The sequence below is a fragment of the Rissa tridactyla genome, chromosome 3, assembly GCF_028500815.1.
Source record: "Rissa tridactyla isolate bRisTri1 chromosome 3, bRisTri1.patW.cur.20221130, whole genome shotgun sequence".
Taxonomy (NCBI): Eukaryota; Metazoa; Chordata; class Aves; order Charadriiformes; family Laridae; genus Rissa; species Rissa tridactyla.
In genome coordinates this window covers 35495410-35549307 of record NC_071468.1, presented here as the reverse complement: position 1 = coordinate 35549307, position 53898 = coordinate 35495410, and the positions used below count along the sequence as shown (strand labels likewise).

General features: G+C 49.5%; 2 protein-coding genes across 14 annotated transcripts; one reads left to right on the top strand and one right to left on the bottom strand.

Annotated features, from left to right (window-relative positions):
* Positions 1–2789: 2789 nt before the first annotated feature.
* Positions 2790–45617, top strand: TJAP1 (tight junction associated protein 1). 12 transcript variants are annotated; one of them, XM_054195036.1, is made up of 13 exons: positions 2790–2935; positions 3995–4069; positions 4202–4305; positions 27530–27624; positions 29187–29240; positions 31139–31297; positions 34380–34408; positions 35530–35691; positions 36318–36384; positions 36852–36881; positions 38079–38186; positions 39823–39906; positions 41530–45617. In XM_054195036.1, the coding sequence occupies exons 6-13, from the start codon at positions 31172–31174 to the stop codon at positions 42844–42846; spliced, it is 1923 nt and encodes a 640-aa protein (XP_054051011.1). In that variant the 5' UTR covers positions 2790–2935; positions 3995–4069; positions 4202–4305; positions 27530–27624; positions 29187–29240; positions 31139–31171; the 3' UTR covers positions 42847–45617. The 12 variants fall into 12 exon arrangements, with proteins under 12 accessions (XP_054051011.1, XP_054051012.1, XP_054051009.1 ...); XM_054195037.1 differs by having other exon boundaries at positions 27530–27651; XM_054195034.1 differs by lacking the exon at positions 4202–4305.
* A 1555-nt stretch (positions 45618–47172) lies between these two features.
* On the bottom strand, positions 47173–53548 carry LRRC73 (leucine rich repeat containing 73). Of its 2 annotated transcripts, XM_054195047.1 has the most exons (6): positions 53256–53547; positions 52606–52766; positions 51450–51572; positions 50123–50223; positions 49260–49443; positions 47173–47639 (listed from the first exon to the last, which is right to left on the bottom strand). In XM_054195047.1, the coding sequence occupies exons 1-6, from the start codon at positions 53525–53527 to the stop codon at positions 47569–47571; spliced, it is 912 nt and encodes a 303-aa protein (XP_054051022.1). In that variant the 5' UTR covers positions 53528–53547; the 3' UTR covers positions 47173–47568. The 2 variants fall into 2 exon arrangements, with proteins under 2 accessions (XP_054051022.1, XP_054051023.1); XM_054195048.1 differs by lacking the exon at positions 51450–51572 and having other exon boundaries at positions 53256–53548.
* Between the last annotated feature and the right edge of the window lie 350 nt (positions 53549–53898).

Genomic DNA, 53898 nt, shown 5'->3' with positions numbered 1-53898 from the left:
AGCTATGAAAATTTCATCAGCTGGCGCTGTGGAAGCAAGAATCTGGAAGTGCAGAGCAGATGGGCAGCCTGGATTCTTGGAGCTATTGTCCTTCTGCTTGTTATCTGACTCCTGCATAGGGAGGATTTGGAGAATTTATGGGGGCACAAGTACTGAAGGCTTTCTTGAAATATCCCTGGTTGACGCGTGGCATGGTACAGACGGCACTTGCTGGGTGCGCAGCAGATGTTTTTGCACAATATTCCCAAGGTCATAGAGGCGGGGTCCTGCTGAGCACATGTCTTTTATTGTGTAAGAGAATGGACTATTTGGGCAGAGTTTGCAGCACTGTGAGCCTGGTACTACCTGAATGCAAATCCCAAGGCTTCATAAATGTAGTACATTGGGGAACATCTTCCATATATTATCTTTTATCAACCATGCATATTTCCTCTATTATTTACCATGTGAATATCAACTCAGGAGATGTTTGTAAAAGAAACAAAAATAGGGAAGGGGGGCTGGAGGGTGAGTAAGGCTATGCACCAGGCATGAGAGGCAATGGACAAAATACCCATGTGAGCTCAGAGCGGAATAAACGGAGTGATTTGGTTCAAAATTAAAATGTATTGACTTATTGAATTCCCAAGGCTAGAACAATAGAGTGGATGGTTTTATAATTAAAGACCAACGTGCATTACCTAAGTTGTGTTCAGGTTTCACTGGTTCATCTTTGACTGGTAAACACTGCCCTCAGCTCCCTCCTTTAAGAGGCAAGCAGTTGTACTTGGAGGGTTTAGGTGGATTTTTCCATTCACTGCTCTCCCCCTCTCCCTCCTTCTCCACGTGGTCTCAAAGATGGGATAATTACAGGCTGTAATATGCCTCAAAATGTCAGGGTGTTTCTCAGGGACTGAGGAACATAACAAGGGGAAGGAGCTGATCCTGGACACTGCCTCCCGGTGAACTGTCCTGGCTGGCAAAGACCTGAAGAGGGCAGATCACCTGCAGTTACTGTGAGCCCACTGTGGGGTCCTGAGTGCACCCACAGGCTCTAATTGCTGTTAACCCCCCAATACTATTGTTTTTCTGTCATCATCACCAGCTCAAAGGTTGAACTGCCTCTTTTCAGGGTCTGCTCTGATATGGGACAACTGCGTAACCTCAGAAGTCGCCTGCAAGGTGGCCAAGGGCTGCAGCCCTGCTGCTCTGTTGGAGCCTCCAAAAGCAAGTGCAAGGGCAGGAGCAGGGGCAGGTTCTGCACCCTTCCCCAGCCAGGCGAGTGGCCTCTGCCAGAGCCATGCAGCAAAAGGCAGCTAACAGCCTGCCAGCCCATCCCGTGTCCCTAAACACATATCACAGAATCATAGAATAGTTTGGGTTGTGCCCTGGTTTCGGCTAGGATGAAGTTGGCTTTCTTACTAGCAGCTGGTATAGTGCTATGTTTTGGATTTGGGATGAAAATAGTATTGGTAAAACACTGATATTTTGGGTTGTTGCTAAGCAATCAAGGCCTTTTCTGCTCCTCTTATCGCCCTGCCAGCGAGCAGGCTGGGGGGTGGACGACAAGAACTTGGGAGGAGACACAGCCAGGACAGCTGACCCCAACTGGCCAAAGGGATATTCCATACCATGTGACATCATGCTCAGTACATACAGCTGGGGGAAGAAGAAGGAATGGGGGGACATTCAGAGTTATGGCGTTTGTCCTTTCAAGTAATTGCTACGTGGGATGGAGCCCTGCTTTCCTGGGGATGGCAGAACACCTGCCTGCCAGTGGAAAGTAGTGAATGAATGCCTTGTTCTGCTCTGCTTGAGTGCATGGTGTTTGCTCGACCTATAAACTGTCTTTTATCTCAACCCACGAGTTTTTTCTCACTTTTACTCTTCTGATTCTCCCCCCAGTCCCAACAGTGGGGGAGTGCGCGAGCAGCTGCGTGGTTCTAGCTGCCGGCTGGGGTTAAACCATGACGGGATGGAAGGGACCTTTAAAGATCACCAAGTCCAACCCCCTGCAATGAGCAGGGACATCTTCAACTAGATCGGGATGCTCAAAGCCCCATCCAGCCTGGCCTTGAATGTTTCCAGGGATGGGGCATCTACAGCTTCTCTGGGCAAACTGTGCCACTGTCTCACCACTCTCACAGTACAGAATTTCTTCCTAATATCCAATCTAAATCTACCCTCCTTCAGTTTGAAACCGTTACCCCTCGTCCTATCATTACACGGCCTGATAGAGTCCCTCCCCATCTTTGCTGTAGGCCCCCTTTAGGTACTGGAAGGCCACTATAAGGTCTCCCCGGAGCCTTCTCTTCTCCAGGCTGAACAACCCCAACTCTCTCAGCCTGTCCTCACAGGAGAGGTGCCCCCGCCCTCTCATCACCTTCGTGGCCTCCTCTGGACCCGCTCCAACAGCTCCATGCCCTTCCTACGTGGAGGCCCCAGAGCTGGAGGCATTACTCCAGGGGGGGTCTCACCACAGCGGGGTGGAGGCGCAGAATCACCTCCATCGGCCTCTTTTGGTGCAGAGGAGGCAGAGGGGCCCGCCTCGCCCCTCCTCAGGAGAGGGCACCGTTCCCGTCACCCCCTCTTCGCTGGCACTTCGGTCCGCTCGTCCTACCAAGCCCCCCCCGCCTCGCCCCCTTAGTTTCGTCCCACGGCCCCTCTCCCCCGCCCCGCCCCTCGCGTTGCCGCGGTGACGGGGGGGACGCACCGCCTGCGCGCCGCCGCGCCTGGCCCCGCCCCCTCCCGTGCTGCCCGATGACGCAGCTGCGCTGCGGCGTGGGGATTCCGCCGGATTACCCGGCGTGCCCCGCGGCAAAATGGCGGCCTGAAGGGAGAGCGTGGGGCCGGGCCGAGCGGGGGCAAAGTTTGGGGCAGGCCCGAGGTGGGGCCGAACCGGGGCAGAACCGGCCGCAAAGTCACTGGGACCCTGGGCGGAGCCGAGCCCGACCGGGTCAGAGCCGGGCTGGGGTCCCGGGGGCGGGGAGCGGGGAACGCGACCGGCCGGGGACCGAGCCCGGGCCCGGGCGGGGCCCCCCGCGCCCCCGGGCCTCGCCGGCCTTCCCAGGCGGGCTTCGGGCTGGCGCCCTGCGAGCGCGGGGGTTCCCCTGTTCCCGTATGTGGCCCCGGGGGGAGGTGTCGGAGCCCCCGAAGACAGTGGGTCCTGGCGGGTCGCACTGTGGGCAGCGGGAGTCAGCCGGGCGGGGCGGGCGTCAGGTGGGGGCCGGGTGCGGGAGGGTGGTAGGGCCGCAGCCTCGGCCCTGGGGAAGGGGCCGTTCCCGTGGGGGAGGGTGGTAGCGCCACCGCCTCGACCGTCAGGGCATTAGAGAGCTCTCCCTCCCGGGGGGAGACCTGTGGTGGGGGCAGAGCAGGCACGGAAGCGGCAGGCCAAACTGGGTCCATGCAGGGTGATGCAGCTTTGTCTGGGTGATGGAGAGGAAGATGGCATGGGGGATGAGAAAGCAGTATCTGTGTAGGGAGTGTTGCTGGAGTAGGAGCTGCAAAGTGGAACAAGTCTGGGCCAGCACATGTGTTAAAGAACAAGAGTATGACTGACAGAGGCAGAATTGGAAGGGAGGGAGCAGCACTCCCCTGGTGCCAAACCTGGCAGTGGGGAATGGGAATGTCTCTACCAGCCCGGACACTCTCTAGTATAAGGGATGCTTCCTACTATGGAATTAGTGAGCAGCCCCTGGGAACATGGGAAGATTTTAAAAAAAAAAAAAAAAAAAGGTGAACAATAAATACTGAACTGCATCTAGCTCTGGGCTTGGGCAGACAACGTGGAGCAGAATAAAAAATTGAGTGCTAATAAATGTATTTTTAGATGGGCAGGAGATTGCGTTGGTAGGCATCAGGGTGTACGAATGATATGGAAGTCTGGCAAGGCTGAGAATGACCTAGATCTGAGAGATGCCAGGTGGAGGTTGTCTGCTGAAAAGAATCATCCATCAAATGTAGGTAGTTCTGTGCCAGAGAAAGCTTTTCAGAGGTTTGCATCTCTGTTTTACAGATTCAGAGAAGGAACTGGGATAAAGGACCTACGTAAGAGGAAGCAATGAATCGTTGTTGAAGCATCAGACAGCAGGTAAGAAAGCCAGGAATGAGCTGATGCTGAGTCAGACCGTATTCTTTTGGTCCCATTACTTGAATTTTTTGAGAATATGTGAACAACATGCCTGAAAAACTGTCCCCCTCTGTGGTGTTTTCTGCATCGTAGTAGGCCTACGTTGCCTGAATTGAGAGGCCAAGGGTGTCGATGAAACGGGAGTGACCCTGAAGAATTCAGTAAGAGCCCCTGGGAAGAAAAGCTCAATTAAAGATGTAAGCCAGCGCGCTTTACACGCCATCCAGGGAAGCAGTCTAAAGTCTGTTCTGTCAGTGCTGAAGTAGCTGTATTCCCTGTAATCACAGGAGGTCTACCCAGTCATTATCCCAGCAGACCCTGATGGTCTGCTCCCACAATAAATGATGCAAAAATTAGGTAGTTCTAGTGATCCTCTTTTCTGTTAGGTTATTTCTTCCACCACGTTGTTTTTTTCACCTTTTAACTGATCCCCTTATGGGTGGTGCAGGTGGACTGCTGGCCTTTCTGTCCACTCCTGATCTCACTGTTGAGATCCAGTTTAGAGGGCCAGCTATTTGGTACCCAGCAACTGGGTCCTTTGAGTTGTTCGTGCCTTTCAGTTACTTCTCAAATCACTTTTAATACAACTCCTCTCTTTTCTTCAGTTCTTAGTGAATCATTGCAGAAAGCATAAGTATCCCAACAGTGTATTGTATACAGTATATTTCAGCTTGTGGACGTTAAATCAGCATTTAAACTAGCAGGTCTTAGCTCTGGTGTAAGAAGCTTTTGGCTTTTCATTCCTTCCCAGGCACCCAGTGCTCTTGAAATCATGGGAACACATTTCAGCAGGGCCTGCAGAGTTCCAAAGTACAGCCCATGGCTATCTTCATCTTTAATATTAACAAGGCATTGGGTCAGGAGGGATGAGTTTCACGCCAAGACCTGTTGCCTCCTTAAACCATCTCTCTGAACCAAAGATGACCTTGTGTTCTTTTCCAGTCTAGTTCAAGTAGTTTGTTAGCTGCTGCTAAGTCACTTGCTTTGCAGCTTCCAAACCCTGAATTCTTATCTCTGCTATCCACTCTAAGTACAAGCATGTGGCACAGTATGTAGGGGAAATAGACTATAGCTTTGAAAGAGGTATAGTCCTTTGCAGGTCTGCCCCCTTTTTGTCCTAAAGCAGGATAAATAAAGGCAGATGGGACAAGGAAGGATTTTTGGTCAATGTGCTGGTGTGAACAGTACCAGAGCTGGCTTGGAGAAAAGATTTGTGGCAGCTGATGTGGCATATAAAGTGCTTTTGAAAATGCGAAGAAAGCCAAGCTGTTTGAGCAATAGCAAAATAAACAAGTTTCAGTAAAATGTGCTTGTATTTGTCAGTAGTTGTTTGAAGTAGACTTGATGCTTGTGGGTCCTGGAGGCTGATGATTTTTCTGAAGGTGAGCTCTCTAGCCTATTAAAATGTCTGCTGTGTTTTGTGGAGGATCCGCTGAAAACTGGTCTCTGTGAGATTTCCATGTGTCACCTCATCTGCAGTGTAGTCCTGAGAAATAATTCTGGAGATTAGATCATAACAAATTAACTATGTTGTGTCCTTGTTAGCAAGGGCCTAGCTTTTATAGCACAATGTGACAAGAATAATGTAGTAATGGCTAATAACCCTCTGCCTTTAATGTCGCTGGGAGAAATATAACATGTAGGGGTCTCAAATGAGTCTGCGTGTGATAGAGCTTGAGGGCAGGATTCCTCCACTAAGAAATGAGGATCTGGCTTGACACCTTTTTGACTCATTTCTGCTCTTTTGACTGGGGTTTTCAAGAACTGGAATTGTCATAATAGGGCAGATTTTCTTGACTGTTCAACTTGGTTGATGTTTTGCGAATAAATTTAAGGTTCTGAAGCTGGGTATGTTCATCTCCTTGCTTGAAGGCTTTTGTTGGGAAGATAGCCCCTTTTTGTATGACACCTTGAGCTATGGAGAGAGTGAGCACTTGGGGCATATGTGCTAGCTGCGTGTATTTCAAGTCACTAGTAACTGGGTAAATATGATCCTCTCTGAAACTCATTTTACACAGGACTGCAAAGGAACTGCGTGTGTAATCTGTGCAAAAAGGGCTAATGCCTTAGGGCATGAAATTATCCATCCTGTTTCCTTGCCAGTTCCGTACCTGAGGGCTTTTCCTTAGATCTAGATTGGCTGGGTCTGTAACTGTAGTAGGAAGAATATTGCTTTTTAAAATTGAAGTGCTTTTACAGCTGATTGGAGGGGAAGGATGACCCTGTGGTCAGAATTCTGAACTGCAATGTAGGATACCTACTTTCTGACACAGATTTATTATGTGAATGTGTTCAGATCATTACTGTTTCTTGCACTTCATTCTTTGGTTACGACATACGATCAACATGCATCTTACTGGGGATTTGAGGAAGAGTCCGTAAGTGTCCATGAGATGAATGGATACTGTGGTGTTGAATGCTTTAGTAAAGCTTGGTGGAGGAGACATGAAAAGGATATTTCAAGCCATGACTTCAAAATGAAGTAGACCCCTGTGTGATCCACTGTCCTGCATATTCCGTAGCATGGTGAAATTGCTATAGAGTGCAAGTCAGGCCATGCCTTGCTTAAGGTGAGTGGGTACTCTGAAACCCCCTTTTCTTCCATTCCCAGGAGGTGTTTGCTTGTTTCCATGGCTCGTAACACTTTATGTGGCTGAATCTTTTTGACTTAAATTAATCTTTTCTTTTTTTTGACCCCTTGTTTGTTCCAGACTCAGAAATTGTTCTCTTCATTGTCGGGATGTTCACGTATGGTCTTATTGCTAGTATGCTCGGACAGAGAGGGCCAAGAGCATCAGCTTTCAGGCTGTCTCATATTTGGAATGATGTGAGCCATCCTCTCCAGAGTGTCCTTCTGGGAGCTGTGCTTAGGAAGGAAATGGCGTGGAAGGCCGTGTAGGAGTGTGAGAATAGCATTGCAATGGTTGGAATGCAGGATAAGCATCACTTGGGTGGGCTCAGTTTTCCTCTGCTTTTCAACAATGCTGGATGCCAAGTCTGAGGAAGACTGCTGTGCAGAGGTGAAGGAGTGGAATGTATTCTTCAGTTGAGGTGAACGCAATTCAGTGAAACTGATAGGCATCAAACTGAATAATGATTTTAAAGTATTTTCACATGATGTCTAATCTGTGGAAATTCACTACCACATAATAGCGCTGAGGCTAAGAGCTGAGCGGGATTCAGAAAAGATCAAGCACTTATGAGTGGAAGTGTTCAGACTTGCTTTAGCTAAAGAACTTGTTTTAGAAGGTGTATTTTTCAGACATAACCCAATCTCTAACAGGTAAAGGTTTGAAGAAAGGGTTGTTTGTTCCATAATTGTCCAGTGGGGCTTCTTGCTCCATCTTCTAAACCACCTTGTGTTGGCCTGTGTTAGAGGCAAGGTATTGAATCACATTTATTTGCGATGTTAGGTTGCCCACTAGCCTTTTTTTTGGGGGGTGATAACTACATTAGGAAAAAAAACAGCAACAACCGAAAAACAAGCCCACTAAGCACTCCAGTTGCTTTGATTATGCCTGGTAGTTGAGGATTTTAAGCTGATGGAGAGCTGGGTCCTCGGAAAGATAGTGCAGCCCATAGATGAGGACTGTCTCACTCATGTATGTGAAGACATGTTAAGTATTATCTCTTCACGCTGAGTGGTCAGGCAAAGCACTTTGGGCTTCTTGCCTTTGCTTTTGAGAGGGAAAAGAACGTGTGGAGTTTGGCCTCTCCACATTGCAGTCTTGTAGTGGACTTTGGTCCAGAAGCTGGCTGAAAGGAAGGGCTTTAAAGCTGTTCAAGTGAGATCCATTAAGTTGTAGCATGAGCCTCAACGTACTAGTGTCCAGGAAGACACAGTCTGTGTCCTGTGCTCATGTCCTACCTGTGTTGAGGATCAAGAGAATCATCATTGCTGCTTGGTCAAGTAGGCATAAATTTGGTTTGATGGATAGGCCAGTAAAGGTAAGTGGCAGTGGTATGGAGATATGTGTAAAAAGGTGTTTGTAATGTCTGCCTAAATGCAAGGGGAACTCCTGCAGGAAAGGGTGTGTGGAGGGATTTTCAGAGCTAGCAGCAGGTCATGCAAACCTTGATATCCCTGTATGGATACCCTCCCTATGAGCTGTTCTGTGAACAACACGTGTTTTTATTCTAGGGCATAATGTAACCCTTTTGTGACAGGTGTAAAGACTGCAAGGAAAGGGTTATTGACCTTCACAGAAGTTTTGTGATGCTGAGAAAGTGAAACAAGTCAAGACTGGAAAGTAAGGTTTCCTGCAAGGGTTAGGCTGGTTTTTAGGCACAGAGGATCTGACCTGCTGCTAGTGGCGAGAGAGAATGGGTTTAAATTTCTGATTTCTAGGGGTCATCAAATTCAGAACTTAGAGTCCCACAGTGACTACTGTGTCTTTGATTGAGTTCTATATTTGTATTTTGGCTCTGTGATAAAGCTAGCTTTGGCAATGTTGTAGGAGTCATAACTGGATTTTCTTATCTTGTGTTTAAAATCTCAGTTGTCCAGCTGCATTAATGTAACAGTCATGCATGAATGGTTCTGAAATCAAAAGGGACAGATGGGATAATTTCCCAATAGTTAGAAAAACTATGCTTAGGCTCATAAAAAGCCTTAGGCAAGTTTTACTTTATACCATTTGTTTCAAGAGAATATAAGTAAAATAACTAGATAATTAGATAATCACTGTGGCAGTAAGGTTTTTGACCATTATTTTAGCATATGCCACTCAGGGTAACTGCGTTTAGACCTGGGAATGTCTTGCTGCACAAGCTCTGTACAAGTCCCAAAGATGCCTTGCTTCACTGTCTCCTAAATCAGATGTTATCCTGCAGCTTTGCTGTTCATTAGTGAGGACTCTGCTGCTGCCCAATGGGAAGGTTAAAAATATTCTAGAGAGATGACTTGAAATCTGGTCTATCTCACACAATCAAAAAGTGATTGCAGTTAATTCTACTGTTCTGTTTTCTGTTTTTATTTATAATTTTTCCTTATTGAGAACTCTTCCCCCTTCCCTTTTACCTGTGGGAGATCTGTACCCAGTGTATTGTGTGCACAGCCCTTTCAAGTCGGGGTAAAAGAAAATAATGGAAAATGACAGGATATTTGTTTTAAATTGGAGTTAAGTAAACTTTCTTGAGAATGGACTTCAAGTTCACATCCTACCTTTAAGAGGTTTCATTTTTCTGACCAGAAAGCATCTTGTGCACTAATGTATGTGAAATATATTTCTTGAATTTATAGAATTGAATTTCTAAGCGTTGCTTGCACTATGTTTATGTAAATACTAGGAAATGAAAACTTTGCTTAGAAGAATTTTCTCAGGTAACCGCATTTTGCTAGCGATGCACTCTGTTAGTAGATGTCTGTGTAGGCGCTGAATCCAATTTCTTCTAGGGCTAGTATGGAGTGTCATTTTTGGGAAGCTTCTCGTACCAGCTTGGATTGATTCCTGAAAGCAAATCACCCTTGCTGGGCTGCAGATTTTCTGTAGAGTCTACTTATAAGTGTATCCATTTTTCCTTGATTAGATGATGCCTTTGTAAATAGGTCCCCAGGTGTATCTGAAATGGCTATAACAGGATTCAGTGTCATCAAGGCTCTGGCTGGGTGGGGAGAGCTGTATTACTATGCAGCTCCAGAGATGATTTACTACCCGACTGACAACTTGCAATATAAACATTAGTCCAAGCATGATCTTGTCCCAAAACCCCGCCTACGCAGGGAGCCAGGAGTCTTCCTGCCACGCGCCATAAATCGTTTATGGTTTGCTCATGCCCGTACATTTGAAAAACAGCTGCGTATTGGGGATTAGCAGTTTGCAGAAGGCCCGTGCGGGGCTAAATTAGGGTCTCTTGCCTTGGTGGTGAATACTGGTATCAGAATAGCAGGAATGCTTCTCTGAGGTGGAAGGCAATTTACTCTGGGAAAGGGTGCAGGGTAGCTGTGAGGGTACAGTGGCCAGGGGAGAGCATTGGATTGCAGTGCTTCAATTTGAGCTCGGATGCCTGACTGATAGTTGCCCAGCATGGTGGGGGATTGAAAAATTCATTGTTAGTTGTGTGGGTTTTTTAAAAAATTTCATATATTTATTATTTCTATATATTTCACATATATATATACACACACACAAAATGTAAGCAGACTACTTCTGTCTCCTAGGAGCTGAAAGATGATTGAATTTTTGGGTCTTTTTTTTTTTTTTTTTTACAGTGTGAAGAGTGGTTTCTCTTTTGCTAACCCATGGTAGCAGAATCAAATTATATACAAGGCCGTCTGGGGCTTCACAACTAATTTTCAGCTTTTATAAAAAGTTTAGTGTGTTGCTTGGATTTATTACAGCTTTACAACTTCAACTCCCAAAGTAAAACTATTTTCGTGCTGACTGCAATAATTTAAATTACCTCCAGGAGCTTCTAATGACTAACTTGTGTTTATGGTGAAACCTCCCATTTGTCCAAACCCTGTAAACATGATCTGTTTGATAACTGTAAATGTATTGCTGCTTTTATATCAATGCTGAGTACACCAGAGCCTAAAGTCAGTTGGTCCCTTCAGGTCTTTCTGTAATAAAGAGAATATGCAGGCTTTGCTGTACAAATGAGACTAGACAGTACAGTTCAGATACCTCCTGTGCGCTAGCTGAAGGATCAGCTGCTGAGTAAAGCAGATTCAAGTAGAACATTTTTAGCTGGGTTGGTGTCTCCATCAGTGAATCCTTTCTTGGGTGGGTTGGGTAAGAATATGGGTGGAATGTGTCAGCAAGATATCCCCTTCTAGATGCATCAGCTGAACACAAGTGCTTCCAGAATTTTACCACAAGCATCAATGGGACCATGGGCAAAGCCAGTGGGCTCTGGGTAAAGCAGGAGATCTGTTTCCAAAATGACACAGTTAGAAGCGTTCTTACTCTTTTGTTGAAGCTGCTGCACAGGCATCTGTCTGAAATAAGACCATCTTCCTGGAGCTTCGTGCTCTGCTCTTCTCTGTCATAGGTTTGAGGAGAGTAGGGAGAAGGGCTCATCCTAGGCTTGTTTGAGCCTAGAGTTGCCTCCATTTTTCGTATTCCTTTTGGTGAAAGGCTGTACAGTCTGTTTGATTCTTCATGCTTTGCTGAGATGGAGGCCAGATAGCACCAAATAATGTTTGTGGCTGTTTGTGTGGGCATTTGAGATTTGGAAGGCACCTGCTAATGAGTTGTAGGTCATTTCATGTCAGATTGGCTAAGTTTCCATCAGGCTGGTTCTTTGTTGCGGCATTGCATATGGACTGTGTATGTTTGGGGATCCCTATTATCTGTTTCAGATGGAGAGGGCTTTCCTCCTGTTTGCTGCCTCCTCTCTCCCACAAGAAAAAAAAATCACCTGATTCTGGAGAGCTTTTAACCTCTAGATTGAATTAGATGCTTTGCTCTTACTTATATAGACTTTCCAGATATATACAGAGGTTAGAGAGGGGCGTGGGTATGTGATCATATTTCGAGCTTTCCCTCCTTCTTGTTTTTGATGCTGCTGTTGGAATTCACCCTTCCCTTTTCCTGGGAACTGGTGTGAAGGAATTCTGTCACCCAGAGCAAAGCTCAATCTGCTTGCCTCAATGCCTTACCTCTCCAGGTTAGGACTTTGCCCGACTTCCACAAGCAGCAGTTTGTTTATGAGCTTGCGTTACCTGAATCTTCTGGGGTATGTCTGAAGGGAACAATTCAGGGCAGTGGAAATATCAACTCAGAGATGCTGGGATAGGGGAGGGAAGGAAAGAATAGAGTTAGCAGTTACAGTTAACTCCCCCCATCCCCCCCCTCCTTTTTTCCCTGTTTCCTCACCTGCCCAGCTGTGTAGTAGGTTAGCAGTACGTGTCTGTTCTTATTCTTATGAAAGTAGACTTTGTTCTCTGAAGACTGCTAATCATGCCCCATGGGGGTGTAATCAGTTATAAGGTATTTAATACAGTGCAGGCGGGAACAGGCCGCCTGGCCGGGCTGGCAGATTGCAACACTACAATTATAAAGGGCCCCTTTCCCCCACTCACCCGCCCACCGGTGGCAGGATGAGGGTTGTACCTTGAAACAGTATTAAGTCTATGAAAAATAAAGATTTAGTGGGGGAAGGGAAGAGGAGAGGCTGAAGAGGCAGCTCCTATTCTGGGAAACAGGCAGACCTACATTCTGTGAGAGATGCAGCCATTGCAGGTTGCACTGTTGAGACTTGTGGGAATTTGGGTGCCATCACCATTGAAGTGGATTGCACAGGGATGGCCCTTAGCAACCTGCAGAGCAGCAGGGGCTTCCGTCCTCTCTGAACTGGGTTTTCTTGTGGTGGCTGGGGTTGGAGAGGTATGGAGTGGTTAGAAGTGGAGAAGCCCTTTCTCCTGCATGTGGTGATTTAGACACCTAATCTGCTTGGGTGCTTTTGTAAATCCTGCCAGGCTTCTATTTATATCTTTGGATATAAATCTATTGGTAAATCTGGCCTTTCATGCCTCTTTCTTCCAAGTACTGGAGCTACTGTAGCAGCCTACCTTACTGGCTTGGAAGGGAATAGGTAGCTTGAGGCCTTGAATTTTAGTGGGCATGGGAAAGACTACTGGACTTCATCTGGTCTGTTCTTGTTACCTAATACCAGACCATTCTCCGCAGTGAGGGCCTTGAAATGCACATGTTGGGTGTGGAGCAGCTGGGCCACGGCCTTATAAACCGTTCCTGCTCTGGCAGCTTGCTGGATGCATCGACATGTTTCTGGAGCTTGTGGCTACGTTGACCTTTCCCCTTCCAGGTTCACCCTTCATTGGTATTCTTTGAATTTGCTGACACTGTTACGTGGAGTGACAGCTCAGGGCTCCCTCCATGTGTGTGTTCTGTGCTTCTTGGAAATTAGAAGGGAATATATATTCAGCCATATCTACTTGTGTTAAATAGGTTTTGTCATTTTTGTCTTATGAAATCCTGCCCCTTTCTGACATCCCTGTGCTTTGCTGAAGTTCAGAACCTACTCTGTGAAGCACAGCAGATAGAAGCTCTTTTTGGCAGCCTTCAGAATATTGGGGGAGATTCAAGCAAGATATATTCTTGCTACAGTGCTCATTACAGCATTGGCTTTCTTGCTTAGCACTGAGAGAACACTGGCTATTAAGTCTCACAGCTGGCCCTTAGCACTGGGCAATGGGTTTTTAGGAGTGGGTTGATGTGTAATTGTATTACACAAAGTAAGTGCAGATTCCATGCTGGGAAGCAGCTCTGAGGAGAAGGACCTGGGGGTCCTGGTAGACAGCAAATTATCCATGAGCCAGCAGTGTGCCCTTGTCGCCAAGAAGGCCAATGGCATCCTGGGCTGCATAGGGAAGACTGTGGCCAGTAGGTCGAGGGAGGTCATTCTCCCCCTCTACTCTGCACTGGTGAGGCCACAACTGGAGTACTGTGTCCAGTTTTGGGCTCCCCAGTTCAAGAGGGACAGGGAACTACTGGAGCGAGTCCAGCGTAGAGCAACCAAGATGATTATGGGACTGGAGCACCTCCCTTATGAGGAAAGGCTGAAAGAGCTGGGACTCTTTAGCCTGGAGAAGAGAAGGTTGAGGGGGGACCTGATTAATGTTTACAAGTATCTAAAGGGTGGGTTTAAGGAGGACGGAGCCAGGCTCTTTTCAATGGTTCCCAGCGACAGGACAAGGGGCAATGGGCACAAGCTAGAACATAGGAAGTTCCGTTCAAATACACGGAAAAACTTCTTTACAGTGAGGGTGACAGAGCACTGGAACAGGCTGCCCAGGGAGGTTGTGGAGTCCCCTTCTCTGGAGATTTTCAAGACCCGCCTGGATGCAGCCCTGAGGGATGTGCTCTAGGCAACCCTGCTCTAGCAGGGGAGTTGGACTAGATGATCTCTAGAGGTCCCTTCCAACTCTGAAGATTCCGTGATTCCGTGATTCAGAACACGGGACTCAAAATACAGCCTTCCTTTTGTGGACTTGCGAATGCTGCTGACAGCTTCACCTCCTGATGCATCCTCATCTTTTTCCCATTAGAGTAACTTTGTGCTTGGGAACCATGAATTCTTTGTAAAGCTTTGGGATTTGCAGCAGTGCCACATGAAGGAGGAGTAGTGTTTTTTCTGACTAGAACATAGGGTCTACTTGTGACTCTAAAATAGTGAGGTCCCAAGACAAGAGGTTATCTGATGTCTTAGGTTGTTGTACATTGAGTGTCTCTTGTCTTGATCATGTAAGTGACCATGTCAGTGCCATAGGGGGGAGAATGATGTACAATAAAGATCAGAACTGTTTCTGTGAGTAGTGGGGACAGTGTTTACAAAAGGATTTTTGGGTAATGAGGAAGTACCTGCATCTCAGAAAAGCTGCTCAACTTAAGGTAGAGCAGTTTCCCAGGGGCTGGAAAAAGACCTGGATCCTTCTAAGCACCCTTGATGCCCAAAGTCAGCTTCCTATTCGGGTCTGCCCCCTTAGCTCAACAAGGCTCAGTGTTATGTTTGCCCCTTGACTTATAGGAAAAAATGGGGAAATTGCCTTTCCAGGCTACTGCACAAATCTCTCTGTTCCTGCCCTAGAACATTGTTACTTCCCATCCCTGGTGGCGACTCTTCTCCTCTCCATGGCTTGTGTGCCCAGTTGATAATACGCCTGCTCCTGCCTTGCTCTGTTTCTCTTGCCCTGTGGTTTGAGAAGTTGACTGGAGAAATCAGGGACTCTCCTACAGATGAGTTTGAGGCTGAAGCTGTTGTTGGGGTCCTGGCAGTGGCAGGGCTGGCATGTGTGGGGAGCGTGGCGGGTGTCAGCATGGTGGGTGTGTGGGCTTGCTGCTTGTTTTCCTTCCCTGCCTGGTGAGGAATGCAATGTGTTTGCCTTCCTTGGCCTGTGGTTGCAGCCACATTCCTTCACTGGGAGTCAGCACGGCGGCAGGCGGCGTGCTGTTCATGCCCCCTGGCTACATGCTTTCAGCTCCACATCAAAGGTGTGTTTAGCTTGTAGCTTGTGCCATTCCTGGCCACACCTGGTGGCCTGCAGGCATGCAAGAGGTGGAGTCTGGCTGTGTTTGCAGATGGCATTCAGGGTTCAGACTTCTTGCTTGTGGCTGGAGCTGAGTCCATGCTAAACAACCCCAGGAATGCAGCGGGAGAGCTGAGCGGCACAGTCACTCCAGGGGCATGTCCTAGCAGCAATGTTTCCTTTATAGCTGCAGCAAAATAACTCATGCCTGCTCCTCCAAAGGAACTGGCTGTTTGCTTGGGTGTGTTGTAGGGTTTAATTTACACTGATAAGGCCAATTAAGGTTGGCTCGTCCCCCCTGCAGCCTGTGTGCTCTTGGCAATCAGTAGGTGATTGAGTGGCTCGAGCCATCAAGCTCTGCTCAGTACAAATGGTGCATGAGATGTCTGCCTGGAGATGGCTCTGGGATTTAACCTGGACAGGATTCCTTCCTCGAGTTGGTGGGTAAATGCTCTTACACAATGTGCTGCAGCTGAACTGCTCCAGCTTCTGGAAAAGTTTTCTCTGTCTGGAGCCTCAAGAGATGAGGACTGGAAGCTTGGTGAGGGATGGCAGATCAGGATGTAGGTGCATTGTTTTGGGATCCTTGACATGATGTCTGTGAGAAACGGTCACTAGTTTTCTATGCCCCTATCATCCAAGCCATCCTTGTGCTCTTATGTAAGTCTTTCATTTGCCTGGCACAGGGAAACGTGATCCATTTTGGCAGTGTCAGTATTGTCAACCCATGGGCAACGCTTGTGGAAAGAACAGCAGAGCATCTTCTGTGTCGTGGGTAAGCCCTTGGCTGTTCACTTCATTACCCAGTTTGCTTTGATTTTTGTGGCTTGCAATTTCTAGTTGCCCAAGTTCTGTGGCTGCCAGTCATTTCCACATTAAAGTTAGTCTTCTGCAGAAGACCTCCCTACTGCCATCCTTAGACAGTAGCAGGCATGAAAGAATTGGGTCTCAGAAGTGCTCTGGACTTACAGCATAGTTTCTGCTTTTTAGCTGTTGCCAGAGTCTCTGTGTCAGTCGCTGCAGAGCTACTGTTACCAGACTGGTCCATGCCACCCTCTCCTGAGAGGGATGTATCACTTTTCAAAGCAGGATGACAATGATAGATGATTAGGGGGATGTTACTTGTTGCAAAAGCCTCTTACACTTGTGAAATGGTTGGAAATTACTCACATTGGGCTCCCTTCTCTCTTGATTTCATGTAAACCGTGCATTTTATTTCAAACTAGTTGCCACTGACTCCATGCCTGGCTTTTAGGTCTTGGGTGTTTGAGAAAGTGTGTTATCTGAATCTTCTTTTTCCTTCTTCTGTTCTGCAGTGCCAAACTGAATGGTATGCCCTGTGGCAGCATGAGATGTAGCAAAATATAAGTAAGTCTAAAAATGGGCTATGCGGAATGTTATTGATAGAGTGTGTATAATCTTTGGGCGTTTCAGCTTTGTCATGCGATACAGGCTACAGCTGCAAAAATGGAGGTCTTGTTTAGGATTTAATATTGCTGCTGTCACTTTCGGATTGTCAGGAAGGGAGTCAGAATGAAACAGATGTGACATTGGCTAAGAAGGAAGGAGGGCTGATTCTTGGCCTTTTTCTTCCATGTCAGTGAGTTTTTGGAGACAAAGTGACTAGTTACTTGTTTTGGCTTCCCTGCTGACCTTCAGGACTGTGTGTAGGAATCCAGATCTCAGTGCTTCGGTGTCCAGTCCCAAACACCTCTGCCTGGGAGATGTACTCTTCTGGCAAGAGCAATAACCCTCACCAAGTAGCTAGATCTCCCCCTGGTGGGGCAGGGAGCAGAAAGCAAGGCTACAGCTGGACAGTAAAATTGGGAATGGGTCTGATCTTGGGGCACCTTGAGTCAGCAGCAGATGTGATGTTTCTCCAGTTGAGACATTCCTTAGTCTAGAGTCACGGACTCTGTAGTGCAGAGCTCGTGCAGCTGCATGAAGCTGAAGGCGTGAGCGAACAGCTTGCTGTCAGCACTGGACAAACATCTTATCTTTGTAACATCTGCCTGGCAATACACTGGTATGTGTTCATGGTCTTTGCCCTTAGATGAGCAGTGAGCTGCTAGCTCTTTGACTGGATTAGTCTGATACTTCACCAAAAAAAAAATAAAAAAGGTACCTGGAGCATGATGGCTTGCTTTCTTTAGGATATCTGGGGACAATCACCCTCTGCTCTCAATTAGAGCCCCTTTGAGGATAGATGTCTTCACTTTCAGCTCAACTGTCTCTCATTCACAGCTTGCTCTTTGAAAAGCTGCATAGAGCTTTCTTACACAGGGGTCTACAGGGAGGAGCCCTGTGGAATTAAGAGCTTGTCTTCACTGCTGAAAGGGAGATGTTTCTCCTTAACCTCAGAATAATTAATGGGCTTACGCTATCCCAAAGGATAACGGCAGTAAAGACTTAAGCATTTCAGTTTTACAAGAGCAATGCCGGGCAGGGTATGTAGTGCTAGTCTGGACAAGCTGACCTTGTGATAAAACTAAAGTTCTGGGCTGCAGTTGCCCCTTGGGACAGTTTATGCTCATTATTAGCTCCAGCTGAAGAACAACATCAATGATGACAAAAGTGGAAGGAGATGGTTGATGAGAGCTCTGATTCTGCCCTGAAGAGGGGTTGTGTCTGAGGGAAGAGCTGAAACAACCCTGCTTGGTCTCAGGGGGGACATCTGTGGTTATCCCCCCCCCGGCCAAGGGAGGAAGGTGAATCTAGGAGATACGATACAGCATATACAGAAAGACAGGCGGTGCAGCCTGTGACTGCTGGTTACAGGCGGCCTCCTCATGTACAGCCTGTGGGGCAGGGGTGGAGGTGTGGGTCCCCTCTGCTTTAGTTAGGATCCTGCTGTTAAAAGGACTGACTGGAGCCCAAGTGATTGGGGAGAAAAGAGCCATAGCCAGTTGCGTGCTTTATACAGGTCACCAACAAAAGATGGGTGGGTGGATCTGTTTGTTTTTCCTAAGCTGGATTAAACCGTGTTGTATTTCTATGACTGAACTCTCAGAATAAAATCTCTCAGCAGTTCAGTGGTGCTGAAGACTAAAAGAATCATAAAAAAAAAAGCTTAAAAAAACCCTGACAAAAAAAACCCAAAAAAACAAATGAGGCAAACTGAGGCAGATTAACTACAGGGCCACACCACAAAAAAGAGAGAAGATGCTCCAGGGTTACATTCTGCTTCAGGAGCCATGCTGCTCTATTGTTTACAGAGTTGAGACAAGTTTTGTGCCTGTTCCTGCCCTTGGCTCAGGCTCTGAATCTGCTAGGCCCAAAGCATGTTTTTGAAAGCGGTCTCCTTTTCCTTGTTCTGCCTTTGTGGCCTGTTGAGACGACTACTGCCAGTGTGTAGGTGTGGGTGCTCTAACACTCCATATCACGCCTGGGTGCAGAGGCTGAATGGAAGTTGATGGGGAATACTTGATGTGGTCTTCAGAGTAGGCGATGGCTGTGAGTTGGGTTAAGTGGGAGGCGTCTGTGCCAGGTAGGAATCCTACTTTGCAAAGCAGTCAGTAGCAACATCACAACCTCTGGGAAGGGAAGGTGGCAGGATACGATCAGCTTTGGGAAAAGGCTGTGAACCCCTTTCTCCCTTTTTCTCCCTTTGGCTGGACAGGTGTATTCCTCTGACACCAATTCTGTTTCTCTTAGTGCTATGCTGCCTGTCCCTGCCAGCTTATAACGAGCTGTTGCTCATTGTAGGTGAAGTGAGGATCAGGTGGCTTGGTTGAAGAATGGCCCACTGCTATCCTCACACAATGCCAGAGTCTGTAATTTTACTTCATTATACTGTCTGCTGTCTGTATTCAGTACTGTAGAGATCATAAAATATTTCTGTGCTAGAAGATCCTCTCTGATGAATAGCACAGAGGATGGCTCAAGTTTCCATGGCAATACTTCTGAATGTGCTTCTGTCACCAAAGAAAGAGGGACTTTCAGTTGATTAAGGTCTGAGGGTTTTGCCTAAGAAAAGGGGATGGTGGTGAGACTGCATGTTAGTTGTTTGCCTGCCTTTGGGTACTGCCTCTGATAAATAATCTGGAGAAAGAGGAAGCTGACATTTGGCTAATGGCAGAGATGGACTTTGTCGTGCAAACTACAGCTGGACTCCTGGACATGTTTAGCTGTTCAGCTACAGATGCAGCTGCACAATCACCCAACAGTTAAGCCTGTACCATTCTCTGCCTCTCACATCTGACCATCTGCTAGGGAAAAGCTAATTAAACCAAAACAATTCTTTCTGAGATTAAATCCTAGCAGCAGAGAGAATTGAGTATAGTACAAATATTGTTCTCCTACTACTGGATGAGGGTTGCTGCTTTATTTGTACTTATAAAGAATTGCAGGCTATTCAACCCAATTGCTGTCAGGTAGGTGTTTAGCTCATGCACATTTTCCTTCTCCTTTCTATCCCACATCTCTCCTAAGGCTGTGTCTTGCTGAATTTTCCTACAATTCCTTTCTTACAACAGCTGAGGCTATTTTTCTTTTACATGGAATGTCATGCAAAAACCAGTGCGCTGAGCTGTTTTTTGTCCTAGTGCCTGAGTTTCTTTACTTAGGGAATGGAAATTGTTCCTGCCTTCCTCATTGCATGTATGTATGGTGAGCATGAATCCTAGGGTTGGTGTGGGGCCACATAACCTTGTAATTGCTAGAAGCTCCCAGTGTGAATCTGAGACTCAAGACCAAACAGTTTATTGCGAAAATTTGCCTGCAGCCCTTTGAGAGTTGAAATTTAAATCTTGTAGTATAGAAAATGTGGAAGTGTGGTTCCCTTAGCAACTGAACTCTTGTGTGTACCTACAGTCCATGTTGCCATGTGATCAGGGCTTCAAAATAGCTCTTTCCAAAAAAAAAAAATTACAAGAAATTAAATGAACTTACAACTCTGGTTGATTTAGCAGCTGCTCCTGGTATTCAGCAGAAGTCACAACTTGCTGCGATGTTCAGAGTTGTGGCACAATTTAGTTTCTGAAGGCCAGTGAGGGATTTAGTTCTCTGCAAGGGACTCAGAGTATTCTTGCTATCGCCTTTCTGTACTGAACATGAAAGCCTCGTTGCACTGGAGAGGAAGTTAGTTCTGTATAATGGTAGCTCATGTACAGCAGTAGAAGGTGGCGGTGATGAGGGGGTGATGGTTGCATTGCTGGAGTAGATGTAAGGAAGGTTTGAATGAGCTCAAAGAGACACGATTGAAGAAGCAGGTAGAGATGAGAGTACCAAAAGAATTAAAATAAATTAGGTCTTGATACTCAGGAGGAACAGTTCAGGTAGTTTCGAATGAGGAATGGGGGGAAAAAAAAACCCACAGTAATTTTGGAGTTGCTGGAATTTAATTTTGACAGCGATGTTTCAAGGATAAAATGCTGTGAGAACTGGAAGATGAGAGGTTTTAGAGAGTGGATTTGTAGCACATTAGGTCTTTGACCTCAGTCTTGTTTTGTCTATGTATTTACCCCACAGTTAGCAAGAGAACTTCATATTTTGGTGGAAGAGGGGCAGTAGTAAGACCATGCCTGGGGGCAGTTAGATAACGTGCTCTAACTCCACACTCCAGTTAGCTCAGATAAGCTGTTGGTGAGCCATACCCTTAGGAATGAGAGAGTGGGCAACATTGCCTTCCTGGTGTCTGACTTGCTCCAGGTATGTTGGACATCAGCAAGCAAAAGCTGAGTGGGTGTGCAGAAAGCAGGGTACACTGCAAATATTTATGATCACCCTTCCCCTCTTGCTTGGGGAGAGTAGAGAAAATGTTATGCCATGCCGGTGTGAGCATTATTATGGTGTTTAGTTGGCATAGGAGTAGTGAGACTTTCAAGTCATACAAATGTCAGTACCTGTAATACCTTAATATACCTTGTGTAGTGTGGTTAGCTGATATTGATTTGAAAAGAGATGCACCACTCTGGGTTTTTTTGGAAGAAAAAAAAATCAAACACAAAAACCAGCAAAACCTTCTTTAGAAGCAGAAAAGGGGGGGGAAAAAAGGGTTAACTTCAGTATTGGTAAGGATTTTGCCATTGCAGGGAAGTTGTACTGATTTAACTTAATCAGATTAGAAACAGCTGTGATGATATTAGTGCAGCATTCTTGTGTAGGCATCCTTAATTTAGTTTGTGTCTTGTATCTATCTATTTAACTTTAGTTGATTCAATGCAAAGTGCTCTTAAACTGAATTAAGAACGCTTACCCAGGAGGGTTATACCGCTTTACATTATTTTCTAAGTCAATTTAATTTAGTACAGTGTATATGTAGACTAGACCTTGGGGAAAAAGCTGATCCTTTTTATTACTTGCTGAGCAGCATGTCGTGTTTGGCTGCAGCCATGTGATCATGGAATGAAAGAGCCTGTTGTGGTGCATGTTGGTGGAGGATGGGCAAAACCTGATCATTGCAAGTCTTTGTACAACTTGGTCATTCTTAGCCATAGCGTTTGATTAAAGTAGATTACTCCTCCTTATAAATCAGGCTTTTTCTTGTCTAATACAGGTGTGAGACTCTGGAATGTTATGTTAAGGTTCCTCTTCAGACTGCAGACCTGGTTAGCATGCTGTGTATGCAGCAAAAGCTGCATCTCAAAACCTGTGCAAATGTTTAATGTTTCAAAAGGTTCAGATGGTTGAGCAGGTTTGAGCTGGACTTTTTTACAGCTAGGCAGAGCTTGAGAGAAATTTCACCCAATTTTGATGCTGTTTCCCAGTCACTGTCTCTCCCCAGTGTGCGCTTCCCTACATATGGTGACTTCCTCACATGCAAAACTCATAGCCAAGGAAGAAGTTACTCTATAAGTACTGCAGAGGCCAGTTCTCTTCCTTGTTGAAAAGGATAACTGTAGTCAATACATCTTGTGTTTTCTGCTTGCGGGTAAAGGCTCTGTGGGAACAAAACTGGCATGTGAATTACTCCACAAGTGTGGCTGTAGTGGTAGCATTTCAGAATAAAGCTGGCTGCTTTAAACAGCCGTTTCAGTTCTTGAAATCTGCTTTTACCAGCACCTGCAAGCATCAAGGCTGGATTTAGCACCTCCTCAATGTTGCAGATGCTCTGTGGGCTGGGTCACTGCAATAACTTGTCCATCTGTCCTCTGTAAATAATGCAAATAATGTGCTCTGCTCCATTGTCTGGCTATGTAGATACTGCATAGTGTGTTAGCCATCTGTGCATCACTGCAACTCATAGAGGGGATGTTTGGGAGAGCATATTGAGGCAAGTATATAGGTTGCAGTAATGGAACATTCTCTAGTGTTGCTGTATTCTCTGCTGGAAGGATGGCTCAGTGACATTCAGTCCCTGGCACTGAGGACCTGGAGACTGTGGTTTTCCCAGAACTTCTGAAACCAAAGGCTGAAACAAGAGGACTGCTGATACTAATTGCTGGGGGTTGTGTGAGACTTAGGGAATACTTACAGGAGCTGAGAGTCCACTTCTCAGCGTTTGAAGAATTTAAGCTTTTCCTAGCTTGTCCTAATTAAATGCCTTTTGATTTTATGCTCTGGGAAGCTAATGCATGATTTTATTTTTTTTTCCTTTTCTTCACCTCCTACACAGCACAGGAGCTGACAGAGGTCAGAAAGGAATTCCTACATGTTGATTTTCTACAGAAATGTTCACCCGCTCTCTCTTTCACTTCTCTTCAAATGTTTGCTTGCTGTAGCCATTCCCTAGCTTGTGTTTGAGAAAGTTTAAGGCCGTGGTTCCCAAATTTGCCTCCTGTTATCTGCCAGCTTTTGGACAGAAACCTGTTGTTAGAGTATCAAGATTTGCTTTTTCTAGCAGGGCCCAGACAGTTATTTTCAGGAACTTTTGAGAGTTCTCCTAATCTTCACGCGTTGTTTTCTAACGGCCTGGTATACATCTCTTTAAATGTCTGAGAAACATGTTCCAAAAGCCTTCCCATGGAAGATCTTAAAAAAACACAGGTAAGAAGTGGAGAAGGACATGAAACTCAAGGCACAAAGGCTCTGGAAGTTTGCAACCTTAACCACCTCGTGAGAGTTGAAAGGATCACTGAACAAACTAAAGAGATCAAGCTAATGGAATCACTGAACAAACTAAACAGGCTTCTGGTGTGTCAGCGTTTCTGCATGAGAAGCTGCCACTAGTCCCTGATGTAGCTGTCAGTGCTTAAGATAACTTGGCAAATGACCTTTTGTCGAGGTGATTCTTGTGCAATTTCAGATGTAGCCGTTAAAGGTGGTTCTATGGTTTTATATGCATTAGAAAGATAGCATTGATTTCCCGGTCAAAATCTCCCCTGGGTATTTTTATTCTCCATTAACATTCCTTCTGGGGATTGGATTCGGGTCCTTTGCTTCCTGTCCTGTTCCTGTTCAGATGTTAATCAGCTGTTGCGTTCTATTCCAGTTACGTGTTAGCATTTCCTGGGCAGTGCTGATCTGTCCTGGCTTTTATGAAAGGGTTAGGGAAGCTGAGCTACTCTTCACACAGCAAAGAGAGCAGATAATAAAATACATACTTAAGGATATAGAGTGCAACTGAATTAGAGGGACTGAGATCTTTGTATTGTGGAAGACGGGAGCGGGACTGTAAGGAAAGTGCAATTCTGATTACTTTTAAGAGGCTTCCACAGGTTGTAGTGGGTATGACAGACACATGATATGTCCGGTGGTATTTACATTCGACAAGAACTATGTAAGACTGTAGAGTCTAGGGATTTCATTTTCCTTGGAAATATGTTAGGTGTTAAGTAGGGCATGTTACATGGCCTGTTGTTCAACAGCTAGCCTGATCCCTTTTTCTTGATAGCTCTTGGAATTGTTCCCATGCAGGGAACAGAGGTTTCTGCCTAACAGTCGAGGTTAATTGGTATGGAAAAGCAGGAATGAGCAATAATCCTCCTGAAACTCGATTTTAATCCAAGAGTCACTAAATGCTATTACTCACATCTGAATCGTGGGCATTAATGTACAAGCAGAACTGAGATGCAAGTTTCTGCATTGGGAGCTGTCATCCTTTTATTTTAAAATGAGCCTCAAAGTAGCCAGCAGCAGAATGGATCTGAATGTATTTTTAATTGAGATGACTTCTCTGAATGAAATGTTAAAGCATCCTTTAATAAATAACCTTGCAGTCCTTTTTCATTGTACTTGGCACCATCAGTCTAGAGGTACTGCTTTTAACTGCATACAGCTGGTTCTTCTGTCCTGGACAAGACCTCTCGATGCGGTTCTTGCATCATCCATCTCACTGATCAGTTGTCTTGATCAGGCTTACTGCAGCAGCTTCTTACGTAGTCTGGCTTGAGATATGTGGAGGGTAAGGTTGCTTCTATCCATAAGCACAGGAAGGCAACTGGATAAGTCTCTCTTGCTTTTGCTTCTCATGATGCTAGTGAAGAGACATTGTTGCCTGCTAAAGCAGGATGTGCCAGTGTCCTGTATTGGATATGAGTTTGGAGTATAGATTTGCCCAGATAGAGTGAAAAGTCTTGGTTAGCTGTGGTACCACATCAGATATGTAGCACGGGACAGTAGCAGCAATTTTTTTTACATGTGAGTACTGTGTTTGGAGTACTCTGACTTGGTGATAGCCAATTAATGTTTGTGCAGTGTTGCATTAGAAACAAATGTTGCTGTGAATGTGTTATGGAATCTGTTTGCTCTGTCATACAAGTTTATCTTTTGGAATAAAGAGCCAAGCTTAAAGAAATGCTGCTTTTAAAAGGAAAAGGTTGGAAAGATAACACAACACCTGAAGTAAGAAATTTTCTCTGTGACATAATGGTGGTGAGGCGTCTGGAGAATAAGTTTTATGAGGAACAGCTGAGGGAGCTGGGATTGTTTATCCTAGAGAAAAGGAGGCTGAGGGGAGACCTTGTTGCTCTCTGCAACTACTCGTGTCCAGTTCTGGGCACCTCAATACGAGAGAGATAATCGAGGTGCTGGAGCGAGTGCAGAGGAGGGCAACAAAGCTGGTGAAGGGCCTGGAGAATAAATCTTATGAGGAGCGATTGAGGGAGCTGGGACTGTTTAGTTTGAGGAAGAGGAGGCTGAGGGGAGACCTCATCACTCTCTACAGCTACTTGAAAGGACATTGTAGAGAGGTTGGTGCTGGTCTCTTCTCACAGGTAATTAGTGATAGAACAAGAGGGAATGGGTTCAAGCTGCAGCAGGGTAGGTTTAGGCTGGACATTAGGAAAAAATTCTTCACAGAAAGAGTGGTTAGACATTGGAATAGGCTGCTCAGGGAGGTGGTGGAGTCACCATCCCTGAATGTGTTTAAGACTCGTTTAGATGTGGTGTTGGGGGATATGGTGTAAGGGAGAACTTTGTAGAGTGGAGTTGATGGTTGGACTCAATGATCCCAAGGGTCTTTTCCAACCTAAATGATTCTATTCTATTCTACATGAAAGGAGGTTGTAGACAGGTGGGGGTCCGTCTCTTCTCCCGGGTAACAGGCAATAGGACAAGAGGAAATGGCCTCAAGTTGCGCCAGGGGAGATTTAGACTGGATATTAGGAAAAACTTTTACACTGAAAGGGTTAAGCACTATCCCTGGAGGTTTTTAAAAGACGGGTAGACATAGTGCTTAGAAATACAGTTTAGTGATGGTTTTTGTCAGAGTTAGGTTGGTGGTTGGACTCCATGATCTGAAAGGTCCCTTCCAACCTGGCAGTTCTATAATTCTGTAATCGCCATATTTCTGTTGAGGGGAGACTGCTGAGCCTGAGCACTGGTAAAGCTATCTGTTTTATAGGGTCAGAGAAGGTGATGTTGAGGAAAACCCTGCAAGTCCTCTGCTGCTTTGCAGAGAACTTTTCAGCTGCAGCAAGCAGGCAGACACTGTTTGCATCCTAGAACCAAAGCAAAGTATTAGCTACCTCAGGCCTCAAGAGACTTGACATGTATCAGGAAGACAGTGTCTACAGATGTCACTTTTTTCTTTCAGTACTTTCCCTTTTTGTCCAAAGGGTTCCTTCTTGGACCTTTTTTTTTGTATATTATGGACTTCTTTGTTGTTACTGGAAACAAAGTGATGTTAAGAAAATGGGTGGTGTTGTGGTTTTGCATGCATGCCAAGTGGCTGTTAGTTCTTGTGGGCCCTGCACAGAATAGTCTAAGCAGTTCTGTGCTATCTATTCCTGGTGTGTGGTAAATGTTTTCCCCTTCTCAGATCACACAGAGAACATAGCTACTCTGCAAGTGGAGAGGATGGATTTTACACAGAGGGATGCCCTCTCATAAAAACGGCTAGAGTCAAGCTTGTGTACTACCTGTGCAGCTACACTAAGTCACTGTCAATGTACCCCCTCACTGTGGAAAGGAAAGAGGTTGTGTGTGTTTTGTCTTTGTAGCATGTGGAGGAATCCTCAGCTTTTTGCATTAACAAAGAAAATTGTTAGGTTTCCACTGCAGTCTTGTGACCCTTTGTGTGTTCTCGTCTGCTTGCCTGGAAGAGGTGACTATGGCTGATGCTGATCAGTGTGAGCCCAAGCCTTGTAGCCCTCAGTGAGCCATTCCAGTGAAGCTGTAACTGTCAGTGAGTTTAGAAATGAGATTGGAACTACAGCGGGTAGCAGGTAGAAGACGGTAGGATTGGAGCTACTGCAGACGGTAGCCTGCTAGGAAGAGGACTGTAAATGTTAAGGAATGTTACTGATGAGAGATGGTAAGGGCAGATAAAAGGGACCAGGAGGTTAAGTTTCCTCTTGTATTACAGTGCTAATTAGAATAGCTGAAGAGCTGCCTCCTGCTGTAGCTCCAGGCTAAAGCTGAACTTCTGCAGGGTATTCAGAATGTGGACTTGACAGCAAGCTCCTTCAGAGAGAGGCTTGTGAATAGTGTGGTGAGCAGAATTAGTGCCGCCTTCTATTTCTGGATATTACCTATATCAGTTTCTGCTTTGGAGCACAAGGTCTGTCTATTCCTACAGAGATTATCTGCTTGTCTCTGAACAGAGGGTGTGGTGAATTGAGCCACCTTGGGATGCTCTCTCTGTGGTAGCAAAGGATGCCCAGGTATTGTAGGCAAGGAGGGCTTAACTGTGCTGTTCAGTGCAGGGAAGTCTGCAAAACAAAATTAGGTTGCTGTGTCAGGGTGGTTGGAGCAGAATGATGGAGACTGGATTCCTGGTGTTGGACAGGAATGCAGGTGGGGAAGCAGTGACCCCTGGAGCCATCTAGAAAAAACAGCTGCCTTTCAGAGGTCAGTTACTGGTCTGCACAGGCATCCTGCTCAGTAGAGAGGTGGTTAAGAGATCTTCCTTTTCTGGGACACGGGGAAGACAAGGAACTTATTTCACTTCACTGGAGGGTCCTGACATTAGATAGTAGCCTGATGGTACAGCAGTTTGCTGCCGACTCCTCCGCTGGCACCTGGCCGTGGGTTGTTCTGCGCGTGCCTGGCTGTTTCCATGTGTTGTGCTAATAGGTGACTGACACCAAGTTTCCTTTCTCATGTTTCAGGAGCTGTTGGCCAGATGCTGTTGGATGCTGACAGGGGAAAGCTGATTAGGAGACAAGCGGACAGGAATGTTTGGACACGTCGTTGCTTTGGATCTGTGCGTCCTTGTTTGAGTAGCCTGGAGGTACTGTGGGTATTTGTCTCTGGAAGTTCTCAGATCATGAGGGTAGGTTTCAAATCGTGGTATCTTTTCCAGGTAGGTGGGAATGAGATGGCAGGTAGCATAGTTGCTGGGTCTGAGATAGGAAGCAGGACAGTCCTGTTTGAGCCTGAGGAACTGGGTGCTGAGAGACAGGGAGGCCTTTGGCATGTTCGTTCTGAGCACCTCTGCAATGGAAACTTGTGTGGACCTATGGGTGCAGCTGTTCCTGGAAGCCTCTGCTTGTCTGCCAGCCCATGTGGCTGGTGGTTTTGCCTTGATGCTGAACCAGCTCGTCCTGGGAGTTGGTGGAAAAGCAGATTCAAACTATGCTGGCCTGGTTCTTCCTGAAGGTGCACATTCTCCCTCTCTCTCTTTCTCTCCCTGTACTTTACAGCTTTGCCCCACAGAGCAGTTATGCTGTTGTGAAGCTGTTTTTTCCTCTGCTAGTTGAGACCCGACTATAGCATTGTAGTAAGGAAAGGGGCCAGACAGCTTGTTGGGGCAGGGCCAGCACTGGGGCACCTCTTCAGTTTGTTTTGGCAAAGTTTGAGTTTGCGTGGTCCTGGTTGCCTGCCTGCTCATTCACCTTCAATCTGGCTCTCCTTGTGTACCTACAACTGCTCCACACCCTGTGCTGCTTCCCGCCTCCCAGGCTTGTTGCAAATGACAGGGGAAAAGCAGCACAACAGCAGAAGTGCATCAGGGAAGGGAAGACTCCACTGCAGTCTCTCTCGTGCCAGTGGCAGTGATGGCCACAGAGCTATGCTTTTACAGCTGGCTCCCAGATCAACCCAGTTCTCTTCTTGTAGAGATGGGTACCCGGGGCTTTGAACAGAGAGGAAGGTTGTTTTTGAACTTTTGTTGTATCCCTGGTTGTCTGGACGCTATTGTACAGAAGCCTGTTAGCAGCAAGGTAGAGCATGGCATGCTGCTTGCTGGAAGTCAGGGAGTAGCTTTCCTTCCTCTCCTGTGGATGTGTGGGTTATCGCAGCTGTAGGCACAAGGACATAATATTTTGGCTCAAACAAGAGTCTGATAAATGCCAGCTCATTTGTAGGTGAGAAGCACTGACTTAAAAGGATGAGTGAGGTAATTGTTAGCATTACCAAGCTTTTGTACAGAAGACTTCACAGTTAGCATCCCTCTGCAGTAGCGGGGAAGATCAGATGGGAGGGTCTCATTTCACAGGAGGTTTGTTTAGTCTTTCCTGGAACCAAGGTTCTTTGAAGCTATTGCTTCATGAATTTTGAGTTTGTGTGGTCCCAGTTGCCTGAGTGCCTTGGACATGCCCTTGCCAGATGCCTTTCCAGCTCTTGCTGGGCTATGTGGCCCAGCTATCCTAAGCTAATTTAATTCACTTTCAGAAGATCTGATGTGGATTGGGGCAGGTACCTGGAGTTAGATGACTATCCAATTGTCCTTGGTTATAAACATTCCCTATTCCTTACATATTTATGGGGTGAGATTTCAAACTGTCTGTTTCGATGGATGCTAAACTATTTGTTTCTCTTCTTCAGAGCGTCTGAGTGAGTGTCCCTGCTTCATGAGGCTTCGACTTTGATCCCAGGCTGGTAAGTGCTCGGGTCCTTGTGGGCTACAGAAATTATTGTGATTTCGCCTTGGGATATTTGCATGCTCATCTCTTGTCCTTAGCCTGACAGGAATTGACAGTCCCCTAGATCACCTGTTTGGTGGTGGGGTGTTGACAAACCTGCTTCTGGTCAGGATTTCAGCATTCCTCTTTGAAGAGAAATGTCTTCCCAGCAAGTCAGACCCATCTGTTTTGCTTGGGGATGCAGTGGAATGTGCATTCGATATGCTGGATGTGATTTTTTTTCTAAAGTATTAGAGATCTCTTCACCTACTTGAGCCTTTTTAGGAGATGGGACCTTTGAGGGAATGACTGCAGCAAGGGAGAGTTTCCAGCATTCTGATGGTGGAGATCTACAGGTTAGTCCTAGGAAGTTGTTCATGTCTGTGGAAAGGCATGAGAAACTTTTGTGAGCTTGTGTTTTTAGCAGAGTGGAGGACAGCTTGCAAATGTTCCTGTGAAGTGTAAAGCCTGTTGTGGCTTGGAACCACTCTGTGATTAGTGCAGACACTTCACACTTGCCAGTTCTCAAAGGGGACTTGGTCTAAGTGTCAAGAAGATGCTGCTAGTCAAGAGATGATATGAATTGGAGAGAATACTTGGGGCTCCATTTAGATGCTTAACATGTAAATCCCCACTGGCCAGAACACAAAACAAGTGAAGTCTGCTAGGTCACTGGCCCAGTGGTATCCATTGACTGCCTTGAAGGTATGTGAATGGGGGTCAAATGGCCCTGCCTGTAGAAGAGGGGAGAGGGTTATCTGAGTTGAGGTAGGTCCTGCACTTTGAAGTGCTGCAGGTCAGGTGCTGAGGATTGCAGAGGTGAGTATTAGGATCCAGGAAGGGAAAGGGGAATGAGAAGTGGGTGCCTACCCCAAATATAGAGGGACTATGAACGATGTATGTGTTGTCATTGGGGAAAATCTGGTATTGGGCTCTGCAGAGACTGCTTGGCATCTCAGAGACTTCTTGTCTTGTGTACAATGGGGTGGTCAAAATCCTGTCTGCCTGGGGAGAAGTCTTCCTGTTCTTCACTTCAGTCCCAAAGTGGTGGAAAGGAAGGAGATTATTCCATATGTACAAGATAGCTGCTTTCCTTCTACCCCATTTTTTGCTCTTGTACTGCTACTTGTCCTGCAGCAGGAAGAATCCTGCCAGCATGGCTTGGATAAAGGGACTAATCTGGTCTTTCCACTAGTGGTACTGCTGCATGTTGCAAAATCTGGCCTTAGGTACCAAAATCAATGGCATTGCTCCCTAATTTGATGCCACCTGTGACTTGGGGGTGGTCTTTGTCTTTTCTGACAGAGTGAGCAGTTATAATGGTATGGGACCTCCTTCTGACAAGTCTCCTGTGGTCTGCTCCATTGGGGTTCCAGTGTAAGCCAAAAACTTCTGGATTTGGGCTCTTTAATGGCTGGAGTCTCCTCCCACATAGTCCCTGCTGACAGTGACAGCACATGATCAATAACTCCTGCTCCAGCTGTCACTGCTGCCTGTAAGGCTTGCAGTTTCCATATTGGAAAAGGCCTTTCCTAAAGAGCCTAATCAATACGCTGCTGTGAGGTCTGTTCTCGTTTGCTATATATAATCTGGACACACACAAACTACGTGAGTGAGCGTGTGTAGAGGGGGGGAGAGGATGTGCCAGCCCTCTGCTCTCACTGGCTCGGAGAAGGACACAGCTACCTCTTACGTTGCTCCCTCTCCTGCGGCTGCTGCTCAAGGCTTGTGGACACATCCTTTCCTTGCTCTATTAGCACTCTGCATGGGGACCTGCTCTGGGACTCCAGGGGAGCTGAATTCCTGCTGGGTCACTTCTAGGGTTCGATGGAGCGCCTGTGACTCTCTCTTCTGTGCACTTTCTGCTGTTGGTAGGTAACCCGCTTTTGGAGCCACGCAGGTGGGAGGATGTCGAGCACAGCTCCATCAAAGAAGCCTTACCGCAAGGCACCCCCGCAGCATCGTGAGATCCGCCATGAGGTACCCATCATTCGTGACGACCAGGACGGAGTGATCTTGGCCGAGCAGAGTCAGGTAACAGCTTGCCGGGTGGCAAAGGGCTTAACACCATTGCACCAGCAAACAGGGTTTAGTTACACCGAGGCAGGCCAGCTCAAGCAGGCAGAGGGGTTTGGGGTTTGCAACCTGAACTTCTCTTCATCGTGGTCCCTGGAGTCCAGCAGTGAGAAGGAAGTGACAGGGTGCAGAGCAGAGTTGAACATCAAGAGCCAGACTGTCTCGCCAGGATTTCCACGTGGTGGGAAGATGGGGCAGCAAAGTGGGAAGCAATGCCCAAACCACAGTCATGGGCACCTCGGCAAATTTGTGAGCCGTAGCATGGAGACAGTTGTGGTGTGTGGAGATGAAAGACACCATCCCACTTGCTCTTTGAAGAGCAGAAGCCTGGAACGCTCACTTATGTTTAAAGAGCCTCCTGAAGTCCTGACACCAAGGAAGTTTCGGGTCTCCTCTACACACCTGCCTCTCAAAGGGATCCTGAAGCAGACCAACATGACAGGCACATGCCCTGAGAACTTACGCAAGTCCCGCTCAGTAGAGACGCTTTCCCGTGGCCGTGGCTCACGCAAGTACAGTGATCCTCAGATCTGCCTGAGCCGTAGGGAGAAGCACTCACTGGAGCACAGCAGCAGCGGTGCCACTGACTCTGTCAAGCGCAGGGAGAAGATCACAGAGGAAAAACTGCAGTTCTCCAAATTCCTGGATGAGATTACCCAGCGGGTGCTGAATCCCATCCGCTTGCGCTCAGTGGGAGAGACCAGGGGAGCAGAACAAGAACAGAACTCTCCCCTTTTCCCCAGAAGCTCTGTGCCAGAAAGCCAAGGGGAAGGTCACCTGCAAGGGGTCAAAACCAAGCGTGCAGCTGAAAGAACCCCCTGCCCAAGCAGAAGAAAAGCAGAAAAGAAATGTGAGGGGCTGGGAACGGCTTCATGCCAGAGAAAGTGTGCCAAGGAGGCTGAGAGAGCTTCCAGACTAAGAAAGAAACCCATCCCTGGGAGGAAGGACAGTAAGGAAAAACTCCTTTCCTTGGAGAGAAGGGTAGTAGATCTGTGTCAGTATGAGCTGCAGCAGCTGGCAGACCAGGGGCTGGCAGGGACATCCTCTGGGCAGCAGCACTCACTGTCTTCATGGAAAAGCAGTGCAGAGGGCAGAAGGGATGAAAGCAGTGCCTGTTCACGGCTATTACAGCCACACCATCTGTGTGCTAAACTTGGGCAGAAGCGTGCAGTGGAGCCGAACTACTCAGAGAAAGGATCCTTCTCCACTCCAACACGCTGGAGTCGGGAGGAGGGGCCTGCCCCATCTAGATCCTCCCCTTCCTTCAGTCTGGCACTAAACAAGGTAGGTGCCAGGGCCACCTGCTCACAGATGGGGGGCTCAGGTCTCACAAAGGCCAAAGCCCCCACTTGGATCTCATCTAGTCTGTAATGCCAGTGGGGAGAGTGAGAGCAGGCCCCCAGAGCTCATGTTGTGGGTGCTTAATCACCAGAAGCTGCTCTGTTGTGGGTGCCACTCATGGCTGTGCTCCAAGTTGGGTATATCTTCCTGGGAGGAAACAGCTTCCCTTTGGCCCCGGGAGTTAGGAAGATAGGAGCTGGTGCTGTTCCCCCCACTGCAGACTTCAGAGGTGTTTGCAGGTTGGAAGCCCTCCAGGCTGCAGGGTAGCAAGCGTGTGCAGGGGGCAGGCAGTCCTGTTGTCAGGAGGTGTTGGGATGCTCCTGGTGCTTTGTGTGTGCCTTGTGCCTGGCTGTCTTGGGGTACTGGATCTTTGTATGATGTCTGTTTTAGGTCTTTGTAAGCCTTTTTCTCTTTTCTCCAGCCTACTTAGGGGCCATCACCTCATTTTAATAGAAATTGCGTTATCCCCTTTGCCTGGTCACTAGCATCTGCTGTGTGTGTATTTGTATGGGTAGGGGAGGCAGTTGCTAGATAATTCTGCATGAATTAACTGATTGCCATGTGGGGTCAGGATGTAAGAAAAGAATGGATTGAGGCTTTCTTTGCCTTTAGGGACAGGAGGCTGCATGCAGGTGGTAAGGACCATTCTTTTGAAGTGTGAATTGATGAAGGAAGCAGCCCCATGATGTCTTGGGGCCAGGACTGGCATTTGCCTTCTGTAATATTGCTAACAGCTCAACAACCTCATCCACAACTCTCTGTGGCATGGCCTTGCAGCACAGAGCTGGCTGTGACACTTAGTGTTCAATCTGAACTGTGGCAGCACTTTGGGTTTGTGCAGTGCTGTTGGTACCAGGCACCAAAAATAGTCTATGGGCAGCTTGGACTTTGTGAGAATGGTCACAGTCTTGGGCATTCACAGAAATTGTTGTTGCTTCTAGTGCTAACTAAATCTCTCCCAGCTGTGCTGACTGGCAGCAGACATCTCACGGGTTAATACAGAATGCAAAGGAAGTGAGAATAGCTGAGCCATGTGCTCTTGTCACTGTACTGTGTCTTCTTGTTCTGCAGGTCCCTGCTCCAGCCATCTCTGGGGATCTTGCCCAGAGTGTTAATTTCTTTCACAGGCTTGTCTGACCTTTGATGTTTCTTATGCTATCCCAGAATAGTTAGAGTGGCTAGTTTCAGGTCTGCAGAAAGAAACCTTTTTCACAGCACAGTCTGGATGGTGTAAATTGTAAACATGTTTTTTCAGCTCCCAAATGAGTAATTCTTTTGGTGGGGCTTCAAGGGTGTTGTGATTGCTGTGGTGACAATTTAATCCTCAGTGTGTGCTGGCCTGTGAGATTCCTGCTACCCACTAACTGTGGATGTGGAAGAAGCTGAAACACCAGCTAAGGTGACGATGTTACAAGAGATGCTGAGATTGCACCATGGGAGACTAAAGTTACCTAACTTGTGTGGTGGTTTCTAGTCGAGCTCTTCTACCCTGAACTAGAACACATAGTCTGTCTTGGTATCAGACAGCTGAGCAGCGTGTACAGATCCTAGCAGCTCTAAGCTTGCCTAGCATGACCTGCCACATCAGGTGAGGAAGAGTCACAAGTAGGATCTAGCAATCAAGACTCTGACCTTTAGTACAGTGTGAGAGACCAACTCCTCTGAAAGAAATCTCACAGCTGTTTTCTTCCCTGTGCAGGAACCCTTGACGGATGCAGAAAGGATGAAGTAAGTGTCCTGCTCCCCCTTTGTGCCTGTCATACTGCAACTGTGTGGGTGCTGATTCCTCACATCCTGCCTGTGCCACCTGCACAGTGAAGCTGATGGGACCTGCAGGCTTCCCTCAGATCTTCAATCTTCTTGAGGCCATGTGGGCAGAGCTTTAGTCTGTGCCTTGCCAACCTCTGCCTTGCATGTCTCTCTCCCTGGAGGAGGAGGGAACATAGACTCCCCCAGTGCAGGTGCAGGGAGAGGAGTTGGTGGGTGTGAAAAAAAAGTAGGAGATAAAGCCTTTAATACAGGTGGAGAGAAGAGTGCCTTTTTTAACTCTTCTTATTGTTGCCACAGTTTTGGTGTAAGCCAACAGAAGGAATACACAGAGGCCTGCTGCTGACAGGGTGAGAGCTGAGCCCTTTGCTGGTGGTGACGTGGGACACCAGACAGCTGCTAGCACTGAGCTCCAAGCCATAGTGAGGAGCAAGGTTGCACTGCCAGAGAGAAGCCATGCTTCTGGGTTTTTCTGAGCAACTGAGCACAAAGGAATGAAAAACAACAGGAAATCCTTCTGACCACCAGGAATGTCTTGGCTGGGGAAGAACAGAGCAGTTTGTTAGAATGGGGTTGACTGGCAGCTGTGATCACATCTGTACATGCACCTCACTGCCTCTGCTTCTAGGCTTAAGGTTGTATGGAGTCCTCTCTCCACCATGTATTAAAGGTGTGAGGGCTTTTGAACAGTTTCAGGGGAGAAAATTATTTTACTCTTTCTGCCTTCAACTCTTCTAACCTGGACTGGGATAAATTATTAAGTGGGTTTCATTCACCAGTGAGGGACACTGGAGCTGCGCAGCTCATCTGGCTAGTGGGCTTTATCCAAGCTCTGTAACCCGAGAGGGAGCTAGGAGCCATGGCTGGCCAGCTGGCATGTGCTTCTTTGCCCCTGGTCCAAGAGAGTTTGGGTCTCCCTCTCCTGACAGTGATGCACCTTTCGCTGTGTGTGCTGGAGCCTCCTGCCAGTTCAGTTCCTGACTTTGTGGGGCCCTGGACCCTAGAGCAGGGCAGTAGGGTGGAGATGCTGGTGTGGAGTACCCCTTGTGCACTCAGTGGTACCTTGTTCCTGTGTGCCCCAGGCTGCTGCAGCATGAGAATGAGGAGCTGCGCCGACGGCTGACATATGTGACTAACAAAATGGAGGCGATGGAGAGGGAGCTGGAGTCAGGTCAGGACTACCTGGAGATGGAGCTGGGCCAGAACCGTGAGGAACTGGAGAAATTCAAGGACAAATTCCGTAGGTATGGAAAACAAAACAAGAGGGATAGAGCTAGAGAGGTCCTTCCCACCAAGGACTCCCTCAGCTGGTGTGAGCAGGCTGTGCCGTGTTGTGTAAATCAAAGGCATGCTGCATCCTCAGAAAGGTGCACCCCCAGATGGTAGGGGAGTTAAAGGCTCTGCAGCCATTACTTCCTCCAGGGTATAGTGTAGGAACGCTGCCAGCACAATGGGCTGACAACAAAAGGGAATTCTTCATCTATTGGATATAAGACAGGATCCAGCTTGGTTGGTTGCCCTACACGTGCAAAAGGAGCCACTGATGGCTGCAAGAAAATACATCACTTTACCTGAAGAGTACCTAAGTTAAATCTAGTCGCTGGTCACATGCTTCTATGTGACATAGCTTAGAGGAGTCCTTCAAAGTCATTCACACCCTCCCCTGTAAGATCCTTTCACTCAGCCAACGTCATCTTGCCTACAGTCACTTGGGGTCTGAAGGCCATTATGTAGCAGAGGTGAGGCATAGTTAATATGCCTGGTTGTCTTAGTGAATACCAGTCTTTCTGGAGTCAGTTTGCTTGGCAGCTATGAAGGGAACTTGAGTAGGTGCCTGAGATCCATTCGGATGTATATTTTGTTTCTGTAGGTTGCAGAACAGCTACACTGCTTCCCAGAGAACCAACCAAGACCTGGAGGAGAAGTTGCATGCCCTGGTAAGTGCCCTATTAAGTCACTACAGAGAGGAGGTGGAAGAGACCTATGTGTTAGGACCAGATGGGGAAAGGGGCCCTGGCTTTACCCAGCAGATGTGGCAGTGGGTGAGGGGTGAGATTCTGGCCATGACCATCTACTCCCCATTCCAGCTAGTGTCATGAACTAGTTTCTTGATTTATTGAGCCCCTACTTGTTTATGCACATGAGCTTTGGTTCCCCTCAACATAATTGCATGATATTCCGTCATGTTGCTTCAGTCCCTCTCAAAGGGCCAGGGTTATGTCAGCCAGTTTTGGGGTGGTCATCCTGGGAGGATGGGGGCAGTCAGAGCAGAGCCAATGTGCGTGTATGTCTGTTGTGTGCATTCATAACACTCATGGCTGTTTCTTTTCTCTCCCTCTCCCTCTTTCTCTCTTTCTCCTCCCCACGCTGCCGCTGGCACACGCTGGGCGCACTCACCTCTCAGGCCTCTCTCAGCCAAAGCTGGATTTTTGCAGTTGCGTCTTTTCGTTTGTGTGTTTTTTCTTTTTCCTCTTTACGTGTCTCAGCCTGTTGGTTTCATTGCCAGTCCCACATACACCATCCCAGATGGAGGGGCCCCAGCCCTCGTCCAGCCAAGGGCTCACCTGGTATCCAGCAGCTGCCCGCAGATGCAGCAGGTCCTAGCTTGCAGTGCTCCATCTTAAGAGCGTTTGACTCTGAGCCAGCTGGAGCATGGCGTGCTGGGAAGTGGTGCCCATAAACTGTGGCACTGCACAAGATGTGGATGGCTGTGAGCCTCGTTTGCTCACTTTCCTTTCCCTTCTGGGCTGTGAGCAGGCAAGTCGAACAACTGAGATGCTGATTGCCTCCATGTAGTTCAGGAGGAGATTTTTTTGGTTCTAGCGCTTGACTTTCCTGGGTTAATATTCATTGTGCTGGTGCCTGAAGAGACTACATATGGGAAGCATTGTCCTCCCCTACTGCCTTGTGTGTCACTTTGATCTACCCCTGATGCATAGCTGGGCCCTAGTGGTCACAGCCTCAGAGCACCCTTGGGCAGTGTTGGCAGAGGGCTGGCTTGGTTGTTCTGAGCTGTTGCCACTCTCAGCTGTTACATCTGGGTCTCTATCTGTCCTGTACCTGAACTGTTAGGGAATCTGAAGAGGCAAGGTATTAACTGAGCTCCAGATGAAGCTACACGGGTCCTTTTTCTTACTAGAGCAAGGCTTAAACTCTTTCAAGATGGTATCCTCTCCCTGCCAAACAAACCTTTTGTCCATTCAGCATTGACTGCTGGATCTTTATGGGACATATTCTCGTTCTGTTGCCCTGGAGAAGAGGGCTGGGTATCACAAGCTCAGAGGTCTTTGCTGCCAGTAGCAGGACGGGACTGACTGCTCAAAACAACTAGCTTTCCACCAGACACCATGTAAACCAGTGCAGAGAGGAAACACGATTGTGCTGCAAGAAGAGATACTGCATTAAGGAGGTTCAAACTTAGCCTGTTGTCTCTGTAACTAGCAGGGTGGCTGGCTCTGGCCTTTGGAGTCCCTTCCTTGGTAAAGAGCCAGGCTGTCCCCCTTGTCTGTCTGTCTGGAAGTTTTTGTATCCCAGCTGAACATGTCATTGTGCTATGCTTGGGCTGAGGTGGGTGGTGAAGCCAGACTCCTCTGTGCTGGGGAGATTCATACTTCATGTTCTTGCATCTCAGATTAAAAAGGCAGAGATGGACCGCAAGACGCTGGACTGGGAGATTGTAGAGCTCACTAATAAATTGCTTGATGCCAAAACCACCATCAATAAGCTGGAGGAGCTCAATGTAAGTAACCCTCATTGTTACTTAATGTAAGTCACCCTCAGTAAGTTTGCAGGTGACACCAACTTAGGCAGTGTTGATCTGCTTGAGGGTAGGAATGCTCTACAGAGGGATCTGGACAGGCTGGATCAATGGGCCAAGGCCAGTTGTATGAAGTTCAACAAGACCTAGTGCTGCATCCTGCACTTGGGTCACAACCACCCCATGCAGTGCTACGGACTTGGGGAAGAGTGGCTGGAAAGCCGCCTGGTGGAAAAGGACCTGGGGGTGTGGGTCGACAGTGGGCTGAATATGGGCCAGCAGTGTGCCCAGGTGGCCAAGGAGGCCAACAGCATCCTGGCTTGTATTAGAAATCGTGTGGCCAGCAGGGCTAGAGAAGTGATTGTACCTCTGTACTCAGCACTGGTGAGGCTGCACCTTGAGTGCTGTGTTCAGTTTTGGGCCCCTCACTACAGGAGGGACATTGAGGTGCTGGAGCATGTCCAGAGAAGGGCATCGAAGCTGGTGAGGGGTCTGGAGCATTAGTCTTATGAGGAGCAGCTGAGGGAGCTGGGATTGTTTGTCCTAGAGAAAAGGAGCCTGAGGGGAGACCTTCTTGCTCTCTATAACTACCTGAGAGGAGGTTGTAGCAAGGTGGGGATTGATCTCTTCTCCCAAGTAACAATAGGACAAGAGGAAACAGCCTCATATTGTGCCAGGGAAGTTTAGATTAGGAAAACTTTTTTACACAGAAAGGGTTATTAAGCATTGGAACAGGCTGCCCAGGGAAGTGGTTGAGGCACCATCCCTGGAGGTATTTAAAAGATGGGTAGAAATAGTGCTGAAGGACATGGTTCAGTGGTAACTTGGCAGTGCTAGGTTAACGGTTGGACTTGATGATCTTAAAGGTCTATTCCAACCAAAATGATTCTGATTCTAAGTGTCAGTCTGCAAATGGCTGTGGAAGTGTGTGAGGTGTGGGCTTTTCCTCTTGTTCTTGTGTAAAGGAGCGTGTGAATGACTTCAGTGTGTATGAAAATGTGAGAGCTGCATACAACAGTAGGGACAAACAAAAAAGGGTCTGAGGGGTTATGCAAGGAAGAACTGATCTTTGAGTTTGATGTATTTGCTCTTTTGAGCTTAGGGTTTGACCTGAGTCCAGGCTGCACCAATGGAGGGATCGTTTACTCCAGAGCTGGGGGGGAGCTGATGCCTTTTCTACACCATTAACATACAAGTTCCTGGATCCGGCGTTTCTGTTTTGTTTTTGTTAATTGGTCTCAACTCCCTCCAATCTGTCTGTCTGGAAAATGCTTGACATCAGGCGGTGTCTTCAGGCATGACCGAGAGCGCTGGGATGGAATAGCAAATCTGGTGGGACCTTTGGAGCGTATTAAAATCCCCAGAGGGAGAGGGGTTAGATACACTGACAGAGTATATACCTGGAGCAAGGGCTGGAGTTGAAAGGGACACCTTGGCTGAGTTGTAAGAAAATAACACAGGGGTGTGGAGAGGAGGGAATGGCAGGTGCCCTCATGAGCGATTCATCAGATTCCTCCTCCTGTTTCTGTTCAAGTAGCATCTGGTCAGGTTGCACCTTTTCAGGTAAGAGATCGGGCCAGTTTAACACTGTTGCACACCTGTGCTCTTTCTTTTGCAGGAACGCTATCGACAGGACTGTAACCTCGCCGTACAGCTGCTCAAGTGTAACAAGTCCCACTTCAGGAACCATAAGTTTGCTGATGTGAGTAGCACTCTGCTGAAGTGTGGGAGAAGGGCTCATGGTCTTCGTCTGCATCTTGGTTTCTCTGCAGGGCTGTTGGCCTCTCATCCTTCAGCCTCAGATAGAGGTTGGGGGGGGCCGCTTCTGTTCCCACTCCCATTGAGAAGGCAGCACAGAGCCTCTGCCAGGTCCTCTTTCACACCAGCTCCATTTCACAGCTCAGCCAGGAGCTGTTATAAAAAGCACAATAACCTTGAATTTGATAGCCTGATGGGTGCCTGATGGAAGCTGGCAGGAGGACAGACCTCTCTCTTACCCTGCTCTGTCCTCTTCCCTTCCTCACCTGGCCACATGAAAGGGCCAAGCTGCCTGATAAGGAGTCAAGCAGCAGTGGTCTGGCCCTGCTTCACTTCTTACTCTGAGGAGAAATGTGGGAGGCAGCATTCAGGGTGTCTTTTAGGCCTCCTCAATGAGGGAAGTTGGTACCAACTCATACTCCCCCTTGTGGGGTCTGTTCAGCTCATCCTGCCCTCAGGGTGAGCAAAGACAGAGTTTAGGCCGTTCATGTTAGTAGCATCACTTCTTCAGTTGGAAGTATCATTCAGGCCCTTACCCCAGCTCTTTCCTTGCCGTACCCCTAGTCTCCATCCCTTCTTATGTTCCTCTCAGCAAAACCACGTGCTTGTCTTTTTTAACTTAGCAGGTGACCAATTTGTCACCCTCTCCCTCCCACATTGTGTCTCAAATTAGCACTCTTGAGGTCAGTGTATCAGTTACTCATATGGTAACCTTGACCTCTCTCCCAGCTGTCTCCCCTCCCTGGAGTTTTGAATTCTGTCCCCCAGAGCGCCACATCACACGTGGCTGCCACTGGAGGGAGGGTTGGTGCTGAGCAGCTGTGCAGACAGTCTGCCTCAAAGCCAGCTGTTGCCATGCAGTGTGCCCTCTGTCCCTAGCTTTGGATACAGTTTCCTTCTGGCTGTGATGGGACAGACCTTGCTGTGCCACTGAGTGGCTTGGGGACCACTGCTCTCCGCTTCATGCTGTGCATGTGTGTGATGACCAAGGTGAGGGCAGCTCGGCAGGGTGATGGGGAGAGCTGTAGTGCCCATTTGTGTGACAAGGAGCAGCACTTACCCCCTGTTGAGACCCCAGTCCTTCAGCTTTGGTAATAAACCCCATATTTGCCTCTCTGAGATGGAGGGAGTGAAGAAGTGGGTTGAGGTGGTGGAGTTGGTGGGAACAAGGGAAGGCATTGATTCTGGTCTGCGGGCAGGCTGCCAAGGCGGCATGGCTGCAATTACTGCATTCAGGGAGCACTGCGGATCCCAGCTCTGGGGGCTGTTGAGTCACTTCAGTGCAACCGCCAGCTGATTTTCCACAGATCAATAGACTGCTTCCTAGCATGCGCTGGCTGGACCTTGTCTCTGTACTTGCAGGCATGGGGGACTGAGCCCATGTGTCGCCTTTTGTTGTTCTCTTTGCAAACGGACCTGTGAACCATGGCCTAGAAACATACATGAATGTTAGGGTCAACATAAGGAGTACAAAGTACATGTGAAGGTTGGTTGGAAAGGGCAGATTATTTGGAACTTAATGGCTTGCATGGCAGCCCCCTTCTAATGTCCTTTTCCTTCTCCCTAGCTTCCTTATGAGCTGCAGGACATGGTCAATAAGCATTTGCACAGCACTCAGGAGTCCTCAGGCCCTGGTCAAGAGGCAACCCACACATTGGCTCCATCTGATGTTGTGCCCACCTCAGTCATTGCCAGAGTCTTGGAGAAACCAGAATCTCTGGTTCTGAATTCAGCCAAGTCTAGCAGTGGCAGCTGTCCCATGGCTGAGGATGTCTTTGTGCATGTGGACATGAGCGGAGCTCCTCCTGATGCCTGCAACAGCGCAGGGCAGATGGGGAAGGAGGGAGGAGATGCAGGGAAACAGCAGAATGGTGGCTGCAAGCCGCAGAGCAGCGTGGACAGCATGCCAGAGGAGGTGCCTGCCTTTGAGAAGCTAAGCCCATACCCTACACCCTCACCTCCCCATCCTATGTACCCAGGGCGCAAAGTGATTGAATTCTCTGAGGATAAGGTAAGGATCCCAAAGAACAGCCCGCTACCCAACTGTACATATGCTACGCGCCAGGCCATCTCCCTCAGCCTGGTACAGAGTGAAGACGAGAGCTGCGACAGGCACCAGACGCTCCCCAACAGCCCTGCTTCAGAAGGGCGCCGTTCAGCCTCCAGCTGTTCCTGTCAGCAGTCCCCCAAAGCAGCCAGGGCTCACGGCTCTTCCCAGAGCAGCCCGTTCAGCAGCCCTCCCCAAATCCCGAGCGCCTTCGCCAGCTCTGCCAGCTCTGAGGAGGACCTGCTGGCCAACTGGCAGCGTATGTTTGTGGACAAGGCACCCCCCACCTCAGAGCGGGTGCTGATGAACCGCACGGCCTTCAGCCGTGACACAGCCCCTGAGCTCCAGAAGAGGTTCAGCCGCTCCATGCAGGAGCTGGGTAGGGCAGCCTCGGGTTACTCGGACGGCGAGGAGTCTGCGCAGAGCTGCAGCTGGACCGTGAGCCGGGACTCGAGCATGGACACAGACAGTACCGAGTCCAGAGCCCGCAGGAGCCATTTCTCCTCAGACTATGGTACAGATTTCTCCCAAGATGAAGCCCAGAAGCTGTTGCAGGGAAGTGGTGAAGGCACTGCTGAGCCTGGAAGCCCCTCACCAGAGAAGCACAAGGACTATGTGGACCTTGGCTTGCCTGAAAGCCCAGCTGAGGAGAGAGAAATGTTGCTCCAGGGAAGCAGGGAGACCAACCAAGGAGGTGCCCAAGAGGAATGTGGAGAAGCCAGGGTCAAGCCTCCCTTCAGTCGGCCACACCGCAGCCCCAAGAGGATGGGGGTCCACCACTTACATCGCAAGGACAGTCTGACACAGGCCCAGGAGCAGGGCAACCTTCTCAGCTGAGGCAGGGCAAGAAGCAGCCACACACTGCAGAGCTGTGGGCTGCCTCCATCTGTCCACCTTCTGAGGGAGAAACCTCCGTCGGTACCCTCCTCCATGGGGGGGTGCTCTGCTCTGAAATTTTATATTTATTCTCTTCTTTTGCTACCTGGAAGAGCTGAGGTCCCCCTTCCCTGGTACCTCAGACCCACAGTACTAGCACACACAGTGCGCAGAAGCACACCCACTGCCCTGGCACACTCACAGCTCTCTTCACAGCCTCACACTGGTGCCTGTACCAGAGCCTGTTCTTGGTACCCCTCATCCTGGTGCCTGTGCCTCTTTATGCTCGCATCTTCCTTCCCCCTTCCCACTCAGGTACCTGAGGCCCTGGGTGCTCTCATGCTGGTTGCCCGCAGCTGCTCTGCTCTCACTTAACTTGTGCCAACAGGGCAGAGTGCCTCTGTGGTGGTGTCTGATTCCCTGGGAGCCCGCAGGGGCCGTGAGTGGGGCACAAGGACTCTCCCAGCGGGTGGCTGTAGGCCCTTGGGGATATGCTGGGATTGCTGGTGTCTCATTTTCCTGATGGGTTTTGTTTTTCTCAGCTGCCCTCTGGGTGGTTCTCCAGAATCTGCCTCTGCAGGTCCCCATTGCTTGGCTCCTGCGTCGGGCTCAGCACCCGGCCCCCGCTGAGGCAACGCACAGATGCTGGAGCTGTGGCGTGGGGCGTGGGTGCTCTCTGCTGAGGTGGTTCGGGGAGGCACTGCCTGCTAGGCGCTGGGGTTGTGTGTTTGTGTGTCTCCTCCCTCACACCTCTTCCCCCACTCTCTGTGCTGTTGTTTTGTTTTGAACGGTGCTGATGCTTTGCTCTTGGGTGGGCTTCTTTCTTCTTTCCAAGCCTTTGGTTTTGGGGTGTATTGTTTTTTCTTTCTCCCCGCCCTGCATAAACAGACACAGCCGTTGGCAGTCAGTCCGATGCCTGCATTGAGGGTGTGTTGAGTAGGCTCAGCTCTCAGAGCTGTGCTTCCCTCTGATCCTGGCCTCCAGCCTGCAGAAACCCCTCCAGACTCGAGAACAAAGTCTTGCCCCGGGCGAGCAAGGCATGAAGGAGATGCTACTGGGCTTTTCTGGGCAGGGCTCGGTGCAGGGCCAGTGGGGATGCGAGGGCAGCGTGCTGAGGAGCTGCTCCCTGCAGACACACTACCTCATGGCTGGGCAGCAGCCCTTTGCCAGGGTCTCCTCGCATGCCCCCTTCTCTGGCAGGGGGCTCCAGGCTGGCTCTGGTGCCTCTCTGGGGCCTCCCCTTCTGGGTAGGGCCTCTCTGTGTGTTTTTCCTAGTCTAGCGTGATATTGTGTGACTTTTCTTCGCAGTCTTGTGTGCTTGGTGTCTTGTTTCGGGGGGAGGGAAGGGGAGAGATCTGTAGATGTAGGGTTTTTAGGTTTCTTTGGAGGGCCAACAAAGCCCAGGTGTCCTATTTTAATTTCGTCCTGTGCCCTTGTCTATCTGGTGTTTTTTGGCTCCCCCAAGGGTGTGAGGCGGAGAATAGCCTGGTTCTCTGACTTGTGTCCCTTTCACACCCCGTCGGCTGTCCTCAGCCTGCTGTCTGTTTTTTGAGTTGGGTTTGTGTTGTCCTCTCACCCTATTCAATGAGGGCTCTTTGCCAGGCTGTAGGAGGGCAGCCCTCTGTCCAGGAGGGAGCTCCCGTTCATACGCTTACAGCAAGATGTGCAGCCAAGAACTGCCTGGGGGCCCTGCCCCTTGTCCAAAACCCCCATCTCTGCAAAGGGCCTGGAGCTTGCAGCTGGGGCCAGACAGGCCTTCAGCTCAAGCCTGGAGGCTCCAGGGCCTGTGAAAGGGAGCTGCAGGCCTCTCCAGCGGCTGTATTTGTTGGCTGTGTAGGTTGGTTTGTGTTCCCTGGCTTAGAGCTGCTGCCTACACACTCGCCTTGTTTCCCACCTCTAACAGTTGCGGAGCTTGATGCCACCCTCTGGTGGGGAGGTGGGACTCAGTATTTCACTACAGTATTTTGCTTGATACCTGTGCAAACAGGCTGGTGCTGAGAGCGGGAGCCTCCTCTGAGCCTGTAAGGTGTTCATCTCCCCTGTCCTGAACGTGATGTGGGGGGGCGGTCCTTGCGTTTGCTCTTATCAGCCACTTCACTGCTGCATTTCTTCTGTTCTTCTGCAGCCTTGTTGAGAGCTTGCGGCTGCCAGCTCCTGCCTCATGGACATCGCCTGGCGTTGGATGCTCACTGAGTGAGCTCCTCTGGCGCTGAGGCTGCTGGTGGCCTGCCTGTGGACAGCACAGCCACTTGGGCAGTGGGGGAGGCATTGCCCCTCAGGGCTCAGCACCATGCCCCCTGAACCCTGGCATGCTGGTCAGGGGACAAAACCCACTCTTGCTGAAGCACCTGGTGCTGATGGTGCTGGGCAGAGCCAGCCTCCCTCTGCTTTTGGTCAAGGTAGACTTGAAAGCAAAACAGTGGAGAAATAGAGGGGTGGCAAAGGGGTGCCCAGCGCCTCACCAGACACTTCTGCTTCGCAGCATTATGCTGCTGGCAGAGGCTGAGGGGCAGCGATGGCCTCAAGAGGAGCAGAGACCTCTCCCGGTGGACACATTGCCTGCCCTCTGCACTCCTTCTCCCCTCCAGCAGTATTGGCTCTGGGGCCTTGAGCTGACCCCACTTCCAGTGTCCCAACTCCAGACTGTTAATCTGTAACTAATGTGGGGTTTTTTTCTGAAATTTTCAAACTGATGTATATTTTAAGACCAGAAATAAACTATTTTAAAAGTAGGTGGCGATGGCTATAGTGTTATCTCTGTTGGTTAAGACCTGGACCGAACCAATCCTGAGCATGTGAGGGAGGAGAGTGTCATGGTACAATGTCCCAAGTTTGAACTGGTTGTGCCACCTATTAGCTCTCCCAGGGAGAGCGATCCTGTGACCTTTCCAGGAGGACCTGTGTAAGCTTTCCAGGTGGCTGTGGATTCATTGGTCATCCTCAGTGCCCACTTTGGCAGCAGCCTGGTTCAAGGCTCACCTGGGTTGGAGAAGAGGTACAGACCTAGGCAAGGAGTGATGTGTGGGATGAGCTGTGTTTTACTTACGTAAGTGTATCCAAGCTCTGGAAACTCCTCTCTGGGTCTGAATGTAGGGTGTCAGCTCAAAGATCAGACTGAGCCTGCAGACCGGAATCCATTGCTCACAACAGCACTCACGTCACTTTTGACTCAGAAGCTGACAGCAGTTTAAAAAAGGGGCAGATTATTTAACCAGGCAACTTTGAGAAACATTAAAAAACAATGTGGGCAATTTTCACATTACTTAAAGGCTGAGGAGGCTAGGCTTGTCAAAACCTCTGCAATGAAGCTGCTTGTGCTGTAAGCAGCCTCAGTGTTCCTCATAAAATTCTGCCTATCCCATTTCCAGTATTTTTGTGGCTTTCCTTCTCTCTGATCTGTGTCTTGGCAAAGGCCTCCATGTGCTGATCTAGAATAGGATGAGGTGTAGCTAATTCTTTTATTATTTCTTGGTGTTCTTGAAGCCCCAGCTCTGAGTCATGTGAGAGTATCAGTTAATTTTAGAGATTGAGTTACGTGGAACATGTAACATACCCCCTCCCTGGAGTTCGTAAGAGTTTTATAATTCTAGTGTCACTATTTTGTGTCGGGAGGGAGAATTGGGGTTGAAGCCCTCCAAACATGAGACAGGGAGTTCCTGTAGGATGCTGATAAGGACATTTGGAAGCGTTTCCTTTTTGTGTTGAATGGCGCTGCAGAGGTCGGAGGGCTCTGATGAAATTTCCTCCATCTCCCAAGTTACACTGCCAGTGCCCTTCTGACCTAGATATATGCAAAGCATAATGCAGGAAGAGTTTCTTGTTTCTTTGTCCCATAATTAATGATTTTATTCTGTGCTCCCTTGAGTAGCAGCTGCTGCCACAATTTAATCTTCTAGCCTAATCAAGGCCTTGAAACATGATCTTCCTTGCCTAGCTCCGGCAATTGGCACTTGGCAGAGCAGTGAAACCTGCAGTGCTGCTGTGGGCTGAAGCCTTTGCCAGAGGGTGCACAGCTGGTGCCAGACTCCCTGCAGATGGGCTCCAGCCTGGCCCTCTCCCTCTGGGCAGAGGAAAAGCCCAGGGGATGGCAAACTGGGCTATGCCCAACCTCCCTCTGGGGCCAGGAGCAGAACCTCCAGGGGGCCACAGCAGAGAGCTCACCCTGGAAGAGACAGAGGAAGCCCGGTGGGCAGCGGGGTGAGGGGCTGCTGCCCCCTGCCTGGCCTCTGACCCTCCCGGCAGCTCCTGCCACCAGGCAGAGTGACGGAGGAGGCTCACGCCGCCATGAGTGGTGCCGCGTCTGTGACCTTTATAAAACTCTCATCGTGACAGTGGTACAAGCAATAGAAAGAACATCTCTTATACACATCTGAATAAATACAGCCTGCGCCCTGCGGGCACAGCCGGGCGCGGAGGGGAGGGGGGAGGCAGGGCAGCGTGAGCTACACATACAGCGACTGGACAATCACAAGCGGCCGACGGGGCATGTGACAACACAGAGACGCGTGTAGAGATTTGCTCAGACCAGGCTTCGGCGCTCAGAGAGCCAAGGGAGGCATCAACGGGAGGTGAAATGTGTGAGAAGACGGCTGGGGCAGCCCACCGGAGGCAGAGGCGCTGGGGACACGCGCTCACTCAGCAGGCACAGTGCTCTTCTCGGCAGAAGCAGGCAGGGTAGCCCAGCTACATTTCTGTTTCTGCTAAGAGGCTGTCACCGAGGCCTGACGTCATCAGGACCATCTGGGAGCTGGAATCTGTGGCGAGAGAGGGAGAAAACCATGAGCCGGTTGGGCTGCTGGAGAGTGCGGGGCTGTACTCCAGCCCTAGGGGTGAGGATGAGGAATTCGAGCGCCACAGGGTGGGAAACGAACTGCTGAGAGGATTGTGAGATTAAGTAGTAACTAGGTCTACTCTGGCTATGCAGCAGAACTGAAATGATGTTTGGAGAAGGGGGAAGGCAGAGACAGCACTAAGCGCCCAGGGTGCGGATCTGCATTTGTTAACTTGGCTGTCAAGAGGAACATCAGGTCTGAACCCTCCCCACATACACTTGCAGGTGATACTGGTTGTGCTGACCCAGCTCTGCCCTTACCCAGCCCTGCACAGACCTTTAAATCTGCACTCACCATGTCTTTCCAGCTACAGAGACAGCATCCAGGTGGCACGGGCTGGCAGGCTGCAAGCCAACCAAACCCACCCAGGGTGGTGGCGTTGCCTTCCCGAGAGCAGGGACGGTAGTGGGCAAGCAGCCATTCTATGGCAGCGGCGGCCTGGAAATCCTGACTTTCTGCGCTGCATGAATGGAGGGTTTGTGCAGCCCTTCCCTGCTTGCCTCAGGAAGGTGAGGGCAGCTTGCTGGCTCTGCAACGGCACAGAGCGACAGCCAGGAACGCTGCGACTCTCCCCACACCAAGTGAATCAGCTGCAAGGAGGATGGGCACACACAGCAATTGAGAAACTCATCAGGATACCAGCTTCCCACCCAGAAGCCTTTTTAAACAGAAAAAAAAATTGTTTTTTCCTGGATGTGAGAGGGGAGGGTTTTAGTGCCTGTGTGCTTCAGATCCAGTGTCCTACACATTCAAAACTGGTGCGTGGGATCTCTGTTTTGGGGATCAATTTCTGGAAACTGGATCCAAAACTTGGCCAGAGCTGTCAGTAAAGGATTTTTTTATGGCTCTAGTAAATGAGGATCCAGATGTTTTGAGGCCCAGAGAGTGGTTGTCCTTGTTTGCTGTTAGTCTGACATGAGAATTGGGAGGGGGGAAAGACAACTAAAGGTAAAAAAAAAATCCCAGCCCTAAACCAGCAGGATCACAAGGCTTGTCATGACAATATACAGTATCATATATACTGATGATACACAACAGGCCACTGCTGTCTCCATAATATACCTTTTTTCTGTCAAAAGCCACTGCACAGACAGGCTCTGGCACCTGGCTAACCCCTCACACATTTGGGATGGAGATAGGAAGAGCTGATGCTGTGCGGATTGCAGGAGGTTATTCTGGAAGCAGTGAGGAATTACATGAGTTTTGGCTAGAATACCTGGCAAAGGCCCCCGAGATCTTCAATGCTCCTGCCCTTGAGTTTTTAGACGTTGCACAAAGATTTCGTTCCTGCAGCATCAGGGAAAACGCCTCTGAGGTACCGTTTCCACTCTTTGCAGCAGCCGCATTGTCCTTGGGAGGCTGCCTTTCCAAGCGCAGCTCAGCCCAATGCTATTTAACATGAAGGTTGCACCTGGGGGCTGTCTGTATTCCAGTTCACAGAGAGAAGGGACAGACCACATTGACCAACCCCACCACGAGAGACCAGTGACGCTGGAAACACCCCAGACACCCCAATTCCTACTCGGGTCCCAGAGCTCTTACTGTTCTGGCAGATCCAGGGGTTCTTCTCCCTGGCTGTGACTTCGCGAGCCTCCGTCTCTTCCTCTTCCTCACCCTCCGAGAGCAGGTCAGAGATCTGCTGCTGCAGCTCGGGACTAATGTTGTTCTCCGCCAGGATGAGTGTCCGTAGGGCTGTGGGGTAATTCTCTACCATGTCCAGCAAGGTCTGGGCAGAGAGTGGGATAAACAGGCTGACAAGCAGCACAAACAGCAGCTAGGCTAAGCAGAAAGAGCTTCAAAGCCCCGTGTCCCTGCAAACTCCAGCCTTCCTCTTCTTACCTCTGCCTTCCCTTGGCTTTGACCTCTCTTTGCCAGGCTTTCTGAGAGCCTGAGGGCTTCCCATCTTTCTGTGGGAAGAGCTGCGCCTGGGTCTCCTGGCTCTATTTAAAGAGGAGGGGGACTGCTCTACATCCTGTTACTCCCACGTATCCAGGCTAGTCCCCTCTTACCAGTGGGAGCTGGGGCTCTGAGAGGAGAGCCTGTGCTACCAAGCCTTGGCCCCTATCTGTCCAGGGAGCTTTAGCTCTGATCCCCAATCGCAAGTCCAACCCCTTACTTCTTCCAAGAAAACCAAACTATAAATAGAGCTGTGTGTTTCTCCCTGCTGACTGGAGGGAGATCCAGGAGCCCTAGGTCAGAGCTGTGGCTTACGAGCTCCTCCTGTGGCCTACTGCCATGGGCCAGGGGAAAGCAACATCGGCCCCGGGTGCAGGGAGGGAAGGGGGTGCATGTGGACTCTGGGAAGGGGATGGAGGCAGGTATAGGTCCTAGGGCCCCTATAGACAGCCAAGACCTATGCCCTTGAGATGTCAGTGATGCTGTAGAGTAACTGTGGGCTCTCTCACCTGGGCTGACTGGTTGGTAAGTCCTGTTCCCTCCAAGTCCAGAACTTCGAGGGTTCGACTGGAGGCCACAGCGACGGCGAGCATCCCTGCTACCTGGTCACCTGTGGGAGAAGCAAAGCAGGCCTGTCAGCAGTGCCTGCCTTCCCTCATGTAACACCAAGTGCCCTCATGGGCCTGGGGCTGTCATGGAAACATCCTCTGTGTATTTCTGCCACCAGACAACCTCCAAATCTCTGTTACCTTGGGGAAAAAAAAAAGCTGTTAACTGAGAAAAGAGACAAGGCAAAGGTACACCATTTTATGCTTATGGGAGCAGTCACTGATTATCAGGGAGAACACGAAGGAACACAGTGAAATTTGTTTTATTCCCTCAGGAACCATGACTTCCCAAATCTCCTTCTTACTGAAGGATGCGAGGGCCATTAACAGTCCCTGTAAGGCATCCCAGACACAGAATCAGAAGCCGAGTACCTCAGTCTAGGGGGAGGGTGGAGCTGGACAGGGGGCCCTGCACCACCTGATGGACTGCCTCCCTGGAAAGGCGACAGGCTTTTGGTGGTGGATGCAGCAGGACCAGGAGCGTTAAAGATTGATGCTGGTGAAGAGACAAGACTCCAGCACATTCTCCTCATATTCCCTGGCGAGTGCCAAGATACCGTAAAACTGTGACACATTCTTTTGGAAAAAAAAAAAAAAGGCTGCTGTCTGGTAACACCCTGGGGCCTTTCCTGACCAAGGGGAGGTACCTGGTCAGACAGGCAGGGCCTGGAGGGAGGCTCTGTTTCCAGAGAGGGTGAGGAGGGGAGCGCCCTCCTGATGCTCAGGGAGGCATGGCCTGGTCTCCTCCTCACCACCTTGCAGCAGAGCTGGAGAGAGTTGGTTTCTATGGCAACCAGTGCCAGGCTCTCCTCCTCCTCCTCCCTTCTCTGCCGCCTGGAAGAGGAAGGAGGGAGCGAGGGGACATACTGCATCTGCCAAGCCACTGTCGATGCCCAGGACTTCAGGAACAGGGGAGACGTGGAGGGTCAAACGTGACGACAAAGGCAGTGGAGTGGGTAAGACATAACCTTTCAGCACCTCCCCACAGGGCATGTGGCCACGTCACACGAGCAGAGCAGCGAGGCTGGCTTTCCCCACAAGCCGAGAGCACCTGGCAGGGTGAACTCACTGCCAGGGATCAGAAGGCACCTACGCAAGAAACTGCCCCATCCTGCTGGTGAAGCTCTCCTGCCCTTCTAGAGCTCAATCCCCGGCCACCCACCAGCACAAACGCTGAGAGGCCGGAGTGCTGCGTCCCCTGCCCCTCCGCCCTGCCCCCCCAGCTTACCTAGGGGGTTGTAGTCCAGGTTCAATACACGGAGCTGTGAGCTGTGAGCCACTGCAATGGCTAGGCGTCCCCAGCCTTTGCTTGTGACGCCTGGGTTGGCGCTCAGCGTTAGCTCTTTGAGGCCTGGAGAAGAGACAGAAGCCAAACCAGAGCAGTCTCAGGGGAACTAGTTCAGCTAACCAGGACAGCTTTGAGTTGTGTCCCCTGTACTCCAACAGGCTAAAGGGTTTGGTTTGCTCTGACAACCATCATCCCATATTTCACTGAGCAGTGAAATATTTAACTGCTTTCAGCAGTGCACCTCCATTTACCCATGCTGTGACTGCTCCATTTCTCTGCTCTCACAAACTGTGTCTCGCTTACCCTAAATAGCAAGCACGATGGAACAAGTAAGGGGTGTGCGTGAGGTAACTGACCAGGAGAAGGAGGTGGCATGAGGTGACAGGTTGGAGAGAGGATAACAGGGACAGTAGGCTCTGAAGCCTGCGCTGGGGAGGGGTTGCCAGTTGAGATAACAGCATGAATGACACTTCGAGCACACGGAGGAGAAGGTGCTGGGGAGAGGAGGTAGAAAGCAGCTTGAAAGTCAGGAGAGAGGGGTAGTGTTACCTCAGCACATGCCGGCTCTCTCAGCTTAACTGGCCCACTGGCCTCTGATCACTGAAGATTATCCCCTGTAAAGATCTGAGTCATGACGCTAAGGCTATGACCACCCAACTACACACTCACAAAGTGCACCCTCAAGCAGGGACAATTCCCGGCACTGACAATAAAGCCAAGTGCTTGGGTGGTGGCACACCATACATTTATCTATGGTCATTATCAACATGCAAATGCAAAATAACATATTCAAAGTCCAAGCTGTCTGCTCCTCCAGTTTCAAACACTCCCGTCATGAACCAGAAGCAACCTGTTGGTCCCTGAGCTCCAAACTGCCAGCAGGACAGATCAATATCAGAAAGACCATGCCTGCCCGAGGGAACCACTCCTCTATCGCTTGGCTTTTCTGCTTTACTTCAGTTGGGGCAAGAAATTCCTCAGCCCAGGCAAACTATAGAGCCTGCCTCCTCCAGGGCTGAGGATTCACTGCTGCATGCATCTGCTCTCTGTGAAAGCTCCACCGGTCATTGTGCAGCCCACAGCCCCTGGTGCTTACCGGACTTGGCCCCGTCAGGCGGCAGGAGCCCACAGATAAGGTTGATGCCTTCATCACCCAGCATGCAGTCTCCTAGATCCAGAGCCACCAGCGAGGGGTGGATGGAGAGAGCGGGGTTGAGGAGGGCCAAGCCTGCATCTGTCAGGGGACTCCCGTGGAGGCTGTGCAGGTAAAAGGGAAAATTACTAAGCAGCCTTCTTCCTGGGGGCTCACTCACCCAGCGGGGAGGGAGAAGCAGACGAAATGAGGAGGATGACAAATCCTAACCCCAGATGGGGGGAAAAAGCCCCGGGAAGCCTCTGCTGTGGGGGTCACCTGGCCGCTACGGTGGCCCTTCTCTCCCGGCTGGGATGAGGGGGTGCAGGGGATGCCAGCGGGGCAGGGGCAGTCCCCGACATGGGGGACAACACAGGTTGGAGGGGCTGGGATGGAAGCCAGGGCCGTGCCCAGCCCGGGGCGGGGGGGGCGGAGGTGTCTCCCTCCCAGCCGGGTGCAGGGGGAGGGGGTGACCCTCGGCAACGTCAAGGGCGCCTTTTCCTCCTCCGAGACTTAAATTCAGGGACCGGCCCGGAGCTGCGAGCCCCCGCAGGACCCGTCCCCGCCCGGGAGGCGGCCAGGGGCACACCCCCCCCCCGCCCCGCTGTACTCACAAGAGGGACTGGACGGAGCGGTTCGTCTTCAGGGCCTCGGCCAGCTGCTTGACGCGGTTGATGTTGGAGACGATGCCCAGGTTGAGGTTGAGCTGGGCCAGGGAGCGGGACTCGGCCGCCCCCCGGCAGACGTGCCCGAAGTCCCGCTCGGAGAGCTGGCAGCCCCGCAGCGACAGCAGCCGCACCGAGTTCTCCCGCAGGCTCTCGCAGATGTCCCGGATCTCCGCCCCCGACAGCGTCTCCCCGGAGATCTGGATGGACCCCGGCAGCATCTTCCCCCCGCTCGGGGAGCCGCCGTCGCCGCCCGCCGCCGCCCGCCGATCCCGCCGCGGCGGCTGGGCGCCGGGGGGAAGCCGCGATGCGCGATGCGGGCCGGGGCGGTCGCCGCCGCCGCTACCGCCGCTGCCGCCGCCGGGCAGTCCCGGCCCGGCCCACCGCGGCCCCGGGGGCGTCACCGCGCAGCCTTACCGGCGGCCGCCGGGCCGCCCCGCTCCACCCGGCGGGGCCGCCGCCCGTCCGCGGGCGGCCAGACCCGGGGGAGCCATCGGCCGGGGGCTAATCCGAACCGGCGCCGGGCTCTGAGCCCCGCGGGGCCGCGCCGCGCCGCCCCGCTGCGCCAGCATCGGCCGGGAGGGGGCCGGGC

What these genes read in the sequence shown, in the direction of transcription:
- TJAP1 (XM_054195041.1), top strand. Translation starts at nt 31,172, where the DNA reads ATGTCGAGCACAGCTCCATCAAAGAAGCCTTACCGCAAGGCACCCCCG. An exon ending in TCTTGGCCGAGCAGAGTCAG is followed by an intron (nt 31,298 to 34,379) that starts GTAACAGCTTGC and finishes TTCCCTGTGCAG; the next exon opens with GAACCCTTGACGGATGCAGA. An exon ending in ACGGATGCAGAAAGGATGAA is followed by an intron (nt 34,409 to 35,529) that starts GTAAGTGTCCTG and finishes TGTGTGCCCCAG; the next exon opens with GCTGCTGCAGCATGAGAATG.
- LRRC73 (XM_054195047.1), bottom strand. Translation starts at nt 53,527, where the DNA reads ATGCTGCCGGGGTCCATCCAGATCTCCGGGGAGACGCTGTCGGGGGCG. An exon ending in CCTGGACTACAACCCCCTAG is followed by an intron (nt 50,224 to 51,449) that starts GTAAGCTGGGGG and finishes CTTCTCCCACAG; the next exon opens with GTGACCAGGTAGCAGGGATG. An exon ending in CCCCTGGATCTGCCAGAACA is followed by an intron (nt 47,640 to 49,259) that starts GTAAGAGCTCTG and finishes CTCTCGCCACAG; the next exon opens with ATTCCAGCTCCCAGATGGTC.